Source organism: Thalassophryne amazonica, chromosome 18 (assembly GCF_902500255.1).
Source record: "Thalassophryne amazonica chromosome 18, fThaAma1.1, whole genome shotgun sequence".
Taxonomy (NCBI): domain Eukaryota; kingdom Metazoa; phylum Chordata; class Actinopteri; order Batrachoidiformes; family Batrachoididae; genus Thalassophryne; species Thalassophryne amazonica.
The window spans coordinates 66,374,792-66,445,751 of NC_047120.1; the positions used below are offsets into that span (position 1 = coordinate 66,374,792).

A 70,960-nucleotide genomic window follows, 5' to 3' on the forward strand; every position below is an offset into this window, starting at 1 on the left:
CATCTGGTGGTCATTTTACTCTCCTACGCCACTTCAGAGTCACGTGGACTCTGTATTATTCTTAAATTAGCTCTTAATCCAGCAAGTTGTTCCACAACTAACTTCTTGCTGAGGTGTCGAGTGGGTTTAGTCTTCATTCTGTTTCTACACTCTTCAGAAAAACCGAGGAAAAAAACAAACAAAAAAAACAGCTAAAGTTTAGAACATTACTGCCACATAGCGGTCAAAGTGATGATCGACACGATTAAAATCCGTTGAGAATTTGTTTCCAGAAATATCTTCTGCTATCATCTGCTTTTCCAAAGAGAATTGTTTTTACTCATTCATCATCTCACCAAAAAAACGGTTTACCTTTAGGGGGCAGTAGTGAACCAATGATATTTAAAAAGATGACTAAACGTCAAATTTCCAGCTTGTCAGATTGGACCTTGGATAATTCTCCAAGGATGCTTTGAGAACGTATTCTCATATTTTTCCACTGCCTTGTCTCCAAATTGTCCCATATCGCCCCTTTTCTGTCTGTCCGTGTATTTTGGTCTCTTCAGGTCAGCATCTGTTTTCTCAAACCTTTGTGCTCTTCTTGTTGCCAGGTCTGTTTCTGTCTCTCTGGTTGGTGAGATCTGTCTGTCTCTATGAATCACTAGGTATGTCTTTGTGTCTCTCTGTGTTGCCACACCTCTTTGTGTCTCTGTAAGTTGCTGCATTATTGCTCTTTTGGTTGCCAGATCTGGTTCTCAGGATTCTGGCTTTTTATTGCAAGGTGTGTCTTTGGCTGTGTGACCTAGTATTTCTTACTGTTTCTATGGATTCCAGTGTCCCAGTTTCCTTTTAGTTGTCACGTCTGTCTCTGCCTGTACAAGTTCCCATGTTTGTCTCTGTCTCTCTGGCTTGCTCTGTCTTGACCCTCTTCTTGGTTGCCAGGTCTGTTTCTTATCTTTCTGAGATGCTGTATCTGTCTCTGCTTGTATAAGTTGCCATGTCTGTCTCTGTCTCGCTGGCTTTCACTGTTCTGGCTCTTTTTGTTGCCAGGTCTGTCTCTGCATGTATGAGTTGCCATATTTGTCTCTGTCTCTCTGGATTGCACTGCCCTGGCTCTCTTTTGGTTGCCAGGTCTGTCTGTACTTGTATGAGTTGCCAGGTCTATCCATGTCTCTGGCTTACACTGCCTTGGCTCTCTTTGAGTTGCCAGGTCTGTCTCTGTCTCTTTGGATTCCTATGCCCTGGCTCTCTCTTTTGGTGTAGGAGTTGCCATGTCTGTCTCTCTAGCCTGTGCTATCCTGGCTCTCTTTTTGGTTGCCAGGTCTGTCTCTTATCATTCTGAGAGGCTACATCTATCTCTGCTTGTATGAGTTGCCATGTCTGTCTTTGTCTCTCTGGGTTGCCATGTCTTACTCTCCCTCTCGGGTTGGCGAGATTTGTCTCTCTCTATGACCCACTAAACACGTCTTTATGTCCCTTTAAGTTGCTGTATTTCAGTGCCTGCAGCAGCCCTTTTTTCTATCAAGTACAAACCTGTTCATGCATTCTTCTAGAGTTTTTTTTTTAAATACATAAACTAACACAAGCATCACTTGTGTTGTTTTTTTTAAGGGGTTTTAGTGAGAACTGAACAATCCATCAGATCCTGGGATGACAGATGTGTCACAGTCTGCACCAAAATAAACCCAAGTGAATATTTGCTGAGATCACACAGCTGTGTGGTGAAAGAACCTCCAAAAATAACTGCCCCATTTATTCCACTAAGGAGTTCAAAAAAAAAATAAAAAAATAATCTTAGCGCAAGTCTTTGCACTGCATTATATAATCAACATATACGGACACGTGTGCAAACTTTTATTCAAACTTTATCTAAATGACAGCAGACAGTCACAGTGATTTGACATAAAAGTGCACGTGAACACAAACGTCAAACCTGTTTCTGCCACAAAACCATAAAGACGCGTGATGAGCAGCGCACACACTGACTAACGCTCGACGATGCATAGGTGACGGATTTACTGCGTGAGATCGACGGTGGAAAATTACAGCAAACGGTACAAAATGTACCAGTTTCCAAAACAACAACAAAAAGAACTGTTGAAATCTGACCCACAAATAAGAAAGATGTGTTTGGAAAGGTCAAAGGTTATCTGCTGCGCCTCGACGACAGCAAACAGATTTAAAACAGGTTAGCGTCATTAGAGTGAGAAGACTTCTTTTTTTGCACAAAAACGTATAAATGCAGCTTTTTCTGAAACATCTGACATCCTCGTAGTAACAAAGTCAAATAAATAAGTCAATAAATAGTTTTAAAACCTTAAATCAGTGACGGTTAAAGAAAAACAAAACCCTGACTCGGACAAAAATGGGAAAAAGTGAAGCGACTCGACTTATTTCCCGTCGTTTTTGTGTTGTTTTTTTTTTACTTTAACTCGGCGTCTGCAGGAGTCACACCGATCAGAACAATAGAAAACGTTTTCCTTAAATGCTTTACATTCGTACACTTGCTTTAATCCATTTAAAAATCAAACTTCACTCCATCTCCTTCCTGTTCCACCTTGTCCCTCCAGAACCCTTTAGGCCGGTTCCCCAAACATCACTCAGCTACCGTCCGTCTCCACCACGTCACCGTGTGACCGCGGCTACAACAACACTGGATTTCTACACCCTAAACACAGCAGTGGTACAAATTTACAGAATGAGTCCAAACGCATTCCCAGAGGCCAGGAAGCAAGAAGACCACCCTGGTCCTGTGGTTTCCTACTGGGAGTGAACTCATCGTTTCATTTGGCACCGACAAGCGTTTTGTGGCACCTCAAAAGAAATGTCAAGAATTTGTGAAGGCAACAGGATGAAGGTCGACCGGATAAAGACGGCAGTTTTAAAACTCAAGTCTGAACTGTTCCAGGACCTTTGAAACCTCGAGGGGTCAACGTCATTAAAACATTTTGTCATGTGGCTAATTTTCATTTAAAATCATTGCTAAGCGCTGCAGTAGCCGTTTCTACCTGTAGGTGGTGCGCACAGCAATCTTTGAACATTTTGAACAAAACTGACTGTTGCATCCCTCTGCCAAGATCCAAAACTCTCCGCGTTGCACCATTTAAAAAAATGATTGCAAAGAAATTCCTGGCTCCACCCATTTTTGCAATCTTCAAATAACGGTTTCCATTTCATGTTAGACGGAAACTTTTTATAATGTTAACACACCCCGTTTTCCTTTATGCCGCTGCCAGTGTTGCCACAGTTACTTTGAAAAGTTACTTTATTCGTTACTTTTTACAGTTACGTCATACAGTTAAATGGTAAATGGCTGGTAACAACTTGTCGGCAGCTGCTGGATATAACTAATAAAGTAACTAGTCATCTAACTTGGTTATTTTTAAGACTGAGTACTCAGAAAAGTAACTATTAGTCAGCTAACCAGAGAATTAGCTTTGATAACTGTTAATCCGCTAACTGAAAAGTTAACTTTTATAAAGCTAAACCAATAAACCCCTAAAAAAAATTTACCGGAAGCTACAGCTAAAAGCTAAACCGATAACGTTTAGTATTGACTCCAGTACACTGGCAACTACTGACACTTCTGAACAAATTCAAGGGTAATCAAACAACAACGAGCCTGTATCAGATCAGCCTTCTCTCAGCAAAAGAGACCTGGTAACCAGAGAGAAAGGAAAGGGAGCAAAAAATAAAGAGATCATTTATTTTCACAGCCATACAGACTTGCAGACGAATCACAGGAATCATGCACAGCAGGGCAATTTTGACTTATGGTTAAAATTTTGAACAAACTAATTCCGGACAAGTTATTGAAATTAACGTCACCAGTCATTCAGTGGTTGGTTGGTATTTGTAAAAACCAACACACAAGTTACTGTAATGTGTGTGTTGGTTTTTACAAATAAATCTGTATTTGTACATATGTAAATTTTTCATTTGTTAAAAAAAAGAGGCAATTTGAAAAGTGAAAATTCTGTTAAGTGATTCAGCACTTACAGTGAATGTGTGGCAATTGGTATTCACACTGCAATGAACACTGCCATCAACTGGATGGCAGAAAACAAATCTTCCCATAATGCTTTTCGGCATGTGTGTCTGTAAACGCTAAAACCTTCAAAATCTGTGCATTACTTTAAAACTAAAACATATTGCTGATATTTTCACTTTGTAAAATGACAGAGGTGACATTAATTTCAATAAGTTGTCCAGAATTACTTTAAAATTTCACCATAAGTCAAACCTGTCTGCCTGTGCATGACTCCTGTGATCATTTGTGCAAGTCTGTATGGCTGTGAAATTAAATGATTTAGTTTTTTTTCCCTTCTCTTTCTCCTCTATCTTTCTCTCTGGTAGCCAGCTCTCCTCTGCTGGCAGAGGATTGAGCTCTACCTTTCATAGTTGTCTGTCTGCTACAAAACAGGTATACTACAGGCAGACACTAAAATGTATGATTTCAGGCTTCACAATTTTTTTAACTGTTAAGCATTATTCACTATGCCCGCAAAAATATGTTAGCGATCTAAAAGTTATCAGAACTAAATTTAGCGGAAGCTAATTGGTCCGCTAATGGTTTTCAATGTTAGCTGAAAAGCTAATCAGCTAACAAAAAATTTTGCTTTGTGAATTAGCGGAACTGTTATTTTGCTGATTACTAAATCTTAAGAGTAACCAAGTTAGATATACTAGTTACATTACTTATTACTTACAAGTTGTCTGCAGCTCCTAATAAAGTAACTGCATAAAGTAACCAAAAAAGTAACTAATAAAGTAACTTTTCAAAGTAATTGTGGCAAGACTGCCCGTCACTTTCTAATTCATAGTGGAGTAGATACATGTAAAATATCACTGTGATTGTGTATTTTTCACGACTGTAATTTATGCTTGTCAGGAGAAATTCTGTCCTCCTGAATGTAATTCTGGCAAATAACTTAAAACTCAAAAACCGCAAAATTCTCAAAATCTGAATTTTTATGCATTAATACTGGGAGGTCAAAGCACTGCACGCATGCATAAAAATAATAATAATCATGCATTTCTGGCATTTATAAATACCTTTTCCACCGAATTTGAGTTTCAAGTAGGAATTATACCAGAAGCCCTGAAATGCTCACATCACCTGCTAGATGGCAACAAAAGCTGCTCAAATGTGCAGCAAAGTCTTGACTTACAGTTGGCATAAAATTTTGCACATTGTTTGCTATATATAATTTTTAAAAATATAGCTCTATCGTGTAAAGCTCAATTTGTTTGCTTTTTTTTAAATCAATGTAATCGTGATTGGGATGGACTGATTTAAAAAAAAATAATACAACCATACTGAGCTTGGTACCATTTCAACTTTTTAAAAATTATTATTATATATATCAAACAATGTCTGTCCAAAATTAAAACTGTGTAAGCAAACATAGAAAAGAACTCTTCATTTGTGTTTGCTCGACATATGAAGTGTTACGTTCTCTTTTCAGACAAGCTGAATCCATTCCAACAATCACTGGCAAAAAAAAGTGAGGTTGGCGGGATAACGTTTTAAGTTATATCTGTGCATTTTTTGGTGTCATTAACAAAAAAAAAGCAAGTGTTTCACATATCTGCCCCACAACTATACTGTCTGCAAATTACATGAAATGTTGCTGTACTAACATTTCCGAGCTCGCAAAAAAAAAAAAAAAAAAGGTTCTTGGCTGAGTGCATTCTACAGCACAAATTTTAAAGGTTTCCACTCCAGGTTAGACCCAGCTCTCTTGAAAAGTTTGTGAAAAACAGCTTTTTAAAAACTACTTCTGCAAACAAACCACCAAAACAGCCGAGAGAATCTGCAAAAACACACAAGCACCTCCGCGGGTAAGAACTATTGTGGAAAAAGTTGCTACAAATCCATTTTAAGATTTCATAATTCCATACTCATGCTGTTGTAGTCTACGTTTGTATTCAGGTGGTGCTTCACCTGAATACAAATCAGATCAGATATTGGATATTGGGATCCGATCCAAGTCTTTGCTTGCACATTTGAGTCATGCTGTCGACTCTGCATGTTTTCCGTTATAGGGGAGCAGAATATTTGTCTCACAGTTTGAGTTGATGTTTTGTCAGATGGCTAAGTTAGCAAAGTACCTCAAACAAATGTATTTATTAACAGATTAGTTGTTTTAAGACGGGGAAAACTGTATTGGATTGGTATCAGTAGTGGCAGATACTGACGGTTCCAGTATCTGTATGGTATCGGATGTGGAATAAGTGGTATCGTATCATCCCTGCTACAGAGTCGTGCGCTGGCTCCTTCGCATTCTTTTGTCTGTTTCTGTCTTTTGAAGGACACTGGTCCCTTTAAATGAAGCTCCAGAGAAGCACAGTTCAGACTTTTGATAACAAACCTTTTGTTTGACTGGTTGACATTATCTCCCGTTGTTGTAAACACTGACACAATATGGCTAAAGAGTACATTCTTACACTGATTTTCATCACTAATTTTGGCAGTGGTAGCATGCCTTAGGTTTTCGTAGTGGAATGTAGAAAAAAATGTACTCAGATACAAAACTTTTAAGTAAATTTAGAATTTCAAAGAACCAGATCTTGTCTTTCTATAGAGTCAACGTTTAACTTTACACCTGCTGTAATTCCAAATAAAATGTGTTTCCTAACTCATAGTAAAAATGTTAGCACCGAGCCCTGAAACCAAGGTTTCAAATTTTAACGTCTAACCCCACACGACCCCAAAACTAAAACATTCAGACTGTTACATTCCACAGCTTTCTATGCTTCTTTCTAAACACAAACAAAAAAACAAAAAGTTCTACCCCTGATGTAATTCCAACACTCCTCAGGCCGAACCTTCACCGAATCTGATCCACCTTCATAACCCTGACGTGTGAAACCGAAAAATTTAAAACAAAATTCTGCTACAATCCGAGACCTTTGCAGGGCTGCAGCTTCTGGTCTAAGAGCTGATGACCTGCCCCGACCAGGTCTCGTGCTTGGTGCCTGGATTCAGGTGGGTGATCACCACCTCCACTGCCTGGATCTTCTGGTTCTTAGGAGGGATGGGACACACTTTGTACGTCACCTCGTCTCCTTCCATGGGAACATACTCTCCTTCAATGCTGCCAGGAAAAAAAAAAGATAAAGCAACTTTTTAAACCCGGAGACCAACAAAAAAATTTAGATCCATCAAAATATTCCAACCACGCAAAATGAGCAAGCGAACACACTCACTCAGAGATGTGGACAAAGATGTCCTCTCCTCCGTGTGATGGACGTATGAAGCCGTGACCCTGAGACCTGGAGAAGTTCTTGCACATCCCTTTAAAGACGGGACCTGATTTGGCTCGCACTGTCCTGCAGAGGGACAGACGAGTACCTCGTTAGAAAACAGCCGCGATGTGGTTTCTCATGGTGGTTGTTCTGGATGGCACACACACTCGTGCACGCCGCACAGTGAGATTACAGTCCCAAATACTGGACACTGATAGAGCTTCATGTGAGTGTATGAAAAACTAATAAAAATACAAAACATTTTGGCTCATTAAAGTTGTTTTTGTGGAATGTTGTCTTCATTTAAGGGAGGGAGGGTGGGGAGGACCTTCTAATGAGCCTTCCGGCCTGTTCTTAAACCTGGACTGTTTTCAGTTTCGGCGATGTGCAGAACGTGCTAAAACATGCGTACGGAGTTCCAAACATGCCATGAAGACAGTCAACTCAAAATCAGCTGGAAAAATACGTGTCAAACCAGAAGCTACTTTATTAACGCATCAAACAGCTAATGAGACCATTTTTAATCATTATGTCTCAGTCAGCCGTTGTCTTTACTTACGCTGAGTATGTTCGGGTGCGTTTGGTGGGCAGCGGGCTGGGTGGCTCTCCAGGCTGCGGCGGTTTCCTCTCCCTCTCCCAAACCCGACTCCCCTCCCTGAGGAAGGGGAAGGACAGCTGCAGGGGGACGCGAGGAGACGGGAGAGGCAGTGGGGGTTCTGCAGGCGAAGACGTGTCGGGGTCGGACATCTTGGCTGGTTACAGGTCAGGTGTTTTGGAACACGAGAAAGAAGGCGAAGGAGGGTTACGCCTCCTGCATGGCACAAACGTCTGTTCAGGAGTGGAGGTGTGCAGCGAGGAGACCTGAGAGCTGGAGAGGTGGAGCGAGGCTGGCCTAAAAATCACACACACACAGAGAGAGAGAGAGATTTAACAAAAACACAACCCGTGTACTTTTACTTCAATGTTCCAAAATTAACAGCAAAGCTGGAGAGCTTTAAACAGAGTGCATTTAGAGGTACGGCCGTATTCCTTCTATTTACTAAGAGACAACTGCACCTCAGAATTGAGCCAAACTTGGCGCACATAAACTTTAACAGTGACATAGGCTATAGAGCACTTTAGTAGCAGTAGTAGTAGTAATAATTAAGAGGAGAGGTATTTTTGTGCGGCAGAACTGAGCCAAATTTGGCAAACATATACTTTGACATACAGGGAGTGACATAGGCTATTGAGCACTTTAGTAGTAATAGTAGTAATTATTAAGAGGAGAAGATATTTTTGTGCGGCAGAACTGAGTCAAATTTGGCACACATATACTTTGACATACGGGGAGTGACATAGGTTATTGAGCACTTTAGTAGTAATAGTAGTAATTATTAAGAGGAGAAGATATTTTTGTGCGGCAGAACTGAGTCAAATTTGGCACATATATACTTTGACATACGGGGAGTGACATGAGTTATTGAGCACTTTAGTAGTAATAGTAGTAATTATTAAGAGGAGAAGATATTTTTGTGTGGCAGAACTGAGTCAAATTTGGCACACATATACTTTGACATACGGGGAGTGACATAGGTTATTGAGCACTTTAGTAGTAATAGTAGTAATTATTAAGAGGAGAAGATATTTTTGTGTGGCAGAACTGAGTCAAATTTGGCACACATATACTTTGACATACGGGGAGTGACATAGGTTATTGAGCACTTTAGTAGTAATAGTAGTAATTATTAAGAGGAGAAGATATTTTTGTGCGGCAGAACTGAGTCAAATTTGGCACACATATACTTTGACATACGGGGAGTGACATAGGTTATTGAGCACTTTAGTAGTAATAGTAGTAATTATTAAGAGGAGAAGATATTTTTGTGCGGCAGAACTGAGTCAAATTTGGCACATATATACTTTGACATACGGGGAGTGACATGAGTTATTGAGCACTTTAGTAGTAATAGTAGTAATTATTAAGAGGAGAAGATATTTTTGTGTGGCAGAACTGAGTCAAATTTGGCACACATATACTTTGACATACGGGGAGTGACATAGGTTATTGAGCACTTTAGTAGTAATAGTAGTAATTATTAAGAGGAGAAGATATTTTTGTGCGGCAGAACTGAGTCAAATTTGGCACATATATACTTTGACATACGGGGAGTGACATGAGTTATTGAGCACTTTAGTAGTAATAGTAGTAATTATTAAGAGGAGAAGATATTTTTGTGCGGCAGAACTGAGTCAAATTTGGCACATATATACTTTGACATACGGGGAGTGACATGAGTTATTGAGCACTTTAGTAGTAATAGTAGTAATTATTAAGAGGAGAAGATATTTTTGTGCGGCAGAACTGAGTCAAATTTGGTACATATATACTTTGACATACGGGGAGTGACATGAGTTATTGAGCACTTTAGTAGTAATAGTAGTAATTATTAAGAGGAGAAGATATTTTTGTGTGGCAGAACTGAGCCAAACGTGGCACACATATACTTTGACATACAGGGGGTGACATAGGCTATAGAGCACTTTAGTAGTAGTAGTAGTATTTAGTTATTACAACTTAGCATCTCATAATAATCATTTATTATGACTCATTAATTTTGTTTGAGTTGATCACAAATTATGGTAAACGATGTCATAATTACAAGACAATAAGACGTAATATCTCATTCATTTATTTTTTTATTTTAACTCAGGAGTACACTGAGGTCCAGACTACATTTACATTGTCACAATGCAGAAAGTGAAAGACAATGAAACAACTGCAAAAACAATAAACACATTTGGAAAAAAAACAATTAAAATAAATCCTTTTCTCCTTTCCTTTTTGCTAAAGCTTATAGTTAGGGCTGGATCAGGTGACCCTGAACCATCCCTTAGTTATGCTGCTATAGACGTAGACTGCTGGGGGGTTCCCATGATGCACTGTTTCTTTCTCTTTTTGCTCTGTATGCACCACTCTGCATTTAATCATTGGTGATCGATCTCTGCTCCCCTCCACAGCATGTCTTTTTCCTGGTTCTCTCCCTCAGCCCCAACCAGTCCCAGCAGAAGACTGCCCCTCCCTGAGCCTGGTTCTGCTGGAGGTTTCTTCCTGTTAAAAGGGAGTTTTTCCTTCCCACTGTAGCCAAGTACTTGCTCACAGGGGGTTGTTTTGACCGTTGGGGTTTTACATAATTATTATATGGCCTTGCCTTACAATATAAAGCGCCTTGGGGCAACTGTTTGTTGTGATTTGGCGCTATATAAAAAAATTGATTGATTGATAAATAAAAATTAAAAACCTATGTATCAGCTAAAACAGTAACATCTAGTATAAACTGCACCTGTTTAAAAAAATGTCACTTGAAGAGGAAAAACCCTTTTATAAGTCACATATGAGTGTATCATCATGTCTTTAATCTGGATTTTTGTGCACTATAGGGCAGTGCAGTCTTGTTTGAACCCTGCGTGATATTGTGGGATTTGACCACTTATGGGGACCTCAGCTCCCATTATGCAACATATACACAGCATAACTTCACATGGATAAATGGTGGACTGTTTGTTTTTGGCTGCAATCACCGAAACAGTCGCGAAAAGTGTTTTTTTTTTTTTTTCAGTTCCCAGTGGAGAAGGGAAGACGAGGCAAAGGGGATACATCATGCGGGTAGGTGTTAGCCTATACAGCTAAACAGAGTAGCTCTGTTCTCTCGCCTGCAAAACCGCCTTGACACGTTTGTGCTCCAGATCATAAACAAAGCGCAAAATGTCCACTTTCCCACCGCATCATCACCTTTTCTTTGTATTTTCACTTTGTGTGTAATTTGCACAAAAACTCAGAGAAAGTGTTGTATTTTTGTCCCTGGAAGTAGAGAAATTATATCATATGCGTCATATTTTACCCTTTTAGCGCCCGCCCTCAAACGAGACTGTGGTGCCCAATTGTAGTGCAGTTCTTATTATTGGCATTTATTGTTTTATTATTGCATTTTATTTTGTTTATTGCTTTGATTCCTGTGAGAGTCCTATATAAACAGTTACTATAATTATTATTCTAATCCAATTACATTTTTTCCACAAATCTGATTGGTTAATCGTGTGACATGTCAGGCGTATAATATCTGTGGAACGGTGGCCAAAGATGTATGACTCCGCGCCCTGACCGGTGTTCTGGCAAGATGTCATTCCTGTCCTCCATGCACAACAGCGCATGCACACGCAACTGCACATGTGCAGTATTGTCGGGATGCAGAACTGTCGAGACGCACAATTCATCAGAACACTGGCTGCGTGCGCTGCTAGCTGTTAGTGCTGTTAGCTCAGAATGAGAGAAAGTTGCGTGTCGCTGAAATGGGTGAATTTAAGATACCGTACAGAAGTACTGATGTGGATTCTGACACAGAATTACCGTTTCAAGTTTGATGGCTTACTCTGCGCCCTGACCGCTGTTGGAGAGACACTCGCTGCTTTACAATAAGCCTCACTGACCAAATAATCTACAGAAAAATAAACTGTGCAACCGATGGAACTGGATTAGAATGGGAATAACTCCCTTGTGTCTGATGATGTTGCTGTTATACGGTTGAACATATTTTAAAGCTGTATGTTTGGCCGTATAACCCAGGGTGAACGTCCGCCCATCATCAGACACAACAGTATTATTCCCCAATTCTGAAAAAACCCTCAATTTTTCAGTACATAAATTGTGTCTGATTATAAGTTGCAGGGCCTCCCAACTACTAAAAAAGAAAAAACAAAAACAAACAACTTATACTCTGGAAAATATGGTAATTAAAGATTTGAATTCCTATGTCATCATCTCTTAACAATGGGGACTTCTGATTTGAGGATGTCAAGTCATGACTAGCACCTCATAATTATGGCATGAGACAAATTCAGGCAGCCTTTTTCTTTCTTTCTTTTTTTACTAATTGGCATGAATGGACTTCCATATGATCGCCTTCATAATGCATCACACCGACTGTGAGCTCGTTTTTAGCTCATCAAATGGACGTTTTTACTGAAGGTGGTTCGGTGTGTGTCAGAAGGAGTGATGAACATTTAATCAGAAGGAGTCAGAGTGTATTTTAAGACGGTACAGAGAAGGTTTGAGTGAGAAGAGACGAGACAAAAGGCCAAAGTGAGCAGCGGCTCGGTGAGGCTGCATCAGCATGGCAGGCACGTAGGGCTCCACACCAACTCTTTTATTCTCCTTTTTTAAACACTAAACTGTCTGTCTCTCACACAGGGGGACGAATCCGTCCCCTTAAAGCTGGGCCAGCAGGCGGACTTTGAATAATTAACCACAAAAATGATTTAAAAATAACATTCAGGCGGTTTGATTCCAGAACATTCTCACAAATGTGGCAGGTGGAAAACATTTTTGGTAAAAATAAATAAATAAAATAAAAATAAACATGACGTTATACATAGTCCTCGACCATGTACAAAAAGATCAAAACAGCAGCGTTTAAAAAAATAAAGATGACGATCAAACGCGATCTGCTCGATTTAAAATGTTTGAAAATGTGCAACCGGAAAGTCGAAACGTTTAATAAATATACTTACCGTGTTCAGGCGGGAAATAATCCGATTTTTTCAGGCGATAAAAGGCGATTTTGTGACTTAATCCGACACAAGACGGCGTTAGGAAGCCAAAGGACAAACGATGTGGACGCGACCGACACGGGCGTGAAAAGACAGAAAGAGACGGGGGGGGGTGAAAACCACCAATTCATTCTTTTGTCTATTCATCCATTTATTTATTTCTATACCTGTTTACTCTCCAATTAAGGGTTACGGGGAGGCTGGAGCCTATGGATGCCAGTCTGCAAGGCCACATGTAGACAAACCTGCACACCCACATTTTTTTTTTTTTAAACCAAGGCCAAAATATGGCCATCAAGTATTACAAAGGCCTTGGCCACAGGCCTCTAAGGTCTGTGTCCCAAGAATGTTCCCTGTGAATTTGAAGACACTAGCAGTAATAGGACTGGAGTTATGCTGAGCACAGAGACAGCCAGCTTCGCAATACCCGATGGTCATATTTTGGCCTCGGGTAAAAAGTCCTGATCAAAATCATCACTACTATTCACATCCATGGATTTTAAAGCTAAAGTTTGTAGGATTTAACAGTGATAATTAGAAGAAATATAGAATTCAAAATCATTCGTACATAGTGCAGCGATGTTAGCAGTTGTGGTTGAGGACATGTTGTAGCTGCTTCCGCAATGTAGTTTAGGAATCTACATATCAATAGCAAATACATGTATGTAGCCTAATAATCATATGACTTGTACTGACCAATGAGATGCAATGTACAAATAGAACTTTAATTACCTGGAACAATTAATTTGCGTAAGCTTATAATGAGGCCTTATCTACATGGAAGCAGGGCCCTTCAAAAAGGCTGCCATATTGATACAGTAGCCCAAAAGGGCCAAACTTACTGTGTTTTCATTTTGCAGAGCAGCTGGAAGACCGAAGGAAGTTGATGAATCAGTGGTCACTCCACTGTACGCCATCTACGGGTTGCTACTACAGGTTGACATTTAAGAACCCTCATTGTTGTGAGAATATATATATATATATATACACACACACACACACATACAAATTAATTTAAGATAAAGGTAAACAATGACCAGTGATGGCAAAATGCAAACTGCAACCTCACCACTAGGAGTCACCAAATCCAAACCTTTCACCGTTTCCCCACTTCGATGTGGGGTCAGGTCTCAGCACATTTTCCTTAAAATACAGCATATAAAGTAAATTATGGCAGATGTATTTACATGCATTTTGTGTCAACCATGTATTGTTTTTAAATGCATTTTCTTTATGGATGTGCACTGAATTTTAATAAATAAATTAAATCAATCATGTAAATAAATGAGGCCTGTGAACATTTATTTTACAGTTCTTTGATATGTGTAACATAAGAAAATCAGGAACAAATGAAAAAAAAAATAACACTAAAATGTACATGTAATTAGATACAGGGCAAGTCTGTGTGCACATTGTGGATCACGAGGCCAAAATACTTAACGTTTCAATAAATTACACCCACAGATCATCAGAAACACCAGACACTCAGTACTCCAAACCCTTTGACAGTTTTTTTATTGATTATTTGTACTTGCTACTTCGCTCATCTTAAATATAATTTTTTTAAAGATGTCTTGTGCCATTTTTGTCACACACCACAAACATAAGCAGAATTACTTCAATAATGGTTAATGCGTCCGTGATGTGACAATGTGTTGAGACGGGAACCAACCTCCTGCACTGCTGGGACGGGCTCCAGTGCACGCATGGGCTATGAAACAAGTTCAGACTCCAGGTTACTGTAGCGGCTGCAAAAAAAAAAACAAAACAAAAAAACACAGCAGCGCATCACTTCAATCTTTGTGTCCAAACCGCATCACATTTTGTCTTCTTGCACCAGACTGCAGGTTTGTTTGAATATTCAAACACACAAAGTGAACATAACTGCTGTATGGAGTCAAAAGAGAGACCGAATTAAAAAAGAAAGCTACAGATAAAAATCAGTCTTCAGCGATTGAACCACATCTTTAAAGGTGGGCTGGAAACATTTACCCGATACTCAGGAATTCAACCTGTTGTTTACAAATGAATCACACCTGCTCCCAATTTACATCATCCATCCAGCAGGTGACGGACAGGTCTATGGGATATTACAAAAGCAAAAACAAAGTTCCTTTTTGTAGGAATCTGGCACATCAAAGTTAACCCACACCTAACCAGTTTATCCTCATTATATGTCCCTTTAACGTGATGAGTTATAAGATGATGGCATTTATTGTTTTTGAGTTATTGATGTTAAACTGATGGTCTCATTCACTGACTGCAACAGAACCTCTGTGGTGTAAATGTAACGAGCAGCTGCAACACAATTTAAGGTTCACCTTGGAACCCACTTTCATAAATGCAATCTGAATATAATCAGTTGTGAGTTGTTCTGTTTTATTTTATTTTTTATAGTTAATGTGCAGCAGCTCCATCAGCACCATTAAATCAGACTGAAGTCATCTACAGAGGCACATCGACATCGCCGCTCCAAACCCTAACTCCTCACCCACCCTTCTTCTCCACATTCCCTCCCATCCTGCTTTTATCTCCTCCCACTTCCTCAGTGCTGCATCTCCTTCATCCTGTTGAGGGCGGAGCCTGCCTGGAACCATTGGATCTGAGTTTCGTTGAAGCTGTGGTTCAATTCCAGGGTCTCCTGGCTGCCGTCACCGTGCTTCACCGTGGCGGTCAGAGGCTGGTGGGAGGAAGAGGAGGACGTGTACGATCACTAAACAAAACCCTTCATTGTTCATAACCACAACAAAATGTAACATTACATTTCATAGGCGCCGGGAGAAGTATACCCTTACGCTAAATATGAATGAAATTGGTCAACTGGTTCTTGAGATATCGCGCTAACAAGCAAAGGCGGACAGACATGGCGCTCGTTATAGCCCCCCATATTTCATATCAGGGGGTTAAAAAGGTTTAAACAAGACGAAAGCACAATGACGGAATATCTACACGTACACCTTCACTGACCCTCGAAGGTTGTCCAAGGACAAGGTTTCAAAATGTGAGTTTCCGGGATGCAAATCCGTGGAATGGAGAGCAAGGCTTTACAAACCAATAACAGAGTTTTGGAAGTGGGAACACTGACAGATTAATGGTCACCAAATTTTGAAATTCCATGCTCTAAAATTTGAGGTAGATATTTACTGCCCCCTACTGGTGGTATGACAACAGCACCATTTAAACAGCCTTTACGGGTTGTTTAAGGTGTTCATACTGATCAGGACTGATTAGTTTTTACTTTGCATTCAAACAAGAAATAATTGTAATGACTGTCACTTCTTAGTCAACACATTTTTTTTTTACTTTTTATTTGTAAGTATTTTGAACATATAACAAATGCAACATTGTGAGGTCAAAGGAGATCAACATGTCAAACCATACAGAGATTACAGATTTTATACATTCATTTTCCTGTCACAACTCCTTTTAAAGTCCAGCCATTTTCTCCAGCGTCTCTTTCCCAAGTCGCCTTGTAGCCGCAGGGTATAAGTCATAGCTTCCATCATCTTAATGCTCTCTACTATGGAGATGAAAAGGCTTATAGTGGGCGGGTCTTTAGTCAACCAACATTTTGTAATAGCTTTCTTGGCTGATGCCAAGAGGATTTTCAAAAGATAGATGTTGTCTGTGGCCCACTCATCAGGGAAACATCCCAAGTACATGGATACAAATGAACTGTCCACATTAAAGCCCAGAGTTTTGGAGCATATTTTTGTTACTTCCGTCCAAAAAAGTTGTATGAATGGACAAGACCAGAATATATGTCCGTGATCTGCCATGACCTCCCCACAGCCTCTCCAGCACACAGCAGGGGTAGTACAGAATTTAGCCTTTTGTCTGGGTGTTATAAAGAAGCGGATGATGTTTTTCCAACAAAAGTCCCGCCAGGTGTTCGAGTTTGTTGTTGTGAATTGTGTTTCCCAACTCTTTATCCACATGTTCTCTGTTATATCAATATTGATTTCCTTCTCCCATTTTTGTTTTATATAATCTGTGGAGTTCCCTTTAAATTTAATTAGGCCCTGGTATAGCTTACTTATTAGAGCTTTGTTACTTCCAAGGTTATAAGCATTAGTAAAAACATTAACAACTGAGAAGTCCCTGACAGTGCAATTGCTTGTTTTTTTTTAACAATATAATCACGGAGTTGCAAATATCTAAAAAAAAAATCTTGTCTATTAAGGCCACCAATCTCGCACAAAGTGTCAAAGGGAATTGGTCCAGACTTTTTAATAAACGTGCATGTAGCAGTCAATCCCCGCCACACCCACTGTTTGAATCTACTATCCTGGGCGGCGGGTAAAAACTCTGGGTCATATGCTGGCCATCTTAGGACTTTTATCTCTTCCTGAAGCTGTAGTTTCTTAACCAGCTCCTCCCACACCTTTAGTGCCAAGGTGATCCATTGGCTAGTTGTTGAGAAGAATTCCTTTTCATGAGTTACAAACCCCAATCTGGACTGAATTGGTATTCTTGACAGAGTCACCTCAATTGTTTTCCATCGTGCACTATAGGATGGATTACACCAACAAACCAAATATTTCACCTGTGCAGATATATAATAATCCCTCAAAGAGGGCAGAGCCAACCCCCCCTCTCTCCCTTGGCAACTGTAATGTACAAAACCTAACCCTTGGTCTTTTATTGAACCAAATAAATCTCGAGATGTGTTTATTCCAGTCCCGGAATTGTTTCTCAGGTATGGAAATAGGTAAAGCAAGAAACAAGTACAATAGTTTTGGGAGAATATTCATCTTAATAATCTGTATTCTGTTGCTGAAATCAAGGGGGAGCAGGCTCCAGGCACTGAGTTCGTTGTATATCTCTTTGTTTGTATGTCTATAATTCATTTCAAATATTCGGGACAAGTCTTTTGGTAAATTTACTCCCAAATATTTTATGCTAGTCGAATTCCAATTAAAATTGTATTTAGACAGGGGAGACTGCTCTGGGGAAAAATTAAATGACATAACTTGTGTTTTATTTACATTGAGTGTATATCCTGAGTATGATCCATATGTCTCTAGCATCTTCATCAACACCGGTAGGCCCAAGGCAGGATCTGTGATTGTGATAAGGACATCATCTGCGTATAAACTCACTTTGTACTCCTCCTCGCCAATTAGGATACCCTTCACTGCTGACTCCTGACGAATTGCCTGGGCTATAGGTTCAATGAACAAGTTAAAAAGGTTTGGACTGGCCGGACACCCTTGTCTACAGCCCCGCTCCAGTACTATAGAGTTGGAAAGACTACCGTTGATTTTAATTCTGGCAGTAGGTGATGAATAAAGGGCTTGGATACAATTTATGAATTCCTGGCAGAAACCAAATCTCTTCATTACTAAGTAAAGAAAATCCCAATATACCGAATCATATGCTTTTTCTGCATCTAAACTAAGAATAACTGCACTGAGTTTCCCCTTATTGATCTGTTCAATAATATGCAACGCTCTCCTAATATTGTCATGGGTTTGCCTATTTTTCAAAAAACCCGTTTGGTCCTCATCAATCAAAGAGGGCATTATAGTGTCCATTCTCCGTACTAGTATAGTTGTATATAATTTGTAGTCAGAGTTCAATACGCTTATTGGCCTATAAGATTTGCAGTCGGTTTTGTCCTTTCCCTGTTTTGATATCACGGATATAAAGGCCTCCTTCCAAGAGGGAGGTACCATTCCGCCCTTGAGGACATAATTAAAACTAGTTTGTAATAGAGGTATAATGCTTCCCCTCAAAGTTTTATACCATTCAGGAGGGAACCCATCAGTGCCTGGTGATTTGTTTGAATTAAGAGCTGATATAGCCTTATCTATTTCCTCATGGGTTATTAATGAAGTTAATCTATTATTTGCATCTGAACCAATTGATGGGAGGTCTAACGAGTTTAAAAAATCTGCTATTATACTTTCATCAACATACTTAGATAGTCTATATAAAGATCTATAGTAGGTTTCAAAAGCGTTATGAATTTTTTCTAGGTCAGTTACTAATTTATTATTTGTCGGGTCTCTAATTTTGTAAATAGTATTTTCAGCTTTCTGTTTTTGGATCCGCCATGCTAAGAGTTTAGTTGCTTTTGGTCCTATTTCATAGTATTTTTGTTTCATAAATTGAATATTTTTCTCTACCTCTTCACCCAAAATCCTATCTATTTCCTGTTTTATTTGTCTGATTTGATGTGTCACTGTAGTATCCTTATTAGTCAGATGGAAATGCTCTAAGATTTTTAGTCTATTTTGTAGCTGTAGCAATTCTTGTGCCTTTTTCCTCTTCATCATGGCTGCCTTGGCTATTATCTTTCCTCTAAGGACAGCTTTAGCTGCGTCCCACACAATGCTTGGATTTGTTTCCCCATTATTATTGTCCTCTAAGTACTGCTCAAGCTCTGTTATCATATCTTTTATGAACCTGGGATCGTCCAGCATACTAGTATTTAATCTCCACAGAGTGTTTCTCTGTCTCCCATCTAAATGTAATGTTACGTAAACTCCTGAGTGGTCAGAGATATCTCTTTGACCTATTCTACAATCCCTTATCCTGTTTATATCCCTATTATACATGAAACAATAATCTATCCTTGAATACACCCCATGTCGAGCGGAGTAAAAAGTAAATCCTGATGTTGACTTGTGAAATAATCGCCACACATCAATCAGCCCCAAGTCCCGTAAGATTCTTTTTACATGCTTCTCAACAGTTGTGTTTCTTCGGCCAGTGTTATTTGTGTCCATTTGAGGGTTTAACAATAAACTGAAATCTCCTGCGCAAATAAGGGGTCCCTGAGTTTCTGTGGAAATTAAATTAAACACCTTTTTAAAAAATTCTACAACCCCTGGCAAAAATTATGGAATCACCGGCCTCGGACGATGTTCATTCAGTTGTTTAATTTTGTAGAAAAAAAGCAGATCACAGGCATGACACAAAACTAAAGTCATTTCAAATGGCAACTTTCTGGCTTTAAGAAACACTATAAGAAATCAAGAAAAAAAGATTGTGGCAGTCAGTAACGGTTACTTTTTTAGACCAAGCAGAGGAAAAAAATATGGAATCACTCAATTCTGAGGAATAAATTATGGAATCACCCTGTAAATTTTCATCCCCCAAACTAACACCTGCATCAAATCAGATCTGCTCGTTGACATTGACCCTATGCCATGACATTGACCCTATGTGTCTTTTTGCAAGGAATGTTTTCACAGTTTTTGCTCTATGGCAAGATGCATTATCATCTTGAAAAATGATTTCATCTTCCCCAAACATCCTTTCAAATGTCCAAAATATCAACGTAAACGTGTGCATTTATTGATGATGTAATGACAGCCATCTCCCCAGTGCCTTTACCTGACATGCAGCCCCATATCATCAATGACTGTGGAAATTTACATGTTCTCTTCAGGCAGTCATCTTTATAAATCTCATTGGAACGGCACCAAACAAAAGTTCCAGCATCATCACCTTGCCCAATGCAGATTTGAGATTCATCACTGAATATGACTTTCATCCAGTCATCCACGATTGCTTTTCCTTAGCCCATTGTAACCTTGTTTTTTTTCTGTTTAGGTGTTAATGATGGCTTTTTTTTAGCTTTTCTGTATGTAAATCCCATTTCCTTTAGGCGGTTTCTTACAGTTGGGTCACAGACGTTGACTCCAGTTTCCTCCCATTCGTTCCTCATTTGTTTTGTTGTGCATTTTTCGATTTTTGAGACATATTGCTTTAAGTTTTCTGTCTTGATGCTTTGATGTCTTCCTTGGTCTACCAGTATGTTTGCCTTTAACAACCTTCCCATGTTTGTATTTGGTCCAGAGTTTAGACACAGCTGACTGTGAACAACCAACATCTTTTGCAACATTGCGTGATGATTTACCCTCTTTTAAGAGTTTGATAATCCTCTCCTTTGTTTCAATTGACATCTCTCGTGTTGGAGCCATGATTCATGTCAGTCCACTTGATGCAACAGCTCTCCAAGGTGTGATCACTCCTTTTTAGATGCAGACTAACGAGCAGATCTGATATGATGCAGGTGTTAGTTTTGGGGATGAAAATTTACAGGGTGATTCCATAATTTTTTCCTCAGAATTGAGTGATTCCATATTTTTTTCCTCTGCTTGGTCTAAAAAAGTAACCGTTACTGACTGCCACAATCTTTTTTTCTTGATTTCTTATAGTGTTTCTTAAAGCCAGAAAGTTGCCATTTGAAATGACTTTAGTTTTGTGTCATGTCTGTGATCTGCTTTTTTTCTACAAAATTAAACAACTGAATGAACATCCTCCGGTGATTCCATAATTTTTGCCAGGGGTTGTATTTTACTCCCTGAGGGCGCATAAATGTTTAATAATGTCACATCTTTTTGGTCTATTTTACCTTTCACCAAAACAAATCTACCCTCCTCATCACTTATGTCAGCCACGAATTCAAACTTTATTTTATTTGAAACAAGAATAGCTACTCCCCTCTTTTTGCCACTTTTGTGAGACGAATAGTATGTATGTGTAAAGCCCATTTTCTTTAGTTTCTCATGCTCTATCTTAGAGAGATGTGTTTCCTGCCAATACACTATATCCACCTTTCGCATCTTACTTAACGGTGTCTGGAAGCGAATTCCATTCCCTTTCAGGGTTTTCTTGACGGGGATATACTCGCGTCTCTTTTTCTGCACTTCTGGCGCGTAGTCATGGTCGAAATAGACCTGCTTGTTTTGCACCTTTACCCCTTTTTTCCAAGCTGCGTGTAGGATCTTTTCTTTGTCGGAGAACCGAAGGAAGCGGACTATTATTGAGCGTGGGGGTGCGCTTGCAGGTGGTTTCGGTCCTGATGCACGATAAGCACGTTCAGTGCAGAGGGCTCGGTCCAGGCCGATGTCAGCGCCCAGCTCACTTAATAAAATTTTCAACAAAGGGAGCAATGGACGTGCCCTCTAAGTCTTCAGGGACGCCGTACATCCTGATGTTTTTCCGCCTCGCACACCCCTCCAAATCATCCACCTTGTCCTGCAAGATCCGCTGATTTTCTAGTAGTTGTATGAGGGTGTTTTTGACTCCGATGTCCCAGAGTTCCGAATCCGCAATGGTGTCCTCTACCTGCTTTACTCGCTCAGTCACCTGGTCCACACTTGGTCTGCGGTGTCTCGTAGTTTTTGATTTATTTCTTTTGTAAAATCGACCATCTGTTTCTTTATGTCTTGAAAGATGAAAGGTCTTGTCTCAGAGTGATGCTGAAAAAATAATTCATGCATTTATTTCCTCTAGGCTGGACTATTGTAATTCATTATTATCAGTTTGTCCTAAAAGTTCCCTGAAAAGCCTTCAGTTAATTCAAAATGCTGCAGCTAGAGTACTAATGGGGACTAGAAGGAGAGAGCATATCTCACCCATATTGGCCTCTCTTCATTGGCTTCCTGTTAATTCTAGAATAGAATTTAAAATTCTTCTTCTTACTTATAAGGTTTTGAATAATCAGGTCCCATCTTATCTTAGGGACCTCATAGTACCATATCACCCCAATAGAGCGCTTCGCTCTCAGACTGCAGGCTTACTTGTAGTTCCTAGGGTTTGTAAGAGTAGAATGGGAGGCAGAGCCTTCAGCTTTCAGGCTCCTCTCCTCTGGAACCAGCTCCCAATTCGGATCAGGGAGACAGACACCCTCTCTACTTTTAAGATTAGGCTTAAAACTTTCCTTTTTGCTAAAGCTTATAGTTAGGGCTGGATCAGGTGACCCTGAACCATCCCTTAGTTATGCTGCTATAGACTTAGACTGCTGGGGGGTTCCCATGATGCACTGAGTGTTTCTTTCTCTTTTTGCTCTGTATGCACCACTCTGCATTTAATCATTAGTGATTGATCTCTGCTCCCCTCCACAGCATGTCTTTTTCCTGGTTCTCTCCCTCAGCCCCAACCAGTCCCAGCAGAAGACTGCCCCTCCCTGAGCCTGGTTCTGCTGGAGGTTTCGTCCTGTTAAAAGGGAGTTTTTCCTTCCCACTGTCGCCAAGTGCTTGCTCACAGGGGGTCGTTTTGACCATTGGGGTTTTTACGTAATTATTGTATGGCCTTGCCTTACAATATAAAGCGCCTTGGGGCAACTGTTTGTTGTGATTTGGCGCTATATAAATAAAATTGATTGATTGATTATGTCCTCTCGAAATTCTGTGTGGAATTCCTTAAAGTCGTTTTTCAATTCGGCTCGGAGAACGGCCATTTCAGTCGCAAAAACATCACCCACAGCGCCGCGGATTACATCCAGGCCCTCGCCTCGTTCGCCATCTTGTCCCGCTGTTAGCGAACCTTCCGCGCCAGCCGTGACTTCGTTCTCCATTTTACCATCGGGAATGTTCCGTCGACCGTATCTTCCCTTCTTATTTTTGTCCCCACTCATTCCTATCATAGAATTTAGTAGTTTGACCTAAAATGCTGCTCTCGAGTCGGGGAAAATATGAGGCTAATGCCAGAGATCACTTTTATGCGGCCATACCGCGTTGCGCACCACCGGAAGTCCCCAGTCAACACATTTTTAAAAATCGTTTTATTTAGGGTAGGCGCATTTCAATCCCTGAGCAAGGACTCAGTTTTACGGGTCGGTACGAGTCTCCTCTGCTGTGATGCCAGAAATGTAATCTCCACATCTCACTAGCCAGCTGAAAAGTGAAGCATTGAGCTTTTTCCCCGGCCAACATGTCCCCTCACCTTTCCTGGAGTGAAGTTTTTAAGTCCTTTGATTGAGATCTTGTCGTCAGGACGGATCTTGTCATAGTCTGATGGATTGCTGAAGGTCAGCGGAAGCAGACCCTGTTTCTTCAAGTTAGTTTCTGAGAATAAGGAAGAGATATTCAGTGGTTTGAGATTCCTGACTGGACATAAAGACAACCTTTAAAACTACTCCAAATACATGTTTGTCATAATATCGCTTCATATGGTGAATCTTAAAACTAGCGCAGTACCGTGGATTCTGGCGAAGCTCTTGACGATGATGGCCCTGCCTCCCAGGTGCCTGGGCTCTAAGGCTGCGTGCTCTCGGCTGGAGCCCTCGCCGTAGTTATCGTCTCCCACCACAACCCACGACACGTTATTTGCCTGAACACAAGAAGATTGAGAGAATGTAGAGAGGGGGAATATATTCAGTAACACCAAGGAGCAGCTTAGTCTTAATGGTGAAGTCCCATTTGATTTTTTTTTTTAATCATTCAATTCATAAGAACAATGTTCTTCTGCACTGTTATAATTTTATTCTCTAGTGTGTGTATTTTTTTCAAATAAAGGTTTCATAGTATTACGTCAATATTCACTTTCTCCAGAAACAATTCATCATTTTCCACCACATGGGTTAAAATACAGCAGCGAGACAGTGTGACACACTTTTTGTTTTCAGTTTATAGATAATATAAGGAACTTTTCCAAACCTCGAACAGCAAACTCGGTCAGTCTTAAGGACTTAAAAAGAGGTATACCATCAATTCCGACTGAAAGTGCCAAACTGTTACATCAGAATGAAGCGGAAAAAGGCAATGAGCACAACTCGTCAATGTAGTATAGATTTCACACAAAGGACTTTGCTGGATCTTTGCTGGAGAGGGAAGACCAACACAGACAAAAGTCTACTGGATCAATACTGATGTTTGATACAGTTATGTGTTTACTTAGTTTGACACAATTAATTTCCAGTTCCCATCAAATGCACCATAAACATCAAACCTTGCGCATGCGCTTCCTCCTTCCCGTCATCTATAAGATGTAATGGAGAATCCAGATTATCAACACCAAACTACGAATGTTAGGAGAACCATTTCCCTCTGTGGTCCTCACCTTGTAGTGACGGGCCACGTCAGGGACTCCTCCGTACTCCCCCGTCAGGTGGTTCTTGACCTTGTTGACTTCATCATTCTCGCTGTTAACTGCTCCGATCAGCATGTTGTTGGAGATGTTGTCCAGGTGGCCACGGAACTTCAGCCACGGTCCAGCGGCGCTGATGTGGTCTGTGGTGCATTTGCCTTTCACCTGATGAGTCGAGAGTGAGACGGTGACGTGGAGCTCATCTGGTTTTATTTTCCAAACCGTTTCACCACACCATGCAGTTGAAGAAAATTATGACAAACTAAATAAAATTCTTTACGTAAACAGCTGTGAATGTTAGCATTTACGATACTGTGTAAAAACACTTTTGAGTGAAACCTGAAGCAGCAGGTAAAAGTCTGTAAACTGTATGAGAGGACAGTAATTTACACACCGCTGCCAGTATGTTTACTGGTAGTTGAGGTTCTCTTCCAAATTCTTTACAATGTGTAAATTTTCTTGAATGATTATTATTTTGGTGAATTTTTTTTTCCAGCAACATGCCCTTAATTTGGATGAAATTCAAAGATTTCACCATGAAATTTCTGTATTTTTCACCAAAATTTTAAATTCATATGCTTGGATGAATTAAACAAAATCAGATTTAAAATGTATCAAAGTGAAGGAGAAGAAGCATTTTGGGGGAACAGTACTGTTTTCACTACAAAGAGTGTATGTATATATATATATATATATATATATATATATATATATACACACAACAAAAATATAAACGCAACATTTTTGGTTTTGCTCCCATTTTGTATGAGATGAACTCAAAGATCTAAAACTTTTTCCACATACACAATATCACCATTTCCCTCAAATATTGTTCACAAACCAGTCTAAATCTGTGATAGTGAGCACTTCTCCTTTGCTGAGATAATCCATCCCACCTCACAGGTGTGCCATACCAAGATGCTGATTAGACACCATGATTAGTGCACAGGTGTGCCTTAGACTGTCCACAATAAAAGGCCACTCTGAAAGGTGCAGTTTTATCACACAGCACAATGCCACAGATGTCGCAAGATTTGAGTGAGCGTGCAATTGGCATGCTGACAGCAGGAATGTCAACCAGAGCTGTTGCTCGTGTATTGAATGTTCATTTCTCTACCATAAGCCGTCTCCAAAGGCGTTTCAGAGAATTTGGCAGTACATCCAACCAGCCTCACAACCGCAGACCACGTGTAACCACACCAGCCCAGGACCTCCACATCCAGCATGTTTACCACCAAGATCGTCTGAGACCAGCCACTCTGACAGCTGCTGAAACAATCGGTTTGCATAACCAAAGAATTTCTGCACAAACTGTCAGAAACCGTCTCAGGGAAGCTCATCTGCATGCTTGTCGTCCTCATCGGGGTCTCGACCTGACTCCAGTTCGTCGTTGTAACCGACTTATGTGGGCAAATGCTCACATTCGCTGGCGTTTGGCACGTTGGAGAGGTGTTCTCTTCACGGATGAATCCCGGTTCACACTGTCCATGGCAGATGGCAGACAGCGTGTGTGGCGTCGTGTGGGTGAGCGGTTTTCTGATGTCAGTGTTGTGGATCAAGTGGCCCATGGTGGCGGTGGGGTTATGGTATGAGCAGGCGTCTGTTATGGATGAAGAACACAGGTGCATTTTATTGATGGCATTTTGAATGCACAGAGATACCGTGACGAGATCCTGAGGCCCATTGTTGTGCCATACATCCAAGAACATCACCTCATGTTGCAGCAGGATAATGCACGGCCCCATGTTGCAAGGATCTGTACACAATTCTTGGAAGCTGAAAATGTCCCAGTTCTTGCATGGCCGGCATACTCACTTGACATGTCACCCATTGAGCATGTTTGGGATGCTCTGGACCGGCGTATACAACAGCGTGTACCAGTTCCTGCCAATATCCAGCAACTTCGCACAGCCATTGAAGAGAAGTGGACCAACATTCCACAGGCCACAATTGACAACCTGATCAACTCTATGTGAAGGAGATGTGTTGCACTGCATGAGGCAAATGGTGGTCACACCAGATACTGACTGGTATCCCCCCCCAATAAAACAAAACTGCACCTTTCAGAGTGGCCTTTTATTGTGGGCAGTCTAAGGCACACCTGTGCACTAATCATGGTGTTTAATCAGCATCTTGATATGGCACACCTGTAAGGTGGGATGGATTATCTCAGTAAAGGAGAACTGCTCACTATCACAGATTTAGACTGGTTTGTGAACAATATTTGAGGGAAATGGTGATATTGTGTATGTGGAAAAAGTTTTAGATCTTTGAGTTCATCTCATACAAAATGGGAGCAAAACCAAAAGTGTTGTGTTTATATTTTTGTTGAGTGTATATGAAAAATTGTGATAATCAATCAAAATGATCAGACTCAAAATTCATCAAGAACAGAAGGAGAAGAAGCATTTTGGGGTGAATTTGACCATTTTCATCACAAACAGTTAGCATTTTCCTCAAAATGTGAACAACAATTTCATCCAGATGAGCTAAAATAATTAATTTTGACTCCATGAACACTATTGTGGAAAGAAAAGTTGATTTCTGCACTTGTTTTCTCAAAGTGCCACACCCCACTGACCTTAATGAGGACCTGCATGTTCTCCAGATCGTTTCCGCTCCACTTATCGAAGGGCTCCAGGAGCTGCAGCCGGTTGCTCTGAGGGCTGACGTCCACTTTAAGGCTGCTGCCATCATCAGGCGGGTGCTGGTAGGTGTCCTGACCAGGATCAAAGTCTCTAGAAGGCAGTTCGTCACCACTAGGGGGCTGCAGTTTAAACTTTTCACCGCTGGGGCCAGTGAGGTAGTCGGTCTCTGGGTTAAATCTTAGCGTGCCGGCAATAGCCAGTGCGGTGACAATCTGAGGAAGAGGCAGGGAAGCGGTGTCGTAACGTGTTCGTTTGTAATAGTTTAGAGTCAGTGAGTGCGTTTACCTCTGGGGAGGTAACAAACGCGTGTGTGGCAGGGTTGGCGTCGTTCCTGGCAGTGAAGTTTCTGTTGAAGGACGTGACGATTGTGTTCTTCTCCCCCTTTTTCACATCACGCCTGAAGAGAAATGCAAACGGATGAGATCTCACACAGCACAGTGACCTACGCAATGCGTGGTGACACTGACCTGTCCCACTGCCCGATGCAGGGTCCACACGCGTTGGCCAGGACCACACCTCCAACATCGCCAAGAATCTTTGACTACAGAAAAAAATAAATAAATAAAGCTTCAATTTCAATTCAATCAACTTATAAAGCACCAAATCACAACAAAAACCGTCTCAAGGTGCCTCACACAAAACAGTTCAATACAAAATTTTAAATGAATAAAAATAAAACAAAAATTCAAATACATAATTAAAAACAGAAGTAATAGAATAAAACAGATAAAAAAAATAAAAACTATTACAGATAAAAAAATAAAAACTATTCATAAGAAAGAGAATAAAAATAGGTTTTAAGTCTTGACTTAAAAATGTCTGCGGACTCCAACGGCCTCACGGTCGCAGGGAGACCGTAAGACAGTCGGTTGAAGGTTGAATTGCCACAGCAGCTCTCACCGGGCTGTTTGGCAGTAAGGTTACCTGAGCAGGAACACCACTCAGAACAGCCCGAGATGAGTCGGAAGAGGTCATTTTCCAACTTGGTTCAGCACAAACTCAACTCGGGATGGGCCGGTGCGAGCCTGGTACAAATCCGGGTAAACGCGTACTCGTCTAGAGATGGTTAGGTGGAATTCTTGCAGTGCTTGGTGTGAAAAATGGACGCCACACCAAGTTATACTAAGCCTACACTGAGCCACCATTAGCCAATAGAAGGTTAACCAACTTTTCCTGACTTGTGCTGCATCCAGACCCCACCACCACCACCCCCCCTCGCCCCATTCACGGGCCATGCCGAGGCGCTACCGGGGAAAACCTGCTCCAAAACCCGGGCAGGTGTGAGTACAGCTTTACAAATGACAACACATTAGTTTCAGGATTCCATCCACGCTTATTTTTCTGCAACACTCACATATTCGTCCCGCTCGATGGTGGCACGAATCTGTTCCGAGCCGGGAGTGACGGTGAACTGAGATTTGCACTTTAGGCCTTTATCCAAAGCCTGCTTGGCCACCGACGCAGCCCGACCCATGTCCTCGTAGCTCGAGTTGGTGCAGCTGCCAATCAGACCTAGAAGGAAACGCAGAGGATTAGGGATGCACCGATACCACTTTTTCCCAGACTGAGTACAAGTACGAGTACTTACATTTGGATACTCGTCGATACCAAGTACTGATATGAATACTTAAATCATGTAACTTCACTTTTTGACTACAATAAATTGTGCTTTAACATTAACCGTGTGTTTCTTAACTAACATGACGTTGCCAGACATCTCACTGAAATGTAACCTGTGGACTTCAGCACTACAAAGTATACCACACCAATAACTGAACTGAAACTGTCCATCACTTACTTTATATCTGTGAGCATCAGTGTTGCCACAGTTACTTTGAAAAAGTAATCCAATTACTAATTACTCCTTGAAAAAGTAACTTACTTTACTGATGACTCGATTTTAAAAGTAACTAAGGTAGATTTTAGCTACTTTATTAGTTACTTTCGATTTTAAAAGTAACTAAGTTAGATTTTAGCTACTTTATTAGTTACTTTCAGCAGCTGTTGACAACACCCCCTCCACCACCTCAACATCAAAATCATAACCCGTTTTGCCAATACTCACTTTATAGTCACCCTTTCTTGACTTCACTAAACATAAATACTAGTTTTATAAAAAAAAAAAAAAGATCAAATAAAGACATCTTTCTTGACTTCATATCTAAATGCTGACAGCACTGTAACTGTAAAACTTACAATTTATAATCTACATTGTTTATAAATGTAACTATTAAATTATTTCTAACCTTTAAATTTTTTATTAACATTTTAATTGTTAAAATTATTATTATTATAGTATTAGTAGTAGTATGAAAAACTGTCTTCAAAAGTGGACCTTTAATCTAATCTGGGTGTGTGTGTGTGGGGGGGGGGGAATTCGCCCCAGAATGGACTCTGAGCAGGAAGAACTGACAATGTATTTATGGAAAAAGCACCACCAGATGGAGAGGTAGGAATTTTTTTATTTTTTTTTTACGTTTTTCAGCATTTTTGTACGTCATGTCATCCTCAGAACGAGACTTTAGGCGCATTTGGGTGAAGAAAAAAAAAAGCATTGTTAATGCATGCGGATCAGCTGTTTTTATCAATCAGCATTTATTTATAAAGCGCTTTACAGCACCGACTGGTGTCCAAAGTGCTTAACATTAAAAACACAAATTTACAAAAATAAAACGCATATAAAATAAAATTTTAAAACAACACATAAAAAAGAACATTAAAAATAACAGAACATGTCACCTCCCCACTAAGTGTTAAAAGCCAGTTTAAATAAATAAGTCTTTAACTTAGATTTAAAAAGTGCTAGGTCAGGAATAGTACGTAACTCAAGAGGTAGCTCATTCCACAGTCTCGGGCCAGCTACCGAGAAAGCATGATCACCCCAGCGTTTATATCTTGACCTTGGAACATCTAAGTAAAGCTGGCCAGACGCCCTTAATGTCCTACTGTAGGTGCGCAAAGTTAAAATTTCAGACAAGTAGGAAGGTGCAAGGCCATGAATAGCTTTAAAAACAAACATTAAAATTTTAAAATCAATTCTAAAACGAACTGGAAGCCAGTGGAGTGAGTACAGGACGGGCGTAATATACTCACGTCTAAAAGTGTTTGTCAAAAGATGAGCAGCAGCATTCTGCACCAACTGGAGACGTGCAAGAGACGACTGATTAATGCCCGAATAAAGTGCATTACAATAATCAAGTCTGGAGCTGATGAAAGCATGAATGGCTGTCTCAAGATAACGTCTACTGAGAAAGTGCTTTATTTTAGCCAAAAGGCGAAGTTGGAAAAAACTAGGTTTGACAACACAATTTATCTGTTGATCAAACCTCAAACAGCTGTCAAATATCACTCCCAAATTCTTGACAGCTGGTTTTACATAGTTAGCCAAAGCACCAAAATTTGGTGTTACCACATTTGGTATGCCAGTGCTCAAACACCATGATCTCAGTTTTACCATCATTCAGGTAAAGGAAGTTTTGGGACAGCCACTGCTTTACATCACGAATACAATTAAATAGTGATTGTTGTGTGGGCCACCCGAAGAGGAGGTACTGCTGGCCAACGCCAGAGGGCGCCCTGCCTGTTGTCGGGTTTCAGGCACCAGAGGGCGCAGTCACCACCCAGGAGCCAGGACTAACAGCTGTCAGAAATCATCTCATCACCATCCCATCCCATAAAAGACTGGAGGAGACACCACATCTCTGCCGAGATATCAGCTTACCTCTCAGGTAACCTCTCACCCGTTTCTGACTGTGCCGTATGCACAAGTTCTCTCTTTTCTGAGTGTTGTAGGAGTTCCTGTCTACTACTGCCAGCTGGGAGCTGGGTTTGTGGTTAATGGAGGAGTGACGTCTTCACCCCTCACTCCAAACCGGCTAAGTAGTACTTTTCAGGCTCTTCCCGAACTGTGTTTCCTGTGTAGGTGGTGGAGGTGTTTTCCCACCCTACTACAGTGAGAACTTATTTTGCTGACTGCTTACTGGGTGTCCACACACCCACCCTTAACCTGTTTTTGTTCCTGCCAGCAGTACCGGATCTGACAGCTGGAAGCAGAGGCCACCTGGGGACTCGGGACTTGGCGGCTTCAGTATACTGCAGGTCTTCATTGGCGGCAGAACCTGGTGGGCCCCGCCTCTTCTCTGGATAGGCGTCTCCTACCCTCGGGCCTGCCCACACGTCACTCGTATCTTGTGATTGACTGTCTAAAAACAGTATTTGACCTGTTGTGCACTTTTGCTGCAATAAATTGTATTTATTGGATTATCTATTGACCGTTCATTTGCGCCCCCTGTTGTGGGTCCGTGCATTACACTTTCCCCAACAGTGATGACAAAGCATCACTCCCATTAGTCCTCACAGGCAGATAGATTTGCAGATCATCTGCATAACAATGAAAGGACAGGTTGTGCTGGGTTATAATTGACCCCAATGGCAGACTGTACAAAGAAAACAGAATCGGCCTAAAGACAGATCCCTGCGGCACTCCACAGCACAGAGGAGCAGTTGATGAGGATATGTCCCCAATCATGACAGAAAAGCTCCTTTCAGCCAAATATGATCTAAACCACTTAAGTGCAGTACCATGAATGCCAATAAAATGTTCCAACCGGGAAACAAGTACTGTGTGATCCACAGTATCAAAGGCTGCTGTGAGGTCCAACAGAACCAGCACAGCAGGATTCCCTGCATCCACCGACAAAGTGATGTCATTATGAACTTTTAAAAGCGCTGACTCAGTGCTGTGTCGCAATCTAAACCCAGATTGGAATTTTTCAAGGATGAGATTGTCTTTTAAAAATGATTGTAACTGTAAAAAGACAACCTTTTCTAAAACCTTAGATAGAAATGGCAGATGAGACACAGGTCTAAAATTGGATAAAACTGATGAGTCCAGGTGAGGTTTTTTAAGAAGAGGTAGAACCACAGCATGTTTAAAAGCAGCTGGAACAGACCCTGATCTAAGACAAGCATTGATAAAAGTTAGGAGACCCGCTCCAACAGTATTAAAAACCTCCTTCAGCACCTTAGCTGGAACAACATCTAAAGGACAACTTGTAGATTTTATGTTTTACATCAGCGAGAGATGCAAAAGAAGACCACGCTTTGAGAGAAGAGACAATAGCTGTTTTTAACTGAGTCAGAGCTGAGATGCAGAAAACAGCATCAAACCCTTTGTGGGCAGTTCCGTCAAACCGCGACTGCCACCTCACACGGGGGTTTTAATGCTGTGATAGACCCACAATACAAACAATCGAGAGGTTGACATCACACTGCCGTAAAGGGGTATCAGGTGTCTAGTATCGGAGCAGTTTTATGATTACAAGTAAATACATACAGGATCGGGCCGATACTGGTATCAGCATCAGTGCATCCCTACAGAGGATTAAAGTGGACACCAGTGCTCGTCATTCTCATCTGAAGATGTGCATGGAGACCGAGGTGGGTACTTACCAACTTTAACCTCCAGCGGCCAGCCGTTCTTCTCAGCCACAGCACCGACCTCAGACACCGGGTGAGCCAGGTCAGGGGTGAACGGTCCGTTAATGTGAGGCTTCAGCTAGACACACACACACACACACAAAAAAAAAACATTTAGCAAGCATTACTGTGTGAATCCTTGTGACAGACACGTTAGCGTCAAATGACACAAATACTTATTCCAGTTAAGGGTCATTTGGGGGAGGGGGGGGTGCAGTGGTAACTGGTCAACCGGTGAGGTAGAGATTTCATCAACTTTGACAAGTGTTTCTCCAGGTTATACCTCTGAACATACTAAAGCATCATCCTACTGCACAAGTTAGTAAGTAAATTTGATTTATATTGCACTTTTCACAGATAAAAATCACAGTGCTTCACAATGAAAGTATAACATATCACAACTATATAAAACAATAGAATACCCCATAAAACAACAAATTAATTAAAACAAGTAGTCCAGAGTAGTTCCTGTCTGGTTAACAAGACGCTGTGTCTCCTCGTTTTTCACGTTTATCGAGTGACTAAAACATTACAAAGGCTACAATGTAATCTGGAAGGAAACTAACCTCATCCAAATTGAGATCGATGACCTGGTCGTACTCGCAGCCTGTGTCTGGTACCAGTAAGTCTGAGTACTTTTCAGCCAGGGCAGCGATCTCTGCAGGGGCAGGATCATGTTTTCATTTCTGATCAGAGTTCTGAGATGTAGTTTTTAGTTTTTGACTGCATTGACAGAGATTGTAATGAACATGCCTCCACGTCCCGTCTTCTCCAGGTAGGTCCTCATGCGATGGTTGTAGGGAAACACTGAGGTTGTGGCGCCAATTTCCGCTCCCATGTTGCAAATGGTGGCCATTCCTGCAGCAGCAAACATAATAATGTGTCCACACATTTAGGCTGAAACAAACGATTACAAAGTCAGAACTCGTACAGAGAATTTTTATAGTCAATGAATCAGTCAGCAATTTTTTTTTTTTTTTTTTTTAAGTCGAGACCCTGAAGTCCTTTGGATAAAGAGAGGGATTTTGGCCAAATATGAGGAAAGTGGCATAAAGTAAATCATCTGTATGTATTCGCCTGAAATTGTTTATCCTTCTGGGGGCCCCGAGGGGACCCAATCTGAAACTCAAACTTACCACGTCCAGACAGTTGCACATGGAGTGTCTGTCCAAAATTTCAGAAAAAAATTCATTGAATAATTTTTCAGAAAATCAGCGTCACTTGTTTTACCCTTCTGTGGGGCTGTGGGCACCTTTAGAATGATTTAAGGTCAATGAAAATATCTGTGTACGTTGGCACTGATTCATGGGATTTATATAAAAAGTTACTGAGCAGGCTTTCAGTAATAAATTGAGAAGTGTGCAAAATGGCATTTTGGGACTTTGTGTGTGTGTGTGTGTGTGTTGGTGTTTTTTTGGGGGGGGGGGGCAGCACTTAGAATGATTCAAGGACAGTGAGATTTTTCTTGCCTGTATGCAGCCTCCAAAAGAATCTTTTTAGGCAAAATACAGATTTTCTGTAATGCATCGAACACTGTGGAAAAAACGGAATTTGTTGTTGTACTTGGGAACACACAGGGATTCAATCAGAAAGTTCAACGTACATGACCAGACAGTATTCCAAGGATTGTCTGAACCAAAAAAAAAAAAAAAGAATCAGAGTTTTTCAGAAAATCATCATATGGTGCACCGCGCACCACTCGTGAATGCAGATGGCATTAGTCTTATGGATCGTTGTCTAAAGGAGTAAAAATATGTGCATAATCGGTAAACTCAAGATGTTCAATATGAACATATAAACTAACCAGTACATGAGATAGAGTCGACTCCTGGTCCGTGGTACTCGACGATGGCTCCAGTCCCTCCCTTCACTGTGAGGATGCCAGCCACCTTCAAGATGACATCTTTAGGGGACGTCCAGCCGGACAGGCTGCCCGTCAGCCGCACCCCAATCACCTTTCACAACAACAATGAAGAGCTTTGTGATTAAGAAAGAGATTTAGGAGATTTTAAAAATTAAAAAACAAATTGGCAAAGTGACAGGATGGAAATTATGCAGCTCACAGGAAACTCCTTTTGTTTTATTTGATTGCTCCTAAATTAAAGTTTTTATTTTCAGAGGAAGACGGGTGAGTTAAAGGTGAGTAATGTGTTGTGGCCGCCAACCTTCGGACACTTCAGCTCCCAAGGAATCCCCGCCATGACGTCGACAGCATCGGCACCTCCAACTCCAATACAGACGGCACCGAGCCCGCCACCGTTGGGAGTGTGGGAGTCTGTGCCGATGAGCATCACTCCAGGGTAAGCGTAGTTCTCCAAAATGATCTGTGGAGAAAATCTGAAGTCACGGCGACTATAACAAAGACTACTTGTATTTTCATGCTGCCGGTGCAAACTGCATGCAGTCAAACCTGATGGATGATTCCAGAGCCGGGTTTCCAAAAGCCAACTCCATATTTTGCACCAGCACTGGATAGAAAGTTGTAGACTTCTTGATTAACTTCCTATAACAAAATTACAGCTCATTTTAAGGTTCAGTGGGAAACATAAACTAAGAGACGTTTGTCAAAAACAAACATGACCTCTGACCTTTGCCCTGGCTAGATCCTTTGCACCTCCAATCTGGGCCTCGATCAGGTGGTCGCAGTGGATGGTGGACGGCACAGCCACCTTCGGCAGGCCGCTGCTGATAAACTGGAGCATTGCCATCTGCGCCGTGGCGTCTTGCATGGCCACTCGGTCAGGGCGGAGCCGCAGGTAGGTGCGGCTGCGATCGATCTCTTGATTGTGCGGGTCATCGAGGTGGCCGTACACAATCTTCTCTGACAGGGTGAGCGGTCGGTTGAGTCTGAGCAGGTAAAATAAAACTATGTTTTATTAATTTTATGTTGTAGAAGAGTCAGAAAGGTTTTTTTTTTTTTAAGCGTTTCATTCAGACACTGAATGTGTCTTTTAGAAGTTGCAAACCTTTTTCGCACAATCTCAATGTTTGATTGAAGCTTGTCATAGTTGACATATGAAGTGGGCTCAAAGCGGCTCATAGACACTTTGGCCTTGGCACTGAAAGCTGCCGATATGTGCAGTCGCCCTGCGCCACAACCCAGCACCACCTGGTGAGGAAAACAGCAGCACAAATATAAACATTTATTACAACAATAAATATATAATACATTCCTCAAAATATGGAGAGTTGAACCAAATATGAAGTATGTGTACTTCCAGCACGGGATGCCACTTCTGGAAAGGCACTGTGTGCTTCTGGAATCTGCAGCTATAAGCTGATATTTCCGCTGCTTAGCAACTTTGAATGTCACTTTCTCTAAAATGCTTAAGTGTTTAATTTATCTCAAGTGCACAAAAAGCAGGCTTGGAATGAGACATCCTGAAAAATTCAGAATGTCGACCAAGGGTCTGGCCTGCAGTAGGAGCTCCTGGGTTTTAGGCAAAATTAGACCCATTTTAAGCATGATTCCGGCAGCCAAGCAGACGCTTGAAAAAAAGTCAGGAATACTTTGTCTAAATCATCCTAAAGAATCTGGAATTCAGAAAAAAAATCCTGAAAATTCTCATGACTGCAAAAGTCTGGAAATTGGAACAATTCTTCAGGAGTCCTGGAACATCTTTGCACTCTTCCAGAAGTCCTGGGCAGAATCAGAATTCCAGTATGGTTCAGATCAAGTTTCCACCTTCCAAATATACCAGATTTAGGGCTGCACTACTAACCACATCAGAATCACAATATAAGCCTGCACAATAATATAATCATAAAATGCTGTGATTTAAATAAATAAATGAATCATGTTTACACACGGTGACATACGTCACTATGAAGTTATTTTCATGTTAAGGAAAAAGTGTTGCAGAAAGATGCTGTGGAATGCGATTCTATATGTGAAGTTCTGAAAATTAGTGATGGTAAACCCTGAAAACTCCCAAGACCTCTGCAACACCAGCGTTTCCATCATTATTCTGGAGTACACATAAAAATAAAAAAGAAACAAGTGCTACGCTGCCACCTGCTGGACAGCTGAAGAATGTGCTTCCATACGCACACTACTTGAATAACATACTGTTAACTGCAAATCACAAATTATTCACCACTATAAATCGTAATATGATTTTTTTCATCATATCATGCAGCAGAAAATATGGATAAAACTTTAAGAATATGTTAAATCACTACAGAATGTCCGATAAAACAAGACATCTGAATGTGAGAGTAAACGCTGCAGCATAATGACGTCGTGGGGTTAAAGAACATTATATTATTATTATTATCATTATTATGGCCTGAACGAGCTTCCGTACTTCGTGTAACGTTCTGACCTTGCCGCCGAACACAAAACTCCACATTTTTAATGGACCTGACCAAATATTATTAACATTAAAATGTGACTACAATTATTAATTATAATTAAAACAGCTAAAAATATATAAAATCTGACATTATGTGAGCTTTTTTTTAAAAAGATGCAGCGGCACTAAACGTATTAGGCTTACCGCACAATGGGTCAGAAAACAGCACTAGCCGGTGACATTTTTTCCCTTGCACGTAAATGTGTTTAAAATAAAGTCATGTTGTTATTTTGTCTCTGACCTGAAGCCGGGCCGCAGTCAGACAGTAAGTCGCCATTTTGTTCACTGACAAAGATGTGACGGTCAACGGTGACGTCACGTATTTATAAGCCAAGATGGTAACAGGTCCTGAAAGGACAAAATATTACGACCATACAAAGGTCCCAAAAGAACCGACTCTGACTCTCTCTCTCTCTCTCTCTCTGTCTCTCTCTCTCTATTTTAAAATAAATAAACAAAAATTCTACATCCACCAAAATTCCTTTAAAATATTTTACATTTGCATCAAATCGTGCAGAAGAGTAGAATAGTTTTAAAGTTAGGCTAATTTAGAAAGCTGGTGCGATAACTATCTGTGTAAATGAATTTTTAAATTAAAAATAGAAATATTTTTGTTATTTGTTTTATTAATTTCTTTTTAGCCTTTGGCAGTTTCAGTCTAATATTACTAAATGCAGAATAAAATAATAAATAATAACTTATTTGTCTGGACGCTCACATTTCCATGAACAAAACGTTTTAGATACCATATGGCAAACCACAAAGTAATAATTTAATAAATACACAAATGAAAACGTGTTGCAGAAAATCACGTTTTACAATAATATATGCATGTTTGTATTTTGACAAATTGTCAGTCAGAATACTTTTATTTTAAAAAGGACTACAAAATATGAAAAATACAACATTTCAGCTGAATACAAACGCTATTAATCAATTATGACACATACAAACACATATAAAGACACAAATAAGAAAGTTTTCACATAAATAAAACGAGTTGATTCTGATTTTCAAATTTTGGAAGAAATGACAATTTTTGATTGGAGTAAGATTTTTCAGTGGTTTTCTCCTGGTTCTGTAATTCCAAAACTAAACAGGAAACAAGGAGGGTTTTATTAGTGTAAATAATATTTGCCAGATTCATTTGAATTCTTTTCCCCCAAAATGTAAGGTTGTTTTAGTCAAAATATGCCCCAAACTTTTTTTTCAAACTTTGTGTTTTCTCTCTCTATCTCTCTATCTCTCTCCTCTTTCTTTCTCTCTCTTCTGAATTTCTGTTTCTATTTTGTGAATTTCTTTTTATCAGATTTTTTTCCCCGAACCTCTTTTTCTAAATTAGTTTTGTGAGTTTTTTCTGAATTAATAAGATAAACTCATTAAGAAAATAAAATGGATTTTCCCCTCAACCGAACGCTTGAAATGGTAAAAGATGGTAAAATACAGACAATTCATATCGCTAGGGGGCGGTAATGCAAAAAAAAAAAACCAAAACAAAAACGTAGCATAGAAAGTAGAGTTCAAAGGTGAACAAAGCCTTACGATCCTCCATTAAAAATGGCAAAGCATCATCCAGATCTGATTTTCTGCAGAAAACAAGCTGGTGTCGGTAAGTTTTGTATTTATACAGCACAAAGTCACATACGAGTTATTAAAATCACATGTGCCGAGGCCGAACAAAAAAAAGCGAACAGCCTAAAACAAACAGCAACTGAATCATACTAACCGTAGCTAACATGCTAACGACTTTGTGCCGATAGCCGTAGATGTGAATAAAAAGAGGACACAAAGTGCTGAAACTTTTAAAGTTATTGGAGGATAAAGGCAAACAACGCGTGTCTTATTTTTTAAAGTCTTCATTTACCCCCCCCCCACCGGTTATTGTGTTATTAAGGACGCACAGGACAAACTGTATAATTAACTTTTTTTTGTCTTTTTTCATCAGCGATCGGGAGACTTTGTGAGAAATGTAAGTATTTGTTTATTTTCTTAAACTTTCTCAGAGGATTATTCAGATGATCAGGAGAAAAAAAAAATAACCAACTCATTTCCAAGTTACTTATATGTACAGTCACTTGCCCAGTTCCGGATCATTGTCAGTTGCAGATCACTGCTGTAGTTTTTGTGCCGCCGTTTCTCGTAATCAGCACGAATAAGCTAATACTTGGTACCAATGGAAAGATTGATGTTTTGTCTACAAACGACCACAAGGTCGACCGGATCCAGCCATCCTTGTGACCAGCAGAGGAATCACAACATCCCAGTGTCTGCGGTGTGCGCGCTTTTTCTGACACTCATTCCTGCAAGTTTTAAAGTAACGATCTCTAAAATGTAGCAAAGGTGAGTTAGCCGTTCGGTGTTTTTGGTTCTAGAGTGGGAAAATACTTACTTACTTGGGAAGAAAATGTCAGTGTGTTATGCCTTGCTGTTTAATTGCGCGAATTTATCCCCGACGCGAAATATCTCCGACGGTTGCGGATCACTGAGGCAGCAGCCTCGTGTCTGTAGTTGTGAGCTTCCTTGTCCTTGTGGACTTTGGGGGTCATTTCGACATCACGAATGGACATGGATGTGGGGGCTTTTACTTTTTAATTCGGGAGAAATCTCACCTCCACACTTCATTTTTTGCTCGTAAAAACGTATAACAGCGCTTTTCGAAACGAAGCAAATTCTCATTTAATAAGTATAATTTATATCATTTTGTGTTCAAAACACATTCTCAGGCACAGTGTATCATTCTGCATTAGAAGGGCTCCAGCCAGATGCCAGGAATGAACCCAAAGTGAGGCAGAGTGTCATGATCTGGAACTGGCAAAAGTGATCCATTTCTGGCAAATATTTGCACCACACTTAATGTGGCTTCACACTTTAAGTAGAAGCGCTACTCCACCCAGACTTTTTCAGCTAAATAACATCCAAATACCCAATACAACAATACACAATTAAAGGACATTCAGTTGCATTATGGCTCCGTATAGCGGTACTTTAAAAAAGGTAATCCGGAACTGGGCAACCGTCTGTATATATACTTTGAGGATCTCCTGCATCAGCTGGATATGCTCCCTCTATAGTAGGGGCAGGGCTGGAAGCTGATGGAGGATTATCATGATTTTCCCTGGTGGAAGTCACTGATGTAGTCAAACAGCTCCGCAGTGGCAAGACCCTGGGGATTGATGAGATCTGACCTGAAATGCTGAAGGCTCTCGGTGTGGAGGGATTGTCTTGGATGAGACATCTCCTCAACATTGCGTTGAAGTCTGGGACACTGCCTAAGGAGTGGCAAACTGGGATGGTGGGCCCCATATTTAAGGAAAAAAAAGGGGGGCGGACCAGAGAGTGTGTGCCAATTATAGGGGCATCACACTACTCAGCCTCCCTGGTAAAGTCTACTCCAGGGTGCTGGAAAGGAGGATTCGGCCGATTCAATCAGAGGTTCGATTATAATCGAACCTCTGATTGAAGAGGAACAATGCGGGTTCCATCCTGGTTGTGGAACAACTGACCAGCTCTTCACTCTCACAAGTATCCTGGAGGGTGCCTGGGAGTATGCCCATGCAGTCTACATGTATTTTGTGGAGAAGGCATATGATCAGGTATCCCAGGAGATACTGTGGGAGGTGCTGCGGAAGTATGGAGTGAGGGGATCCCTTCTCAGGGCCGTCCAATCTCTGTACTCACAAAGCGAGAGCTGTGTTTGGGTGCTCTGCAGTAAGTCGGACTCGTTTCTGGTGGGGGTTGGCCTCCACCAGGGCTGCGCCATGTCACCAATCCTGTTTGTGATATTCATGGACAGGATATCGAGGCGTAGTCAGTGGGAGGAGGGCTTCCAGTTTGGTGGGCTCGTTCTCATCACTGCTTTTTGCTGATGATGTGGTCCTGTTGGCTTCATTGGCCGGTGACCTCCAACACTCACTGGATCAGTTCGCAGCTGAGTGTGAAGTGGCTGGGATGTGGATCAACACCTCTAAATCTGAGGCTATGCTTCTTAGCAGGAAACCGATGGATTGCCTACTCCCGGTAGGGAATGAGGTCTTATCCCAAGTGAAGGAGTTCAAGTAACTTGGGGTCTTGTTCATGAGTGAGGGGACAATGGAGCGTGAGATTGGCTGGAGAATCGGTGCAGCAGGGGCGGAATTGCATTCACTCTACCGTACTATTGTGATGAAAACGGAGTCAAGCCAAAAGGCGAAAATCTCGATCTACTGGTCAATCTTCGTTCCTGTTCTCACCTATGGTCATGAGGGTTGGGTCATGACCGAAAGAACTAGATCGCGGGTACAAGCGGATGAAATGGGCTTCCTTAGGAGGGTGGCTGGTGCCTCCCTTAGAGATAGGGTGAGAAGCTTGGTCATTCAGTGGGAGCTCAGAGTAGAGCCACTGCTCCTTTGCGTTGAAAGGAGCCACCTGAGGTGGTTCGGGCATCTGGTAAGGATGCCTCCTGAATGCCTCCCTAGGGAGATGTTCCAGACACTTCCATCTGGGAGGAGACCCTAGGGAAGACCCATTACTAGTTGGAGAGATTATATCTCCACACCGGCCTGGGAACACCTCAGGATCCCCCAGTCAGAGGTGGTCAAAGTGGCCTGAGAAAGGGAAGTCTGGTGTCCCCTGCTGGAGCTGTTGCCGCTGCGACCCGATCCCGGATAAGCGGTTGAAGATGAGCTATGATATATATATGCACTTTTACATAAAACACCTTTAAAAAAAATTTTTGTTTTTGCAATTTTTGGTAATTGCAGTCTGCTAAATATAATGAATGACACCAGTTCAGTGATGGATTAATAGATTAATCTTGACCTGTATTTTGGACTCGGTTCTTATTTTTTTATTTTATTTTTTTTTGTAGGCGATGGGAAGTGCGTCATCTGTGACTCGTACGTGAGGCCGTGCACACTGGTCCGGATCTGTGACGAGTGTAACTACGGCTCGTATCAAGGCCGCTGTGTGATCTGCGGCGGTCCCGGCGTGTCGGATGCGTACTACTGTAAAGAGTGCACCATCCAGGAGAAAGACGTGAGTCTAAACCTGCAGGCTCACACGCAAACCTGTCGCCAATCTGATGGCTTTCTTCACAATAAAAGAAAAATAGTTTGTTGTACATTTTGTCAGTTATCCCTGTGCATTACATAACCTTAAGATAAATACTAATAGTTTTTTTTAATTTCCTCACTTAAAAAAAAAAATCTTGTTTTTAAGAATGTGACAAAACTTTTCTCTTGTGTTTGCAGCGAGACGGCTGTCCAAAAATTGTAAATTTAGGCAGCTCTAAAACTGATCTCTTTTATGAAAGGAAGAAGTACGGCTTCAAGAAAAGGTGAAGACAACTGCCAATTTTTTTTTAATTTGTGTCGGTTTTATTTTAAAAAGTTCAATCTTTTTCAATAAAAGTCTCTTGTATATTTGTGTTCATTGCTGTGTAGACTTGAACATTAATGAACAGTATATTTTCTTATTGTCAGCAATGTGTTTAACCAAACAACAGTTACTCGCATTTTAACTAATCTGTACATGAAAAAACACACAAAGTACTTTATTCAATGTTTTATGACATTCATACAAAACACAAAGTGCTCATATTATCAAGGCATTTCTTAATGAAACCAAGGTTAAAAAAACTACAAGTTCAAGTACAAAGTCTAGAAGCTGCCCCCCCCCCCCCCCCCAAATATTCCAAGTCAGCATGAAATAAGCAAAAACCCAATTTCCTGTGAGCATAGTGTCACCACGACTGAAACTTGTCACAAGTAGCTAACCTTTTTTAAGCCACTGTATAATAAATATAAATTTTCAGGTTTAAGAAAAATAAAATGCATCAGTTGTATTTTAATGGACTACAATCTTTTTATAGGAGTAACATCTGGACTCAAGGTCACTTACACTCAACAAAAATATAAACGCAACACTTTTGGTTTTGCTCCCATTTTGTATGAGATGAACTCAAAGATCTAAAACTTTTTCCACATACACAATATCACCATTTCCCTCAAATATTATTCACAAACCAGTCTAAATCTGTGATAGTGAGCACTTCTCCTTTGCTGAGATAATCCATCCCACCTCACAGGTGTGCCATATCAAGGTGCTGATTAGACACCATGATTAGTGCACGGGTGTGCCTTAGACTGCCCACAATAAAAGGCCACTCTGAAAGGTGCAGTTTTGTTTTATTGGGGGGGGATACCAGTCAGTATCTGGTGTGACCACCATTTGCCTCATGCAGTGCAACACATCTCCTTCACATAGAGTTGATCAGGTTGTCAATTGTGGCCTGTGGAATATTGGTCCACTCCTCTTCAATGGCTGTGCGAAGTTGCTGGATATTGGCAGGAACTGGTACACGCTGTCATATACGCCGGTCCAGAGCATCCCAAACATACTCAATGGGTGACATGTCCGGTGAGTATGCCGGCCATGCAAGAACTGGGACATTTTCAGCTTCCAAGAATTGTGTACAGATCCTTGCAACATGGGGCCGTGCATTATCCTGCTGCAACATGAGGTGATGTTCTTGGATGTATGGCACAACAATGGGCCTCAGGATCTCGTCACGGTATCTCTGTGCATTCAAAATGCCATCAATAAAATGCACCTGTGTTCTTCGTCCATAACAGACGCCTGCCCATACCATAACCCCACCGCCACCATGGGCCACTCGATCCACAACATTGACATCAGAAAACCGCTCACCCACACGACGCCACACACGCTGTCTGCCATCTGCCTTGGACAGTGTGAACCGGGATTCATCCGTGAAGAGAACACCTCTCCAACGTGGCATTGTGCTGTGTGATAAAACTGCATCTTTCAGAGTGGCTTTTTATTGTGGGCAGTCTAAGGCACACCTGTGCACTAATCAGCATCTTGATACGGCACACCTGTGAGGTGGGATGGATTATCTCAGCAAAGGAGAAGTGCTCACTATCACAGATTTAGACTGGTTTGTGAACAATATTTGAGGGAAATGGTGATATTGTGTATGTGGAAAAGTTTTAGATCTTTGAGTTCATCTCATACAAAATGGGAGCAAAACCAAAAGTGTTGCATTTATATTTTTGTTGAGTGTATATTCACACATGCATTTAATGAGGGGAATAATGATGATATTGGGTTTTAAAGCAGATCCTGGCGGCTTAAATGCACACATCTTGTGAACACTGCAAACAGGATTTCAATTTTACTTCACACAATGCGACAAGGCGGCTTACTTATTGGTGCAAATAAATGAACACAAATGCATCAGATAAATGAGGGTCTGCTGCTGAAAATAACATTAAATGCAGAAATCACGGGTACTCCAGTGCATTTTAGGATTCTTGGTCACATCGCTGCCATCCTGTAAAGAAGCTGAACTCTGATATGAAGTGTTTGATGGCAAAGAAATGGCAAAAAAAAAAAAAAACCTTAAGTGCAAACCTAAAAGTTACAAATTGTGCGTATATTAGCAAAAATAAACAACATTCAACCGAAACTTTAAATAAACCCAAATACTTTGACCAATACAAAACATGAGTATGAAATACGGTGCATCCAGAAAGTATTCACAGTACTTCACTTTTTCCACATTTTATGTTACAGCCTTATTCCAAAATGGAGTAAATTCATTTTTTACCCCCCAAAATTCTCTAAGGTCCTTCTCGCCCACTCACTCAGTTTTGACAGGCGGCCAGCTTACACAAAAATCCTGGTGGAGCCGAACTTCTTCTATTTACAGATGATGGAGGCCACTGTATTCATTGGGACCTTCAAAGCAGCAGAAATGTTTCTGTACCCTTCCCAGATTTGTGCCTCAAGACAATCCTGTCTTGGAGGTTTACAGACAATTCCTTTGAGGTGTGTGTCTTTCCAAATCATGTCCAATCAACTGAATTTACCCCAGGTGGACACCAGTTAAGCTGTAGAAACTTCTCAAGGATGATCAGTGGAAACAGGATCCACGTGAGCTCAACACCTTGAAGACAAAGGAGCTGGTCATTGACTTTGGGAAGTTAAGACCAAGACTGTGACCAGTTCTGATCGGGGGAGTTGAAGTGGAGGCTGTGGATTCCTACAAGTACCTTGGGCTGTGGCTGGACAGCAGACTGGACAACTCACACCAACCACCTGTGCAGTAAGGGACAGCAGGCTGTACTTCCTGAGGAGGCTGTGGTCATTTAATATCTGCAGGAAACTCCTGTGGATGTTCTACCAGTTCGTGGTAGCCAGCGACCAGTTTTACACCATGGTATGCTGGGGGGAAGTGCATCAAAGGACATATCCAGGCTGGACAAACTGATCAGATGGGCTGGCTTTGTGGTTGGCATGAAGCTGGACTGTCTGGTGATGGTGGCAGAGACGAGAACATCGGATAAACTGCTGGACATCATGGCTGATGCCAGTCACCCTCTGCACACAGTCATCAGCAACCAGAGGAGCCTGTTTAGCCACAGACTGCTCCTTCCTAAGTGCAGGACCAACAAACTGAAAAACTCCTTTGTCTTTCAGGCCATCAGACTGTACAACTCCTCACTCAGGGAGGAGTAGTAACAGGAAGACAGGATGGTAAGGAGAGGAACAGTAGTAGCCAGTAAACCAGTAGCGAGCAGTGTTTCTGGTATTTACATTTTGCAAGTTGTTTTACTTTTGATACTGTGCTTCTTACCCTGTGTGCTGCTGGAACCTCAATATCTCTGAGGGAGTCTTCCCAAGGGATTAATAAAGTTCAAGCTAATCTATTTTGCGTTTCATGACAAAGGCTGTAGATACTTATCTACATGCGATTTCTTAGTTATTTGCAAAAATCTCAAAACTTTTTTTCAACATTATCATTATGGGGTACTGTGTAGAATTTTGAGAAAAAAAAATTGAATTAATTTTGGAATAAGGCAGGGGTGGTGGCCAAGTGGTTAATGCGCTTGGTTTTAGTGTAGAAGGTTCCGGGTTCAAATCCCACCCCTGACACATTTCTCCATGTAATGTGGAGATGCATCAGGAAGGGTGTCCGGCGTAAAACCTGTGCCAGATCCACCTTGGATTTGCTGTGGCAACCCCAAGTGCAAACAAGGGAGCAGCCGAAGGGACTTACTACATTAATTTTGGAATAAGGCTGTAAATAAATGTAGACAAAGCGAAATGCTGTGAATACTTTCCGTATGCACTATATACACACACATTATTTAAAACAGCAGCAAAAAATAATCACAGATATAAAGTCAAACGTAACAAACACCAAGTTAAATGTTTCAAAATTATAATTCAAGATTACTTGGTGATATTGGCAAATAATATGATTAAAGACAAACTTTTAAAATGAAATCACGAGAAGCAGTCTTCTGTCAAAAAATATGATATCAAGTTGGTCATCAGGGCTATGACAAAGTGTCAGAAATCTTTATATTTTGTTACAAAACATCAAATCAATCAGGGAGTTGAAATGTTTTGAAAGTGCTGGAATAAATGCAAAAATATTTATCCTCTAAATGTTTTAATGTGGTGTGAACGTGTTTGTCTATATGTGTGTGGCCCTGCAACAGCCTGGCGTCCTGTCAAGGGTGTTCCCTGCCTCATGCCCCATGACTGCTGGGATAGGCTCCAGCCCCTTAGTAACACCTTATAACACTGAACAAAAATATGAAAGGTCAACAACATAATTAAGATCAACATTTATAGAGCGTAAAAAAAAAATTAAAAAAATCCTGCTCAAAGACAGTGACCATGATCGGCTCTCGCTTCTGGGATCTTGGTCACAAATGCCACCAATAAAATAAAAAACATTACATACAGTATTTAAAAGTGGGTCCACATCCTCAGTAACAGTCGTACTGCGTTTTACTTTGAACTTCAGACAGATCCCGCGTTTCACACGTGGGTTGAAATTCACAGCTGCCCAAATTTGGATTGGTAGCAACACACAGTTTTCTTGTAGCGGTTGCAATCCCGCTGTAGCTTGGCCACCTCGCTGCGCAGCGCCGTGTTCTCGCACTCCAGAAAAGCTGCGCGCACAGCGATCTGGTTCTCCTTCAGTCTGCGAGCTTCGCGGGAACGTTTGGCTGCCATGTTGTTCTTCCTCCTCCTCTGCCAGTATTTTTCATCCTGGACAGGCAAAGAAGACAAAAGGAGCAGAGTTGGAATGAGTGACCAAAAAAGGAATAATCCAATAATGTCTACCTCCACCAGTGACATCTGATTATTTTTTTCTTGGCAGGACAGAAATGATGTCTCCCTACGTCACACTCTTTAAAAAGTCCCATCATTAAATCAGTAAATTACTTTTCATAAAAACCTGCTGCCAATATGGGAGGTCAAGAGGTGAACACACAGGATGTAATGTGCCCGCTAACCCGGTTATTATCTGACAGACTGGAGGAAGCACAAAGCTCAGTTTGGCGCTTTTCAAACTGCTGAGTCACTGTGAGTTGCAAGTTTCACTACCAGACGACCTTTTTTTGACCCTGTGAGTCAGCCGCTGAAATGCACGAGTTCACTGCTCACACCGCTGGAATTTAGCTCAAACACACGAAAAGTTTGCTCGATAATACTGTTGCATGTCACTGAAAGAATTTAAAACAATTTGATCCCCGTGGGTGCATTCAGAGGAAGATAAACGGTTCAGAATGTAACGGGATTGTTGAGTATTTTCTGAAGATATTCGAATGTGCCGCCTCACTGAAAGCTTTTATTGGTCTCAATAGACTCCACCATGAGGGTTTTTTGTTCCATCACTTTTGATGCCAACTGCGTGCTAAGGCCAGGAAATCCAAGGAGTTAAGAACATTACTGCATGTTTTTTAGCCTCATTTCTTACAACAATCAACTTGTTTAGCATCTTCTCCCAAACAGGTATAAGTCTCCTCTCACCAAGTAAAAGATGAAAGAGGCCATTCTAAAGTGAAAGCCCCTTTCACACCAGGCCAACGTAGAGTTGCATAATGCAGCATACTGACTCGGCCGAGCTTATGCACCCCTACGTGGCAATACAATGAGGGGCGCAAAGGGGTCTGCGAAATGGACGCAAAAAAATAAAACTTTAATTTTTTTCATGGACATTCGGCGTAGAGCACTGTGTCCAGTGCTCGATGCAACACTCCGCTACTGTACACAAGTCTCCGCAATTATACGCTACCCTACACCAGTCCAGGGAAAAATCCTTTTAGGGTTGTTTTTTTTTTTTTTTTAATCAGTACATACCTGCATTGCTAGATTTTATTCATCCCCCTGGACTCTGCTGGCAGTGAAGCTTCAAAACCACAGAAGAAGAGACGGGCCAAAGCTTCTCCCCCTGCACGCGACATACGCAGCCATTCCTGCATAATAGTTATGCAGCACAATGCAACTCTACGCCAGCCCGGTGTGAAAGAGGCTGTAGACCAGCAGAAATATGATCACAGCCAGTTTTACTGACACAATATGGAGTATTTAAATCAGGAATAATTCCTTTTCCATCATCAGGTTTTTGTGCAACTCCAGACTGAGGCAGTGAACAGAAATGATTAAATCATCTTTAGAAACTGAAGCAGACATGGACACTGGAGGACCGACTTACGGTACACGTGACTTCATACTGTAATTCTTTCCTGTTTAAACACGTTCCGCTGGGCTGACGTCGATTCATACCTTCTTTTCCTCGGGTACAAACACCTTCCTGGCTTTTTTGACCATCGGCTGGGGCTTCAGCTCGTCTTCGGTGAATTTGTGTTTGCGTGGATCAAAGAGTTTACCTCCAGGGACAGTTGACAGGACCAGGTCGGTGGGATCCAGCTCATAGTTAATGTCCACCATGATATCGTCGGGGTCCACAGACTCGGGCGTCGCTCTGTCGGGTTCGGTGGTCACTTCTGAGCAGACAGCGTGGAAACACGACAGCACACAGTTGACAAAATACAGAGTGATGTCAGTGTGATGAAGATGTGCTGCTACCTAAAAATACAGAATTATGGTTTTATACAACAGTCTTTTGAGACTAAAATCCTTTCTGCGGGGTTGTGTGGACTTGACTTATTTAAAATTGTACAACATAACTGCTGTGAATCATTAAATTAACAGTATTTCTAGGCAGAAACTGTCTCTTTCACTTACAACCACACCTGTTCCTTATCCATCATCCACTAACTATCCACACGTCTATAGGACATTACATTCACCACATTTATCCATGCCATGCCAATTATCTATGAAGCCCACCTCATGGGCTTCATAGATAATTGGCAAAGCTTCTGGGGAAAACCTGGTCTTGTTAGGAGAGATGGCATCCATCCCACTTTGGATGGAGCAGCTCTCATTTCTAGAAATCTGGCCAATTTTCTTAAATCCTCCAAACCGTGACTATCCAGGGTTGGGACCAGGAAGCAGAGTTGTAGTCTTACACACCTCTCTGCAGCTTCTCTCCCCCTGCCATCCCCTCATTACCCCATCCCCGTAGAGACGGTGCCTGCTCCCAGACCACCAATAACCAGCAAAAATCTATTTAAACATAAAAATTCAAAAAGAAAAAATAATATAGCACCTTCAACTACACCACAGACTAAAACAGTTAAATGTGGTCTATTAAACATTAGGTCTGTCTCTTCTAAGTCCCTGTTAGTAAATGATATAATAATTGATCAACATATTGATTTATTCTGCCTTACAGAAACCTGGTTACAGCAGGATGAATATGTTAGTTTAAATGAGTCAACACCCCTGAGTCACACTAACTGCCAGAATGCTCGTAGCACGGCCGAGGCGGAGGATTAGCAGCGATCTTCCATTCCAGCTTATTAATTAATCAAAAACCCAGACAGAGCTTTAATTCATTTGAAAGCTTGACTCTTAGTCTTGTCCATCCAAATTGGAAGTCCCAAAAACCAGTTTTATTTGTTATTATCCATCGTCTACCTGGTCGTTACTGTGAATTTTCAGACCTTTTGGCTGACTTAGTGCTTAGCTCAGATAAGATAATTATAGTGGGCGATTTTAACATCCACACAGATGCTGAGAATGACAGCCTCAACACTGCATTTAATCTATTATTAGACTCAATTGGCTTTGCTCAAAATGTAAATGAGTCCACCCACCACTTTAATCATATCTTAGATCTTGTTCTGACTTATGGTATGGAAATTGAAGACTTAACAGTATTCCCTGAAAACTCCCTTCTGTCTGATCATTTCTTAATAACATTTACATTTACTCTGATGGACTACCCAGCAGTGGGGAATAAGTTTCATTACACTAGAAGTCTTTCAGAAAGCACTGTAACTAGGTTTAAGGATATGATTCCTTCTTTATGTTCTCTAATGCCATATACCAACACAGTGCAGAGTAGCTACCTAAACTCTGTAAGTGAGATAGAGTATCTCGTCAATAGTTTTACATCCTCATTGAAGACAACTTTGGATGCTGTAGCTCCTCTGAAAAAGAGAGCTTTAAATCAGAAGTGCCTGACTCCGTGGCATAACTCACAAACTCGCAGCTTAAAGCAGATAACCCGTAAGTTGGAGAGGAAATGGCGTCTCACTAATTTAGAAGATCTTCACTTAGCCTGGAAAAAGAGTCTGTTGCTCTATAAAAAAGCCCTCCGTAAATCTAGGACATCTTACTACTCATCACTAATTGAAGAAAATAAGAACAACCCCAGGTTTCTTTTCAGCACTGTAGCCAGGCTGACAAAGAGTCAGAGCTCTATTGAGCCGAGTATTCCTTTAACTTTAACTAGTAATGACTTCATGACTTTCTTTGCTAATAAAATTTTAACTATTAGAGAAAAAATTACTCATAACCATCCCAAAGACATATCGTTATCTTTGCTTTCAGTGATGCCGGTATTTGGTTAGACTCTTTCTCTCCGATTGTTCTGTCTGAGTTATTTTCATTAGTTACTTCATCCAAACCATCAACATGTCTATTAGACCCCATTCCTACCAGGCTGCTCAAGGAAGCCCTACCATTATTTAATGCTTCGATCTTAAATATGATCAATCTATCTTTATTAGTTGGCTATGTACCACAGGCTTTTAAGGTGGCAGTAATTAAACCATTACTTAAAAAGCCATCACTTGACCCAGCTATCTTAGCTAATTATAGGCCAATCTCCAACCTTCCTTTTCTCTCAAAAATTCTTGAAAGGGTAGTTGTAAAACAGCTAACTGATCATCTGCAGAGGAATGGTCTATTTGAAGAGTTTGTCAGGTTTTAGAATTCATCATAGTACAGAAACAGCATTAGTGAAAGTTACAAATGATCTTCTTATGGCTTCAGACAGTGGACTCATCTCTGTGCTTGTTCTGTTAGACCTCAGTGCTGCTTTTGATACTGCTGACCATAAAATTTTGTTACAGAGATTAGAGCATGCCATAGGTATTAAAGGCACTGCGCTGCAGTGGTTTGAATCATATTTATCTAATAGATTACAATTTGTTCATGTAAATGGGGAATCTTCTTCACAGACTAAGGTTAATTATGGAGTTCCACAAGGTTCTGTGCTAGGACCAATTTTATTCACTTTATACATGCTTCCCTTAGGCAGTATTATTAGACGGCATTGCTTAAATTTTCATTGTTACGCAGATGATACCCAGCTTTATCTATCCATGAAGCCAGAGGACACACACCAATTAGCTAAACTGCAGGATTGTCTTACAGACATAAAGACATGGATGACCTCTAATTTCCTGCTTTTAAACTCAGATAAAACTGAAGTTATTGTACTTGGCCCCACAAATCTTAGAAACATGGTACATAGGACTGCTTTTTTGCATTTGCGCAATATCTCTAAAATTAGAAAGGTCTTGTCTCAGAGTGATGCTGAAAAACTAATTCATGCATTTATTTCCTCTAGGCTGGACTATTGTAATTCATTATTATCAGGTTGTCCTAAAAGTTCCCTGAAAAGCCTTCAGTTAATTCAAAATGCTGCAGCTAGAGTACTGACAGGGACTACAAGGGGAGAGCATATCTCAATTTAAAATTCTTCTTCTTACTTATAAGGTTTTGAATAATCAGGTCCCATCTTATCTTAGGGACCTCATAGTACCATATCACCCCAATAGAGACTGCAGGCTTACTTGTAGTTCCTAGGGTTTGTAAGAGTAGAATGGGAGGCAGAGCCTTCAGCTTTCAGGCTCCTCTCCTGTGGATCCAGCTCCCAATTCAGATCAGGGAGACAGACACCCTCTCTACTTTTAAGATTAGGCTTAAAACTTTCCTTTTTGCTAAAGCTTATAGTTAGGGCTGGATCAGGTGACCCTGAACCATCCCTTAGTTATGCTGCTATAGACTTAGACTGCTGGGGGGTTCCCATGATGCACTGAGTGTTTCTTTCTCCTTTTGCTCTGTATGCACCACTCTGCATTTAATCATTAGTGATTGATCTCTGCTCCCCTCCACAGCATGTCTTTTTCCTGGTTCTCTCCCTCAGCCCCAACCAGTCCCAGCAGAAGACTGCCCCTCCCTGAGCCTGGTTCTGCTGGAGGTTTCTTCCTGTTAAAAGGGAGTTTTTCCTTCCCACTGTCGCCAAGTGCTTGCTCACAGGGGGTCATTTTGACCGTTGGGGTTTTTACGTAATTATTGTATGGCCTTGCCTTACAATATAAAGCGCCTTGGGGCAACTGTCTGTTGTGATTTGGCGCTATATAAATAAAATTCATTGATTGACATTTTAACAAGCTTGTCCTCATTAGAACATTCTCTTATAATGCGATGGTGAGCAAAGACGTGACAGCACTTAGTCTTTTCATGTTAAAGCGTGCGAGACAGTCTCGTCTGTCCACTCATTATATTTTACAGGGTACATGCTTCAGCTTTTCCAGTCCCACTCACACAGCCCATGATTCTTTAACATCTATATTTACAATCATAATTCTAATTTAGAAAATGGTCTGAAGGTACCCAAACATCCAACTCAAGAACAGAAAAACCTGAAGCTGTCCATCAACTTAAGGCTGTGTCACCTTCTGCCTCACGCCATGTAATCAATACATCAATATAATCGATTGATAAATACACCTGAGGCAGTTAATACATACATCAATACAACTGGCTCATTCTGTGTAAATGATTGATCAGTATTATTTATGATTATGATGATGCACTGCTTGTTTATATTTTTATTGTACATTTTGTTTATTTTTATGCATCATCGATCAACAATTTGGCCTAAAACGTGCTTTGCTCACCTGTAGTGATGTCACAGCTGAGGTCAGAGTCATTCTTGATGATGACCACTTCCTCCTCACAGTCATCCGACTCTGACAGCAGACCCGCTGTGGTATTCCCAGCTTCCTTTGCTACCTTTTGTTTGTCAAAATTAATCGGTTCCAGTTTGCCTTCTGGACTAGGCTTCTCCTCTTCAGCAGAGACGGGGATGCAGTTCTCCAAAAAGAACTCTTCCAGGTCCATGTACTCCAAGTGGATATTCTTTCCATCAAATGGAAAATTTTTTTCCCAGATAGCAGGAGTCAGGGCCGCTGAGGTCCCCACATCACTGCCTTCACTGTCCAAGTCTACATCTCCCAGGTGCAGCTTCGTCTTTCCACTTCCTGAAAAGTGTCAAAAACAAACTACTGCTTTCAAGACACCGACAGACAAGTCATGTCCGATCTTATTAGCTGGGAAAACTACTCATCTGTGCATTTTCTACCTTTTAGGACCCACCGACATAGAAACACTTGTTACGTCACACACTCCCAATAATAACACACTTCATGTGGATCTCTATACAGATCTAAAACAAAATCTATTTATGGATTAAAATATGAAATTCATTAGATATGTGGATTGGATCTTGAATGACTGAAAAAAGGAAGTTATACGGCTCATGAATTGGATCTAAATCATCCCCAAACTTTTAACTGATATTTTCACATGATTTCATATATATAATTATGTAACTAATTAATACATTAAAGCAAAATTATAGCTTCATTGGCAGAACAAATAAGAAATTTCACTTAATGCCATCAAGCTTTGTGCCAAAATCTGACAAAAGGCTGCGCTAGAAATAACGAGTCAAATTAAACCATTTGATTCAATAGTCATCATTGATTAGTTGATTGACAGAAAAAAAAAAAATCTGCAGCTATTTTGCAATATTATCAGTTATTTCACATACATTTTCTAGAAAAAAAACATGACATATATGATTGTATACTATGATGTTTTATGCCTCTCTTTGGTTTCTTGAAATCAGTGTAGGATTTGTTTAATAGTCTTTACGTCTGTCAGTGGGGCAAACTTAAACAAGCTTCTTTTTTTAACCAATCTTTTTTCCTAAAATGTGAGATTGAAAACTAATTATCATAAATCTGATTAACAAATAGTCAATGAAAAATAGAACTAATAATGTAGACATGTGTGGAGAGCCCCGATCTGAGAGCCTGGAGATCCACCTGGTTTCCAGACGAACTGTCTGTGTTTCTGCCTGTTCCACTGTCTGGTTATTAGACTGGTGAAGATTTACTGCTTTTCTATAACTGAACTGGAAAATAAATCAATTTATATTTTGGACACTGCCTTTGAAACAAAATGTCACAATGCTCATGGGGGGGGGAGAGAGAAAAAGAAAAGAAAAACTTACTTTACTTTTATTATTATGCACTACTTATGTTTACAATTATACATGAAATATTTGTTTTGCTCATTACTTTTCATTTTGCTTTAAATTATTTTCTAGCATATGTACTGTAACTATGACTATTTTCATTAGAGATGGTTATGATTAATTACAGAGTTTAAAATGCCACCCCCAAAAACTGTAATTTTTGAGAACCAAAAGTAACATGCTGAAATTACTTTAGTCTGGTCAACAATTTACATACTAAAGACACTTGTAGTAATAGTGGTTAAGAGTAACTGAATACATTTACTCAAATATTGCAACTCAATACAAATTTGAAATACTTGTACTTTTGACTTTTTACATTTTCTTGCTGCTACTTTATCCTTCCACTCTGTTACATGTTGGAGGCAAACATTTTACTTCTTATTGGTCAACCTTCATTACTTTGTAGATTCAGAATACTAATAAAAATATTACCAAAAAAAAAAATTATATATATATATATTTATATATATATATATATATATATACACACACAATGTTTAGCGAATGCTGAACTATAAAACTCTTTATGGTTGTTCACCCACATGTCAGAGGGAATGTATCAAGTTGTATGTACCAACCCCCACTTTGTGATTTCAGGATACAGCTCTGATTTGTGTTCCAGGGGTCAAGATCTTACAGAGCTCTATGCTCAGTATAATTTTTTTTATGGCTGCTGTAATTTTTATCACCTTTTCCATTCGTTTTTATTCATTCTAAGAGTGCTTTATAAATAACCTTACAATCCAAGGTTACAGAAATTAACATACATAAAAATATCTCCACATTTACCAGATCCAAAAAGAAAGTGATGAACAAAAGCATAAAAAAAATCTGTTGTTGCTGTTACACTGATAAAGAATTTTTACAATAATATACATTACTCTGCGTAATGACTACTTTAAGTTTTAGCACCTTTAAATTGATAAAACTTTGTAATTTAAGTTTTCACAGGATTTTTATTCAGTAAATGATCTGAGAACTTTTTATAGTAGCTGTCGACTTTTATAAATCGATAAATTACTCTGCATAATGCAAAATAAATGTAATGTAATAATAATGTAAAATAATGTCAAAATAAAAACTCAAACTACTAATCAAAATCAAATAATGGCCATGTTTCAGTCTACTCCAAATGTTCAGAAATGTAAGAAAACAAAGAATTATTCTAAAAAGAAAAAAGAAAAGAAAAAAAAGGCACTTTAAAAGTTGTTCCAGTGAACTGGTCTTACGGACAGTTCTGTTACCCGTCACATTCTGTGCCCATTAGATAGCCAAACAGCACAAGCGGCTAAACTCGTCCAACAGAGCAAAGTTGTGTTTTGAGCGTCTTACCGCCGTCGTTGTCCGGTCCATTCGGCGTAGACATTTCCAGTATTTTCTTCAGAACCACCGGGAAAGAACCGGCGACTTTTGAGCCCGTTTCGAAAAGCATCCGCTGTGAACCGCTCATCACAGTTAGCAACTAGGGTAACAAACAGCTAATGTAGCTCAGCCGGTCTGTCGTTATTAAACCCAGAAAAGAGCAAAATAAAGAAAAGTCAACGAAGTTCCGAAGTACCCAGTTTTGACGCATTTTAAATAAATTTTCCAGGGAGTTCGGTGTTTATAAACACACACGCGTGCCTTTGATAGGTGGATCGTTTCTAAAAATATGAATATTTAAAATAATGGGCGGGGCTTAAAAAGTACAGCATCTCCCTCCCAAGTCCACACGTAATGGATATTTTTGAAACCTTAGGCTTAAAAATCAACATGAAAACACTAAACATTGTAAAGTGCTGTGAAGAACCCACTGAACAACAGGTGTCAGTGTTGCATTCCAATGTTGGCTGTAAACAGCAGACTGTAAACACATCATTTTCAATCAGATGTTGAAAGAAAAATTCCGCCACCTCTGGTTGCAAGTGCGGTATGGCACAGCGACACCACTTTCTATCAAAAGTTTAAAATCTTCAACAATTACCACTTGCTGCAGCGATGAGGGAAAACCCGGATATTGTATTAGCTTTAATGAACATGATGCTCTGATGAGTATAATCATTTTTCTACAGTCAACACGTGAATGCAACATTATAGATATGGTAAATGGACTGCATTTATAAAGCACTTTCCCATCTGCATCAGACGCTCAAAGTGCTTTACATACCAATGCCTCATTCACTCCAATGTGAGGGTGCTGCCAGGCAAGGTGCCCACTACACACTGGGAGTTTAAGGACCTTGCCCAAGGGCCCTTAGTGATTTTCCGGTCAGGCTGGGATTTGAACCGAGGATCCTCTGGTCTCAAGCCCAATGCTTTAACCAAATATGTTGGCCAATCAGAAAATTGGAAAAAAAAAAATGTTTTCTCCAAAAGTTTCTCTTTAACCAAAGTTTAGAAGAAGCTTTTTTCAGTGGTTTTCATGCAGACAATTGAATAATTTGGGTGTCAAAGACTAAAGTCCAAAACTCATAGAAAAAGCTACGTTTTTCAAACAATAACCAAAATTTAAGTAGTTTATTTCCATTATACACACATCCTGAAGCACCATTTATTGATACATCTTGTAAAAGTTCTATGCATTGCAGAAAAATTTATTCCAATTCCAACCTCAACCATTCAAAATAATTTGCAGTGTTGCTAGTCGAGTTGCAATGATTGATTACTGACTATTATTAGTCCTCTATTATTTTGAAAATTGACTTAGAGTTGGTTTTTTTCTTTTTTTTAAATTATCAAAAATGTTATTTCAGCTTCTTAAATGTAAGGTTTTTTCCTCTGGTTTATTTTAAAGTTTCTTTATTGCTATTTGAGTGTATCTGACAAAACAAGACATCTGAAGAAATCCTCTTGGTCTCTGGAAAACACTGATCAACATTTATCACCATTTTATCATCCAAACAACTAATAAACAAACCAGATGGATATTTTCTCAATTAACCAACCACAAAAATAATTGGTGGTGGTAGCCCGAGTTGCTTAGTAGGGAGGCAGCACTCATGAACACAAAACTGACTTTGCCCAGGTTCACGAACAAACATCCAACCAGCACAGAGAATGAGGGGAAAAACAGGTGTCATTTCAAACCCCAGATGTTTGTTAAAATTTCCTGGCAAGGAATCTTAGCCTAACAGTGAGCCAGGAGGTGTCCGAGAGAAAGTCTGAGCAAGAAGGAGACAGAAACTCCTATCTTAGTGAGGAGGCCGGTTGACCTCATTGCTACGTATGAGCTGTGATTGGTTGTCACGGAAAGGGAAGGGGAAATACAAAAATAAATGCAGTCTGCGCTCCTGCATATGAACGAACAGTAAAATCATCTGATCATATAACTGCATTAAGAAATGCGTAATCCTGAAAATAATTTAAGGTCATGATGATGATACTCAGCAAAATAAAATTGGAGCGATCGCCGGGCCAGTCTTTAAACCTGCAAATTCTTGCGCTGCAATGCATTATGGGAGTTCTGGGTTTTGGAGTTTTAAATGTTGCTATTGTTATTCATATTAGTTTAAAAATGTTGATTTGTGTTTTTGTAGTTCAATTGGTTTAGTGAGTTAAGTGTCACCATGTTGCCACCATAAGTGAAAAGTGTATGTGTTTGATGCCATCCCTGTGTTTTATCTGAAAAATAACAGTGCCTCCCAGTGGCAGAGTGACAAAGACAAAAGCTCTCTCCTGTCTTTCATTCCACACAGTTCATAACAAAATGAATTGTTACACAGCTTGAAGATGTTTGAACATATCTCATTCACACGCCGATCTACATATTAAAAGGGTGCGTGAGTTTAAGTACATAAATGTAAATATGTTAAAATTGCATGCATGACACATGAAAGTGAAAACACTTATTTCCATTGTCCATTTAAAAATCAAGTGACAAAATAGAATAGTAAAATATCAATAATACTGATTAATATAATAAAAATAATAGTAATGTGTGAATATGATAACCTAAACAAGTTATACATACATTAGGACAGTAAATTAACAAAATAATTACGTAAATCAAGCTGGTAGCGTGTCACTGACTCACTGTCAACCTACATATGGAGAATATCTCTGCTTCCTCTCTGTCTTCCACCAGCTTGTCTTCTTAAGACACTCTTAGGCTTCTTAAAAGTCCTCCTCACTACTCTTACCGTTTGGCACCTTAGGAGCTCTCTTAAGGCCTAAGGTGCTTTGCGGACAACTTTCATCTTACCAAGGGAAAATTCCAAGAAATGTCTAAGAATTTGAGAAATTCTAAGATTTTTCTTAGAATAATGTTACTAGGAGCTATTTTTAGCTTTAGGATACTTTGTGCAAATGGGCCCAGCAGCTCAGTGTTTAGAACTGGACTCGTGATGAACTTCACCCTCACTGTAGGTCAGATACACAAACCAGAATAATAATAAAAAAATATAATTCAGTTTGAGAACACCAATATGAACTGGATTTAAGAGAAACCACAGAAGCAAGTTTTCTAAAACAGTGCTTTTATTAAATGCATCCAACAGATTTGGTCCATTTTTTGTAATCATGATCTTGCAACGAGGGAGGAGGAGGGGAAAAAATTATAGTAAAATGAAAGCAAAAATACAGTACAAAAGATGCCTCATTACTCCTCCCACTTCTTATAACCCTGATTTCTGTTTTCCAACAAACGTCAATGCGTTCCACGTGACTGAAAAGTGATTTTTTTTTTTTTTAAGATGTTTGTGGCTGGTGTGTGTGTGAGCGCTGGAACCGAACAGTCAGGGAGAGATGCTGATATAACATTCACGTCTCACCGCAAACCCAGAAAATCACCTTCTACGCACTCAACACCAAATATTCAACTTTTAGTGACGGTAATCCTTCTGTTTACGTGGCAGTGTTTTTCCATTCCTAAATGAAAGTGAAATATTTAAATGCCAACTGGTTTCTGAAGATGTGACCTCAAAGTTACAGTGTGCAGGATTTAGGGGAGTTTATTAGTGTAAATGGAATACAGCATTCATTATCGCATAATTAAACTGTTAGAATAAAGCTACATCCTTCAGACTGTAGCACTCGGACCAGTGATCAGAACCACAGGTTTTGTGCAGGAAGTGATTTTTACTGTATTTATACATTTTTGTAACAAAGTGTGACTATAAACCACTGTTTTGGGGGAAGAGTTCAAAAAAGTTTAAAACATTGACAGCAGCTTCTCCATTAAGTCTCTGCAGACTGAGTTGATGTTCTTAATTGCAGCTAAAACTTTTCCCAAGTAAGATGATATTTTAAAGTCTGGAATTCTCTGGAACACCCCCCAGTATGATGACTTCCAGCACCTGGCAGAGTGGCGCTTATGTGATCACATCTGTCTGGATGCAGATTTGTTACAAAAGCAGTGGATGGATTACAATTTAATTTTTTGGTAATAGAACTGAGGAGATTTTTCATGGTGAACCGGCATCAGATCTGCCCCCCCCAACCACAGAGAGATGTGACATCATCCTCTGTAGATCTACACAGGAAATAATGGTTTAGGTGATAACATCTTAAACTGTGGCTGGCTCGCTCCAGCAACAGCATCAGCTTTAAGAATACTGATGTTGTAGAACCTTTTATTGTTTTAATGAGAAGTCTGGGTTAATGGTGAGAAGTTTAAAAAAATATATACTGTACTTTTTTGCATTTACAAATAAACAGCAAACTGTCTCCCATGTGTTCGTGTTCTGTTTGTTTTTTTTTAATTACACGTACGCAACACGCAGCAAGAGTCCACTGTAATTTGTTTTATGCATGTGTCAGTTACATCATCAGATCTGGCCCCGCCCCTTTCACACCATAGGCACCTTCTGCTTTAGTTTTTACTCCAGTCTACATACTCTCCGGTAACAAGAACTACACCAGGTGGTGCAGACATCTACAACTGTCCACAAAAAGTAACATTCTCCAGACTTAAAAATTACAAAAATCTCATTTTTCCAACAAAACTGTTACACGAGCAGATAGGAAAATTTTTTCTTACATTCTCAAATGTTCCACAACAGGAAGCTGTCGAAACAAAAAGAGAGAAGACTGCTCAAAAATTAAAGATCACAATGACTGCAGCTCCTCTGGAGGACAAAACAATAATAAAAAAAAATTGAATGTAATTTTCATAATTGGCCATAAACAAACAAAAAAAACAAAGAAATGTGGAGCTGTCCCAGGTACTAAAGTTCACAATTACAAGTTAGCATAGTTCTGGGGGTACTTTTTGCTGTGAAAGGGGCTAGTGGAACACGGGCCTTTTTGTCATTTATCTGCAAGCTACTTACAGTGAATTACTTAATTCACTCCTTCACAAAGCCAAAGCAACAGCCAAAGTGTGACTAACCAAAAGGTTAGTCACACTTTGGCGCCTGCTGCATGGCTTTTACAGAGGAAAAAAATAAAATAAAAAACATTTATAAGTGTTGTGGCTGATGTCTGTAAATGACAGCTTTAGAATGTAGAGCCAATATTCTGAAAACAGAGATGGGAATATTTAAGTGACCACAGCAGAGGAGAGAAAAAAAAGCTCCACTGTTTCTTGTCTAAGTTACCTTATAGGGTGTCTAAGTATTTTAATAAGTATTAGGTATCATATACTGTATATAGTAAGCAGGATTATACAATAGGCCTGTGTATCATCTTATAGATGTGGCATAGTCGAATAAGGCGCTATATGGGAGTATATAGGCCTCTATGTATGCTCTTGTTTCCAGATCTATTATTACCTGGTGACCATTTCAAAAATCATCAAAATCAAGAGCTCAGGCAGCTCACGATCAATTTACCAAACGTGTGGCACCTTTGAGCTGTAGCACGACGTCGCCACCCACAGGCGCTGTAATGCTCCCTGCCTCTCACAGCTGCATACATAAACGCATATTTACTGTTAATTATTATGTTCATACATGGATACATATATAAAGAAGTTATACATTGCAATTAACATACATATATCAATAGCATATAGAAGAGAAATAGTCAATAGATAGCAATCATTATCATCATATTCATAATACTAAGAGTAGTAGCAATACAATCCATCAAAGAAGCTAATACCCGGGCTGTTCCAGACCAAGGCTCATCATCAAGTCCCCGTACCACTGCCGACTAAAGAACCCAAGACCTGTACAGTCGGTTCAGTCAACAGTGGCCACTTCCTGTTTCTCTTTAAACATCACAGCAGCATTCAAGACTGAAATCAATCAGACGCTAGTTTCTGGTCTCACATCTATTTTATATATAGTGACAAGATCACTGCTGTGTGCAGCGTTAAGCAAAAGCATTAAAGTATATTGAGGGTAAAGGGCCCCCACCCCCGGAAATAGAAAGAAATGACAACGAATACAGATGTTTTGTAGCTTCTGTGACATTTTTAAGACGGCAGCAGAGCGGTGACAAAGTGAACAGTGTCGCCTGAATGTGGAAACTAAAGCAGTTTGATTCTACCTTTGAGCAGTGCCACAGTAAGCTTAAGGGGGCACAACGTAAGGGCCTTAAAATCATGGTAGCGGTCAGCTAAAGTCAAGTGTAAAAGGCAACAAGATAAACACTTTCAAAGGGAACACTGATATTTTTTCCAACCCGAGCTCTATTTTTTTTTTTTTTTTAATGTATGTTTTGGGAGTTATCCTTTCACAAAAACAATTTTAATTGATGCATTATTGATTTAGAAAGCAACAGGGGCACATTCTGTAAGATTAGGCCCAGCATCCGCAATCAACTTACAGAGTCAGTGGACTCCAGCATAAGCAGTTAGGACAGACACCAAGATAAGCAGCTAATTCTATAATCAGTCATTAAAAAAATATATAAACATAAAAAATAAACATTCACCTCCGTAGAGATCCTCTTCATGCTACCAGTCACTTCTAATGACATTTTCACCTTTTCATTGGTAACAAGAAACTGTTTACTGAGTGTTTTTAGCTTGCCCTGTACAATTACATTATGTAGCCATTTAGCCCATGATGGTGCATGTATTCTAAATCAATGCTCCACTGACTAAAAATGTTTTTGTCTAAAGTGAAAAGATGAACACAAAAAACATCTTTGTCTATATATACAGTAGTGTTCAGAATAATAGTGCTATGTGACTAAAAAGACTAATCCAGGTTTTGAGTATATTTCTTATTGTTACATGGGAAACAAGGTACCAGTAGATTCTCACAAATCCAACAAGACCAAGCATTCATGATATGCACACTCTTAAGGCTATGAAATTGGGCTATTAGTAAAAAAAAAAAAGTAGAAAAGGGGGTGTTCACAATAATAGTAGCATCTGCTGTTGACGCTACAAACTCAAAACTATTTTGTTCAAACTGCTTTTTTAGCAATCCTGTGAAACACTAAACTTGTATTTCATTGTTCATGATTTCTTCACATCTGCGAGGCACTAATTTTGTTGGTTTGGAACCAAGATTTTGCTTGTTTACTAGTGTGTTTGGGGTCATTGTCTTGTTGAAACACCCATTTCAAGGGCATGTTCTCTTCAGCATAAGGCAACATGACCTCTTCAAGTATTTTGACATATCCAAACTGATCCATGATATCTTGTGTGCGATATATAGGCCCAACACCATAGTAGGAGAAACATGCCCATATCATGATGCTTGCACCACCATGCTTCACTGTCTTCACTGTGAACTGTGGCTTGAATTCAGAGTTTGGGGGTCGTCTCACAAACTGTCTGCGGCCCTTGGACCCAAAAAGAACAATTTTACTCTCATCAGTCCACAAAATATTCCTCCATTTCTCTTTAGGCCAGTTAATGTGTTCTTTGGCAAATTGTAACCTCTTCTGCACGTCTTATTTAACAGAGGGACTTTGCGGGGGATTCTTGCAAATAAATTAGCGTCACACAGGCGTCTGTCACAGCACTTACAGGTAACTCCAGACTGTCTTTGAACATCCTGGAGCTGATCAATGGGTGAGCCTTTGCCATTCTGGTTATTCTTCTATCCATTTTGATGGTTGTTTTCCGTTTTCATCCACGCGTCTTTTTTTTTTGTCCATTTTAAAGCATTGGAGATCATTGTAGATGAACAGCCTATAATTTTTTGGACCTGCGTATAAGTTTTCCCCTCTCCAATCAACTTTTTAATCAAACTACGCTGTTCTTCTGAACAATGTCTAGAACGTCCCATTTTGCTCAGGCTTTCAAAGAGAAAAGCATGTTCAACAGGTGCTGACTTCATCCTTAAATAGGGGACACCTGATTTACACCTGTTTGTTCCACAAAACTGACAAACTCACTGACTGAATGCCACACTACTATTATTGTGAACACCCCCTTTTCTACTTTTTTTTTTTACTAATTGCCCAATTTCATAGCCTTAAGAGTGTGCATATCATGAATGCTTGGTCTTGTTGGATTTGTGAGAATCTACTGATACCATGTTTCCCACGTAACAATAAGAAATATACTCAAAACCTGGATTAATCTTTTTAGTCACATAGCACTACTATTATTCTGAACACTACTGTGTGTGTGTATATGTGTATATATATATATATATATATATATATCTTTTATTACCAGCATTTCCCCTTTAAAAGGCCAAATGTCAACACTACAGCGCTCTGTCAATGTCCATGTTCTGTCCATCCACCGAAGCTGCTATGCCAGTTCGGAGGAGAGAAGACCAGAACAGAAGGATGGACATCAAGGGTCACCAGACAGAAATTCCAGATAAAACGTTAAAATCAGCATCTTACCTTTAATATAACTTTTTTCTCCTACAAGTCCCCTAAGAGTCCCCTTGATCATCCAACCCGTTTTTTTTTTTTACCTCACCCATGAAAGAGGGTCTTGATCCAAGCATGTCTGATTGTGAACCACTAAACATGCAATACTGCTCTTAACCTGACCATCTAGCTCTGATTAGCTGCGAGGTCTTAAGTCATCATCACAACAGTTTGCTGCAGAAGGAGGAAAACTAGTCGGGGTGTTGAAACCACAGGACTCCACCATCAGTTGCGTTAAGATTTAAACTAAAAACTTGACTAGTTACAGCTTTTGTCATAAAACGACTGTGTACCGACTTGTGCAGCGCCCTCTGATTCTTTCAGTCTAAATTAGACCCCTCAGGTTTCTACATATAAAACCTGAATATAAACTCAAATGAACAAACCTCTGCTGCAATCCCACCATATAAGCCCCGTCTGGAACAACCCACACAAAAGGAAAAATTACAAAATCAAAAGAATCATTCAAAACCAAAGTCACTATAGTCATCTAGATCAGTGATACATGTCATATAGCAATACCTCAATAACAAGAAGGTCTTCTATGTAATCAATACACTTTTTTCAGGTTATATTTATTAAGCTTAACTGCTAAGTTATCAATTATTATTAGTAGTAATATACCAATATTGTAAATATGTATAATATGTGTGCATATGTATATAGACATACCTCCATCATGCCGTCTCCACATTAAAGGCTAGAATAAGATGGCAACGGATATCCTGCCTTTCTGGGAGTGTGTGCATGTGTATGTGTTCGTGTGTCGTTTACAGGCACAATAAACGGTGTGAATAATTTCCGTGTCCTAAAGCTAGCAGATTTCCCATCACGTAAAACATTTATCTTCAGGGCTACCCTTGGCTATCAGAAACATGTCATCTGCATACAACGAGAACATGTTTCCATTTGAAGGCTATGGGTCACTCCCTTCAGTGTCACAATGACCCCAGTTCAATTGAAGATGTGCCAAACATCTCTTAAATATTGTTACCGACAATTATAAAAGAATACATAGCATGAGACATGAAACATCCACGTAGTTCTGAGAATATCCAAGTTTATGTGCAATGGGTGTCCTACCATAATTACGGCGATGGACACAATGAACCCATGAAGCATATTCTGGTGCTCGATGGTATCTTAGAGTGACATAATCTCAAATGACTGCATTTAGATGATGTTGCTGTAAACAACTGGTGGAAATTTCTGGCCATTTTTCTACCAAGATGTGATCTCAATGCACAATTTGAGGCGATGATGTGGTGGACAATTAGCCAAAATTCAAACTATATCAACCTATATAAATGCGCCTTATCCAACACTGGAATTGCCCTAATTGAGGTGGGACGCCTATTTAGCACAAAGTCATATATTCTCAGATTCGTGGGGAATTGTCATGTCAGAGTTAATCCTCAATCTTGCCATGAATTATTTTTGCAGAGATATCAGGCTACAAGACATTTATTTACACAATTTTTAAAAATAATTACAGCCCTCAAGATTTTTTTCTGCATATTCCTTCAATCCAAGTGGGATCATCATTCCTTAATGGGCATCTGCGGTCTCAACTTGTTTGACTGTAGCTCCAAACAAGCCTCTGAACATCAAATTAAACCAACTGGACATTTCCGTCACGCAAATAAGCTGCTTACACTACAATAAATGATGTCAACAGCTCCTTAGTTGCTTTGGCAACGAATGCTTCAAACCATTGGTTAATTTCTCACTACAGATAATTAAATGCTTGTTTTTACTCCAACCAGCATTCAAACAACCTGATGTCCATGAACGTAGGAACCTGCAGCATCAAAAAGGTTCCAACACACAAACATTTCCGTGTGCTCATTCCATGCAGGACTGGTTGGTGTAATTAGTTAACCAAGTATGCTCAGGGCCTCTTTATCACTAAAGAGAGAAGAGGTGTAGGAGGAAATGGTAACGCTCCAGGAGTTATCAGGATATCAGAATGTTTCCTGACACACACTCCACAACCTCAGAAATTTTTTTTTTCTAAACGACCAATTTCCTTGTTTTAAAGGCCCTTGCAGGCATTACATTCAAAGATTTATGCCAATATGGCAAACGATACAACAAGGAAGTAAAACTCCCATTAAAACAAAACATCAAAAAAAAAAAAAAGAATAAAAGAAAAGAAAATCTCCACAAAGTTATTTCAAACCTCCCCATAAGGATTTGGTTGTTACACAGCTTAAAGAGGAGCATCCTCTGAGAATCGCTTTTCAAGGTGTCAGTTTTATAGCTTCTTTTTCAGTCTCAAATGTTGTCAACAGCACTGAGGGCTTGGTATTTTTGGCACCCAGGAGTTAAACCGCTAATGTTCAGGGTGACAGTGCCTTGCTTCAAACACAAACAACATGTAGGAAGCGCGACCAGCGCGCTCTGGTAAGTAATGTTTGAATAGCGATAGCTGGATTTTATTTTAAAACAAACGTTACAGAAAAGAGTGCCTGGTGAACACAAATGCTCAGCTCCGAGAAACAGTGAACGAAGACTAGAACAACAGATGTTTGTTTGTTGTTGTTTTTTTTTGTTAATTGGAGAAAACTAAAATGTGCTATAGTGGTGGTGTTGTGATCACCTGCAGCGTGACAGAAAAAAAAAACACTAAAGCCAAGTCTGGCCTTGTCGATGAGGAAGTCGTCTGTGTTTCTCGTGCCTGTGTGGTGTGAATATGACTGTATGGGTGCAAACACTGACTGGCGTCCGTCTGCTCTCACGCCGTTGACGTACTGTTCGGTGGTGGCGGATGAGAATCATCCATCTACATCCGTGTCTGTCTGAAGCTCGGAGATCAGCTGCTTCCAGTAAAAATGCCAAAACTCATAAGTCATCCCCGTCCGACAGCCGGCGCCCTCCCTGAAATAAAACAAGTCAAATAATTTTTCTGCATCTGCAACATCAAAGAAGCGGATTATGACTAGTTTTGAGTGCTATGTATCGTTGGCCACTCACCATGCTTTCTGTGTAATCTGCTGTTATGGTAACCTGCTTGTCCTCCGGGGGCGGAGTCACAGCAGAGCTATCCGTGCGTCTGCACTGATTGGTGAGCTGCAGCCACAGTTCATACATCTGCTGCATGTCCCTTACTGTAAAACAATGATAATACAGGCTGAAATAAATCCACTTTGAAATATGCCATGCTATAATTTATTATAAACTGAAAGCAAGATAAATACATTAATCATAATATTAAACCAATGGTTAATCATTTTTAAAACTGCATAATTTAAGCAAGCTTTGTTCAGTCTCCACAGCAGATCAGCTGTTTCTATCTCATCCCGTCCACTAGGAACTACTATTTTTATGTCCTTTAATAATCAAAATATAAAGCCAACTGCTCCGTTGTCAAATAAAACAAAATTTCAATTTATTCAAACATCCCAATAACATGTCTTTTTAAAACTATAGCAGTTGTAATCATTTTTTTTTTGTCCATTTTGTTAAATGTACTGCACCAACGACACCATTTCAATGTCAATATGATTTAAATGGTTAAAACAGTAAGATGTTTTAATTTGCATGAATTCAGAACAGCACACTATCAGCTACATTTAATCAGAAAGTCCTCTGAAACTTCAAGCTGGTTAATATACTTCTAACAGGTTTAAACTGGACTTGCAAACATTACAAGTTGCAGGACATCCCATAGTACCAAAAAAAAAAAAAAAAAAAAAAAAAAAATTATATATATACACAGACACAACTTACACTTCACAAAGCACAGTACATTTCTTCCAATACACCAATTTGATATTTATGACCAAAGTTGGAGGAGGTGTCCCTCCTTTCTAGTTTTTTTTTTTTTTTGTTTAAACATAAAAAGGATTACACTGCAATATATGCATTCTGTCATTTTAACCATTTTCCAGTTGTAAAATTCTGTTGATTGTTTTTAGTAAAGAAGCGCAGCTCAAGAGTTCATAAGTGACGGCCTCGGCGTACTTTATTTTTCTGTTATTTTATTTTTGGAACCTACATTGAAACACATGCTTACAGTTGTTGTTCTTCATGTATGTCCAGACGTCTCTCTCCTCCAGACTGTGAGCAAATGAGCAGTTCCCGATATAGTGGCACTTTTTCTGCTTCATCACATGGACACACATCTGAGAGACACGTCATCAGTGCGTTACAATGTGTGAAAGAGACAACATCTTAATCTGTCAGGGGAAAAAAAAAAAAAAGTGTGTGCAGTTCCCACTCCGGATAAGTGATTATCCAAATGAACTGTGATGATTACTTATTGAGGACAAATGCCTGGCTCCTTCAAGCTCCTCAGACATGAGGTTTGTTCCTTTTCTCTGACTGATCGATGTGTGAGAGTCATAAATCCACTGTGCAGTGACTAATACAGGCAAACTCACGTCATATTGCTGTGGGTAGGTGCGGGAGAAAGGCAAAGGACGAACAACAACCCACTTCTTCTTCTCAAACGATTTCACCAGCAGGACCCGACGCTCCTTCGTCCAGCTAACATCACAGGCAGCCACAGTTGGGGAAAAACAACATGAACTGCATGTGAGAGTCTTGAAATGACAAAAAAACCCATAGTGGTGGTGGGTGGGTGCATGAAGGCACCTAACCTGTGCCGTGCTTTGGCAGTGCAGTACTTGAGGTTCTTGTCTGGCTCATTGACCTGTCCTTCTCTCCAGCACTGGCCGCACACAAACTTCATTTTCAGGTTAAGAGGGCGCCCCCTAACTGCCCCTGGGCCTAACCCTCCCAATCCCATCACCGGGCCCACACCTCCGCCACCAACGCCTTCACCTCCTCCGCCACACCCCATTCCTCCTACTCCCGCAGGAACGCTGCTGCTCTGGTGGGGGGCGTGCACTGTCTGAAATGGAAAGGAAGGCGGAGCAAAAGTCAGTATGTTATTAAATAAACGTTCACAGGAATGTAGCTAAACGTAACAGTCGGCAAGCATAAAGTGAATGTAAGTGGACTCACAAACGCTGGAAACCCCAAAAACAGTACAGACATCAGATTATGTGATCAAACCAGGAACCCCCTGGAGCCGTCTCTCTTTCCGACTCACCTTTTGGTGTCTCTGGGCGTTCTGCTCCAGCCTCTGCCAGTGTCTCTTGGATTCCTGGACCATCTCCTCATGAGTGATGCCTGGGAGAATATTAAAACGAGTTCAATTAAAAAGCTTCAGTAGCTCATCTGTTGTGTTTTAAGATGACATACGAAGATTATTAAAGGTCAGCTGTTTGTGTAAATATTCAACTTTGATTGATTACGTTACAAAGCTTTGAGCAGCACCTGTATGAGTTGTACTCACCGGTGTCCTGCTGCAGGACCCAACATTTAAGTTCAATGACAGAGTGCGCGAAGGAGCAGCTGTCCTCACGCTGGCAGCCGTAGCGAACCTCGTGGCGACAAACGTCAAACTGGCACAGAGGGTGCAAGGGGCGGACCTTACTGTAGCGCACGTTGGCTGACCTCACCACGTGCACCAGGCACCTGCAGCAGGAAAACATACAGAGAATTTTAACTCTGAAGTGACAAGAAGGTTTAAATGAGATAAAGGCACAGAAAAAGCATTTATTGTGCTTTTATCAGTTATTTTAGCAGAGTCCAAATAAAATGATACAAAATTTCATCTGCTTCATCTTTTAACAAATCTGGGGTTGATACAGGGAGGTCCAAACAGGAAGTTCCAAATTTTGAGTCCATAATGAAACAAGAAATGTTAAACATCCTGGATCGACACTAAAGATCGCATGGGATTTCGTGGGAATTCAGTGCAAGTTGACACTGAAACAGGACGTGCTAAATTTTGAGCCCACAGTGAAAAAGAAAATGTCAAATGTTGAACACTTCCTTTTCATTATGCTGTTTTTGCACCGGTGTGTTTGTTCTCTGTAAGGTTTTTGTGTAACCTTTTGTTTATGTCAATAAAAAAAAAAAAAAAAACAGAAAATAAGAAATTTAGAAAAAGAGGAAATCTCATTGGAATTCAGTGGACAGTCGACACTGAAACAGGAAATGCTAAATGTTGAGTCGACACTGAATCTGGGAACACTAAAGTAAGAGGCAGTGCATACCTTGACAGCACATGAGGTCAATCGGTGACTATTTAGTGTGTGAATTACTTGAAGGTTTTTAGCCATGCTAATGCTCCCCAGAAGTATTTACTGAAAATAAAGCGTGAAGGACCTAAATGAGATGGTGAGAACTTACCAGGCATGTGAGATGCAAATAAAGAAAAATGCTTAAAAATAGCAGGGGGTTAAGCCCCTCAAAAGCTGAAGGATTTTAGCCATGCTAATGCTCCCCAGAACCATTTACTGAAAAAAAAAAAAAAAAAAAACAAGTTTGAAGGACCTAAATGACATGGTGAGATGCTGAAGAGCTTCAATCATTCATGTCTACAACATATACATATTACAATGTATCATTTGTGACAGAAAAATTGTCATTTTAAAATAAATTCTGTTTTTGTTTGTGGAAGAGAAAACTTATTTTCAGAGCAGTTTCTTCAGCTTTGGAGGTGGAGTGGGTGAGACCCTTCCACCTAAATAATGCACAATTGTAAATGTTGACTTAAA

General features: G+C 40.2%; 5 protein-coding genes across 7 annotated transcripts in view; 1 reads left to right on the forward strand and 4 right to left on the reverse strand.

Moving 5' to 3' along the window:
• Positions 1–6,272: 6,272 nt before the first annotated feature.
• Positions 6,273–12,918, reverse strand: csdc2a (cold shock domain containing C2, RNA binding a). 2 transcript variants are annotated; one of them, XM_034193765.1, is made up of 4 exons: positions 12,778–12,918; positions 7,790–8,098; positions 7,192–7,314; positions 6,273–7,079 (listed from the first exon to the last, which is right to left on the reverse strand). In XM_034193765.1, exons 2-4 carry the CDS (start codon positions 7,975–7,977, stop codon positions 6,917–6,919), a joined length of 474 nt encoding a protein of 157 aa, XP_034049656.1. In that variant the 5' UTR covers positions 7,978–8,098; positions 12,778–12,918; the 3' UTR covers positions 6,273–6,916. The 2 variants fall into 2 exon arrangements, with proteins under 2 accessions (XP_034049656.1, XP_034049655.1); XM_034193764.1 differs by lacking the exon at positions 12,778–12,918 and having other exon boundaries at positions 7,790–8,123.
• Positions 12,919–15,333: 2,415 nt separating this feature from the next.
• aco2 (aconitase 2, mitochondrial) lies at positions 15,334–37,445 on the reverse strand. The gene is made up of 17 exons (XM_034193728.1): positions 37,365–37,445; positions 35,735–35,877; positions 35,357–35,615; positions 35,179–35,271; positions 34,934–35,092; positions 34,573–34,723; positions 33,522–33,626; positions 33,335–33,426; positions 32,742–32,847; positions 28,645–28,802; positions 27,758–27,831; positions 27,576–27,687; positions 27,224–27,502; positions 24,616–24,807; positions 23,754–23,886; positions 23,500–23,621; positions 15,334–15,496 (listed from the first exon to the last, which is right to left on the reverse strand). Exons 1-17 carry the CDS (start codon positions 37,398–37,400, stop codon positions 15,362–15,364), a joined length of 2,349 nt encoding a protein of 782 aa, XP_034049619.1. The 5' UTR covers positions 37,401–37,445; the 3' UTR covers positions 15,334–15,361.
• A 1,193-nt stretch (positions 37,446–38,638) lies between these two features.
• phf5a (PHD finger protein 5A) lies at positions 38,639–42,526 on the forward strand. Its single transcript, XM_034193783.1, has 4 exons — positions 38,639–38,732; positions 39,069–39,092; positions 41,970–42,136; positions 42,352–42,526. Exons 1-4 carry the CDS (start codon positions 38,681–38,683, stop codon positions 42,439–42,441), a joined length of 333 nt encoding a protein of 110 aa, XP_034049674.1. The 5' UTR covers positions 38,639–38,680; the 3' UTR covers positions 42,442–42,526.
• A 3,647-nt stretch (positions 42,527–46,173) lies between these two features.
• tefa (TEF transcription factor, PAR bZIP family member a) lies at positions 46,174–56,262 on the reverse strand. The gene is made up of 4 exons (XM_034194480.1): positions 56,010–56,262; positions 53,251–53,613; positions 48,713–48,933; positions 46,174–47,191 (listed from the first exon to the last, which is right to left on the reverse strand). The coding sequence occupies exons 1-4, from the start codon at positions 56,125–56,127 to the stop codon at positions 46,976–46,978; spliced, it is 918 nt and encodes a 305-aa protein (XP_034050371.1). The 5' UTR covers positions 56,128–56,262; the 3' UTR covers positions 46,174–46,975.
• An 8,205-nt stretch (positions 56,263–64,467) lies between these two features.
• The window catches only part of zc3h7bb (zinc finger CCCH-type containing 7Bb), a 14,561-nt gene continuing 8,068 nt past the window's right edge, over positions 64,468–70,960 (reverse strand). For both annotated transcript variants that reach the window (XM_034194740.1, XM_034194739.1), the window contains exons 15-21: positions 69,691–69,872; positions 69,445–69,524; positions 68,990–69,243; positions 68,771–68,876; positions 68,404–68,512; positions 67,362–67,495; positions 64,468–67,265 (exon numbers count right to left, since the gene is read on the reverse strand). In XM_034194740.1, coding sequence (XP_034050631.1) covers positions 67,230–67,265; positions 67,362–67,495; positions 68,404–68,512; positions 68,771–68,876; positions 68,990–69,243; positions 69,445–69,524; positions 69,691–69,872 — 901 coding nt within the window. In that variant the 3' untranslated portion in view covers positions 64,468–67,229. The remainder of the gene's footprint in view (positions 67,266–67,361; positions 67,496–68,403; positions 68,513–68,770; positions 68,877–68,989; positions 69,244–69,444; positions 69,525–69,690; positions 69,873–70,960) is intronic.

What these genes read in the sequence shown, in the direction of transcription:
- phf5a (XM_034193783.1), top strand. Translation starts at nt 38,681, where the DNA reads ATGGCAAAGCATCATCCAGATCTGATTTTCTGCAGAAAACAAGCTGGT. An exon ending in CAGAAAACAAGCTGGTGTCG is followed by an intron (nt 38,733 to 39,068) that starts GTAAGTTTTGTA and finishes TTTTTTCATCAG; the next exon opens with CGATCGGGAGACTTTGTGAG. An exon ending in CGGGAGACTTTGTGAGAAAT is followed by an intron (nt 39,093 to 41,969) that starts GTAAGTATTTGT and finishes TTTTTTTTGTAG; the next exon opens with GCGATGGGAAGTGCGTCATC.
- tefa (XM_034194480.1), bottom strand. Translation starts at nt 56,127, where the DNA reads ATGAGCGGTTCACAGCGGATGCTTTTCGAAACGGGCTCAAAAGTCGCC. An exon ending in TGGACCGGACAACGACGGCG is followed by an intron (nt 53,614 to 56,009) that starts GTAAGACGCTCA and finishes GACACTTTTCAG; the next exon opens with GAAGTGGAAAGACGAAGCTG. An exon ending in CAGCTGTGACATCACTACAG is followed by an intron (nt 48,934 to 53,250) that starts GTGAGCAAAGCA and finishes CTGTCTGCTCAG; the next exon opens with AAGTGACCACCGAACCCGAC.
- aco2 (XM_034193728.1), bottom strand. Translation starts at nt 37,400, where the DNA reads ATGGCGACTTACTGTCTGACTGCGGCCCGGCTTCAG. An exon ending in GCTCTGGAATCATCCATCAG is followed by an intron (nt 35,093 to 35,178) that starts GTTTGACTGCAT and finishes TTTTCTCCACAG; the next exon opens with ATCATTTTGGAGAACTACGC. An exon ending in ACATGCAGGTCCTCATTAAG is followed by an intron (nt 24,808 to 27,223) that starts GTCAGTGGGGTG and finishes TCGACTCATCAG; the next exon opens with GTGAAAGGCAAATGCACCAC.
- csdc2a (XM_034193765.1), bottom strand. Translation starts at nt 7,977, where the DNA reads ATGTCCGACCCCGACACGTCTTCGCCTGCAGAACCCCCACTGCCTCTC. An exon ending in CGCACCCGAACATACTCAGC is followed by an intron (nt 7,315 to 7,789) that starts GTAAGTAAAGAC and finishes GTCCCTCTGCAG; the next exon opens with GACAGTGCGAGCCAAATCAG. An exon ending in ATCTTTGTCCACATCTCTGA is followed by an intron (nt 7,080 to 7,191) that starts GTGAGTGTGTTC and finishes TTTTCCTGGCAG; the next exon opens with CATTGAAGGAGAGTATGTTC.